We start from the raw sequence: 72,089 nt of genomic DNA, 5'->3' as shown, positions 1-72,089 counted from the left end.
CCAAAGAATGGAGAGGACAGGTCAGAGGGCCAGTTGTTTGCGTCACCAGAGGTTTCACAAGACAGAATGCATTAAGAATATTTATGAGTTGGATGAGCAGAGTTGCCCGTAATGCAATTGCAGCTCATTTAATTGAGAAAAGGGAATGAAAAATGCCTACCTCAACATGTCTGCTTAAGCCGTCATCTGATTTACTCCATCTGTATCAATACAGGAAGTCAAAGAAGCAAATTGAATTTATGGACCAGTGGAAGATAAACCAATTTTCTCGGAGAAACCCAAGTATCATTGCTCATACCTCAGTCTCCTCTTCTGTTTTCACATCAGTCATTGTACACAGCACTTTTACACAGCAGTAAACCAATTTAAATGATCCATACATGCCAGCTATTGTACTGCTCACACACCATCCCTCCAGTGCAACTTTGCTCTCTGTAGGGCAGCTGAAGCAGCACAAATCACCATGCAGCACCCTGACAAGGGTGAGGGTCCTGGCACAGACATCCCCACTCCCCTCAGGTCTTGGTGGCCTCAGAAGGGAAGTGCCAAGATGCTAGATCCTCATGCTCCCCTCTTCTCATGTAAGTCTGTTCACTTGCAATGAGGTGTCCAGCTGTCAGGACTCAAAAGTGCTCCCATTATACTGCTTAGTACCAATTTAATGACAATCTTGCCCTCCCACCAGCCCAAGTCCTTTTTTTATGGTTGACATAAACATGTGTGCCTTTCAAGGCTACTTGTTTTAAGCAGCTTTTTCAAATATCTCAGTTAATTCCAACTGAAAAGCAACAGTGTGCCAAAGACAAAGCTTTAATGTAAATAGGCATGGATTTGAAAATGCAGCTGACATGCCAGACATTTTTCTAGACTTGGCATTTCTCTGACAGAAAATGCCAGACTTATCAGAACTGAAATGTTCTAGAGAATATGTTGGCAAAACATCCAACTGACTCAGGGATGTTCCCATGGAAATCTGCTTTGTCGCTGGCCCATGTGACCTCACCTCTTTTGTCCCCTCATGTCTCCAATGACCAACATGGTGGGGAGCCAGGGAGCCAGGAATGAATCAGTAAGCACCTCCAGCGCAAAGGAGTTCTATTTCTAGGGAGCCTATGAAGTGGGTTTTGCTTTTTGAAAGACAGTGTTTCACAGTGGTCCATGATGGGAATCTAACCCAGGACCTTCATACCCACAGAAGCTTCCTCCCTTTGGAGCCAGATGCAGGGAACTTTGGGATGCTCAGCTTCTACTACATTTACTGAAAACATGATCTTCTCTGGTGTATCTTCCCATGCTTCTCAGTATAATTTGTTTCATAGTAGGCTTTTGGCTGAAATCCCCCACTATTTGAAATAAATGGACCCAGACAACAAGCACCTCCTTTTGTGGGCAGGGAAGGTTGTCTTGATGACAAGGTCATCAAACAGCCATCTGCTGTAGCCAAAACAAAAGTAATCATGAAGTTGCCTCAGGGACTGGAAAACTTACAAGATCCAGGCTATTTCCTCTTGTTTTGGCCTCTTTTCCCTAGAAAGGGAAATAATGCAGGGATAAAGAGCAGCAGAGTGCACTGCAACTCATATGCTAGTAGGAAGGACATCTGTGAATCTGGGCCAGTCCCTTGTGTTTTCACTCTTGGAAGGAGTTGCTAAAGCAGAGTGTGGGCCAAGTTCCCTAAGAGGTGCTTGGAGAGTTAGAAAAGCCTAATTTGACAAGGTCACCACAAAGCAGACTGACCTAAGCTACTTTGCAGAGGTAGTGTAGACTTTCTAACTGGGGTTCAGCTGACCTTTGGCTGCCAGATGACATCCTGGTTCAGGATGCAGATCCCTATGCTGCCTGCATCTGAAGTTAGACAGAGTGCACCCCACCCACAGCGCTGAGCACTTCGGTATGCATTTTCAAACACATTAAAAGTGGGTTTTCTCCACATGGACATAAGGTCATTCTGTCCTTGGTATGTCGTGGAGGAGTTCCACCAAAATCATTATAGAGGTATGATTCCATGCAATTCTCACTGCTCATTCTCCATTTTTTTCTTAGTCAAGATCAGGTATGCAGGATAGTTATTTTCCTGTTTGACAAAGTGCTTTCAGATCACTTTGGGAGGAGAGCTAGATGCCATCTCCTTGCCCTCAGGAGATTGTGCCTGCCTTCCCCACACAATAATGATACACAGGAATCTTGAGCAGTACTAGTCTGGTCAACAATGGCCACAGATTGGAAAATGTGTATTTGTGCACTCAATTCTAATCCTTTAAGCACAAAACAGCAAATTGCAAAGGGCACACGATTATTTTTGGTGCTCACTTCTTAGTTCCAGGATAAATTACTAAATCACTGAAGTTTACCACCATCAAAACATAAGCTTACAAATGGCAGAAAGTGCTAATACACATGGCTTTCTGGAGTTCATGATTAATGTTGAAGCAGAAAAGCTCCAGGCTGATTTAAATTGGTCCTCATCTTGACAGACATTAACAAAGAAGGGGCTTTCTTTTCTGATTTTTTTTGAGGGGGTGGTGGTATAATTATATAAAGTTTTAATTCAATAACTAGAACTGCCAAACTCAGCGGGAGAAATAACACATAATGACTAGAAGTTAGAGAAGAATGATGCAAAAACCATCAAGGCTGTAGCTGTATCATTTATAAGGACAACACAGCCTGGAGAAAGACTGTGTACATTTTAATACAGTGACCCCAGAAAGTAGACTTATATAGAATTAACAAACAAGCAAGTATAATCTATTGTTTATGACAGGTACAAATATACAGCCTTGGCAACAGAGTTATTTATCTGTGGACGATGGATAGCATGGAAAACACCACCAGCAATAAATGATTTCCCAGTTCAAACAGAGATGTCCACAACCCTAATGTGAAAGGATCACATTTGAAAACAGGTAACATGACTCTGTCTCTATGGCCCTTCTTTCCTGGACACTTATTTACTCATGATCAATCTTACAAATTCAAAATTATAGTTTCTCCACTCATTCTCCATTGCCATCAATGTTCAAATCTGGACTTAAGTGATCTTATTCTTCTGTCCTTAAGTTCACCAGTAAATGTTTGGATTCATCATTTGGGAAATTCAAAATTGGCAGGAAAAAATACCAACACAGCTTCTGTATCATAAGCAGTGATACATATACTCCGTCTGTGATGGTCGTCTTCTTTCAGCAGATCCCATAGCTGTCCCATCTTTGAGGTCTCCTTTGCTTAGAGCTGCCTTTTTAATAGATGAGCCAAACTCTTGTCCTCCCCACACCCTTCTTTATGACTTTCTTCTTGAAACTGGTGTCTTTTATTTGCTATTTAGCAGCTCCACAGACACTTCTCATGTACTTCTTTGTAAGGAAGTCCTGTCCATGGCCAGGTGATAACTGGGGGGCTCTTTATCAGGAAAACAGAGAGACAGTAGATCTGTAAAGAGTTATTTTGTTCAACAAAACAGCCCTTGAGAAAAAAAATAGTAAATTGCTGCTCTATTCCCACATCTCCCATAGTGTGTCCCAAACATGCCAAAATAAGTAAGAAACACATGCTGCTCTCATTCTGCAGAGTAATCAAGGTAGGGCTCTTGAACCTCTGAGTGGACACAGTCACAGAGCAGATACACATAGAAACATTTCTAACCAAGTTAAACTAACTCCAGCAAGTTCTCAGTTTCTCTTGTGCTTCCTTCAAAGTAGGTTGAGCCACTACAGGAAACTTTAGTCACATAAACTGATAGACGGCAAATTGAATCAAAACCAGACCACCCTTAACTTGTTACCACTCCAAAGTGCTCCCACTGATAACAACTTCTCATTTTTTAACAGACTCTGGCTTTTGTTTATTTTGGGGTCACATTTACAAGCAGTCTCAATATTTCTGAACAACTGCCAGTCCAAAATTTTCTTTTCCCTTCTATTTTGGTTGTCTAAGAGTGTTTCATATGTTTGGCTCATTAACTTTATGCCCTCTTGGAAGTGAAGGCAAAAGCTCTGCTTCAAGGCATAATTTGCATGTAGCTGACAGCAGCAATTCATCAGGTTCTTGGACCTTAATATATATAAGAATCTGGGCTTCAGCTTAATTTCTAAATCAAGTAAATCTTCAAAGCCTTTTCAGACAGCATTTTCTAAAAAAAAAAAAATCTTATTAGTTAAAATATTGTAATTGTCAAGGCATCACTGCATTATGTAGGCTATAAACAGGGCTATATGCATTTAAAATCATAAAAGCTTCATTGCTGTAAGGTAACCCACGGCAGAATAATATGTATTGCTTCATACACACATATTCACCCTTTGATATCAGACCTCAAGGTCTACCTGGGGGCAAGTCTGGGAATTCTCATTTGTAAGATATTTCTAAGAAGACTATTAAAAAATTCTATACTTTATGAACATTTAAAATTACATGTGTTGGTTTATTAAATTTATGCTATTACTTTGTATTTTATTTAGGCAACCTTTCTTTTCCAAGAGGTTGAAATCACCTCAAAGATTATTAACCTTTCTAGATAGAACATTAAACATACTAAAAAACCCAAACACCTGAATTGTTCTCCCAGATGAAGTTAGTGGAGGGGTTACCCTTGATTTTGATTCAGGTATATTTTAACTGTTTAGAGCCAAATGCAGCCCAGAGCTGAAGAGGAATATGGAAAACAGAGAACACCACTGTAGAAAAGCAGTCCAGAGACATCTGAGAGTGCTAGGAACTCTTTAACTGTGCAGCTGTCACAACTGCATTTGTGCTTTTGTCCTGTACCAAAGGGGTGCTGATTTCCAAAGTCTCAGTTCAGGCTTAATCCTATTCTGGCAGATTGATTCCGGTCTCAGACCAAGATCCCTCCGCAGCTCAGCTCTGAAGCACTCCCACACCTCCATTCTGTCAGCCCACCAGTTCAGAACACACCAATAGGTTCAGATTTTCCCTGAGGTCAGTGGAGTCAAGACCGCTTTTTGTCCAAGAGTGGTCCTGGTTTCTCCAAAACTCAAAAATTTTACTTTGCTTGATTGTTTATTTTTTTCCTAAATACAGCTTATGCATTGAAGCCTAAGATTTGTGGGACCTGCATTCTTTATTTACCTGAAGTGGTTCAAAATCACCTCAGCTATCAATGAAGGCGTGTTGAAGCTGCGTCTCTATGCTGTGGCCAGACTGACTCTAGCCAGGGCTGTCCTAGGACACTCAACCAGAAAGGGGGCAATCCTAAACACCAGTCACAGCAGCCAGTATCTATCTATTAAAATACACAAACTGTGTCTGGAGCAAGGACTGGAGTCAGCTTTTCATGCCTGCCTGCAGCAGTTGTCACCAGATTACCAAGTGTTTTGTTCCTCCTAACCTTATTCTCCTTTCAGCTCATTTTTAAAGTACACACAGGCCCTTCTCCAGAGAGCAAGCTGAGAACATCCCCACACAAAACAGCCTCCTAGCTGTGGACGTGGCACTTCTGGAAAGTTTTAGCTTGCTACCAGCTCAGCATAGGCTTAGCTGTGTTTGTGGGCAAGGGCTTTGGTCCTGGCCCACATCTTGCAGTTGCAACAGGCCCCAGGACATTTCTGTGATTTCACCATATACCAAGGACTATCATGGCAAATTACAATTATGCCAGTTAGCTGAGGTTCAAGCTTGTGGTCTGAGATGCACAGTGTACATGGCCATGCCTGGATTGATTATGCTAAATTTTAAGAAAACTGTAATCCAAATGTCATTGTTAATCAAACTTTCCCTTCAAAAACATCAAAACAGGACAACTCAATGTTGTAATCAATACACATCTACAATACACTGTTTTATGGACCATTTGCTTGACTGACAGATGCAAAAAGAAAAATTAGGCTGTCTGCTAGTTAATTCAATCCTTGACTAAGTTTTGTGTTGGCTATTTTTCCCCTTATGCAGACATAAACATTGGATTTGTAATGGCCAGTTACAAACCCCATTGTTAAAATTATTAGTACTCTCATGTTTCACCTGTTGCTTTATTTTATCTAAAGAAAACAATATAAATGACAAATAAGGTACTAATAAATTTCAGTTTGAAAGAAGATGAAACTAATATTTGTAGAATTTTTATGTTCTGTAAGGCCTTTTTACTAAGCAATTAGAAAGCCTGAAACCACTGATTTACAGATATTCTTTTCATCAAACATACATTTAGAAAATGTTTGCATCATTTTTATAAGCTTATTTATTTTATGCAATCTAGAACAGGAATTTATCTGATCTTGCAGTTTATTCTTTACTTTAGTCTATAATCTGAAATTACATTAATCTTCTTTGGTAATTTGCTTAAAAGGAAACAAACTGAACTTGCAGGAACCAGTATCACGGCTCCTTGGGAGGACAAAAGTAAAAAGAGATGGAGATGCAGCTTAAGGCACCATAATTAGTTGCTGTTATGAAATTAATTAACATCTGGCTGGCATTGGCAACTACTGACATTATTGTGGTGTCATGTTACATGATGAGTAAGGGGAGAAGAAAATTTCTAGAAGAATGAAGATCTATTTTTCTGGGCCTGTTCCTACCAACTAGAAACATAGGAAGAAAACCACACAATGTATCTCTTGTCCAGTTTATAAATGTTTCTATCTTCGATGATATCTACCTTTTTTTTCCTTACTGTTTTTCTGAGAGTATAAAAACTCCTAAAACTAAACCAAATTTACTCTGTAGTCATGTTTTTGTTTGCACTATACATTCCTTTGCACATCCAATAACACTAGTACAATTAAAGTTTTACTTGCTGCTCAAATCAGCAGTGATTGGATGTATTTTCCCTGCTAGTTCATACACTAACCTTTCAGAAGTCTAGACTCAGCAATGAAAACAAAAGAAGGAGAAAGCTAACCTGATGGAAGGAATCTGTTTTTCACAGAAGCACATTTTTCTGTTTTACTGAATTCAAATCAGTCCTTAAAGCCATCCAGATGTTACAGTTTCAGAGGAGCACTAAAGCAGAAACACTCCAGAGCATTTAAAGTCCAAGAGTAATTAAATGTAAAGGAGGTGGAGCATTTATCAGTAGAATTAGTTCAGTTTTTTTAAACATGAACAGGTCAAACTGAACCATACCAAGCTGTGCTTTTGTATTCCTGTTTTTCCTTAAGTAGCTGCACTATGGTTATAAGTTCATTCTAATTATGCTTTCTGCTTGGTAGCATGCCAAAAGGGCCCTTCTTCATCTACTCTGAAATGTTCCTGTTTCCTTCTGTTCTGCCTCAGTAGCTTCTGAACCTGCCACCTAGGTACACACACAACAGCAGATGCATATAACTACACCCTTTACAGAAAAACTTCTGTCTCCAAGGCAAAAATAGAACAGATTGATGGGATCAGTATTAAACTGGTTCCCTCTAATGAGTTAAAGACTCCCATCTGTTCCATATACTAATGTGGTTGAAGTCTGCAAGGAGAAAAAAAGATCAATACAAATTTATGGGCTCTTCATAAGCATTAAATTAGCAGCAGAAAAATGCAGGGTTGTGTGAAAGGAATGCTCATGATCCTCCACTGAGGCTTGTAAAGCTAACTGAGCACAAAATTATGTAATTATGGTGTTAAATAAGACTTCTAGGGTAAAATATCTAGAGGATTAAAAAATATATATATGTTTGCTACAGCTTTGACAATTAAAAAAGCCTTTTCAAAAGGAAGTCTGCGCCATCCATCAATCTGTTTACTATCAGCTACCCCCTCACTCTCTCCCTTTCTGCTTTTCCAGTTTATCATTTTAATCTTCAGCATTTCCAACTCCCCCATCTAATTCCCTGCTGCTGTGTAATTCCCCAGATCTTTACTTCATCAAGGTATAATTTTTTGGTACACAGAGTCAAAGGTTTGTTACATTTCCCCTTTGGACTTTTGACCCCTTTCAAAGATTTTTTTTTAAAGTCCTAATGATTTACTGTCTCCTCCAGCTGTTAAGCCAGACAGTTCCTTCCAAACTGCAACGTACAAATGGTAGGTATTGAGTCTATTGACATGTAAAAAAAAAAAAAAAATCAAACAGAAAAACTAAAAAAGTCTTCAGTTCCTGCTGAAGTCAACCAAAATACAGGTAAGCAGTCATGCTGGCCCAGATCCCCCCCCAAAATCTAAGTCCTCATTCTTTGCTGTTTCATCCAAGTCTAAGAGCTCTCTACCCAATCTGGTGGTTGTCCTAGACACAGCCACAGAGCCTCTTTCTCTTCATACAGTGGATCTCGCAGAGGGTTTTTTGTGAAGTGACCTGTTTCCAATAGGTGAAGAGTCAATGATGCCATGACCTAGCCTAATCTTTTAATCAGAGCTTCTCCTAGGAGATAGGATACATAGGTCTGAACCTTCTTTGCCTTGAAGGGGAAGTGCTCAAAAGGCAGAAATCCTCCCATCTGTTAGCAAATGCTTCAATCACTGGCGATTTAATCAAAAAGGAACACCATACCTACTTCTTGTATGTTATAAAAAGAAAAAATTGTAGTCATGGCTGCATTTTAAAAAATGTCTGGGAAAACGTGCTATGAATTTAATTAAAAAGCTTATGAAATCAAGCCCTTTGGAGGGATACAGGCAGAAAAAGACCCTTTTCCATCTTCCCAATGGTGACCTGTGAAGTCTCTTTCCTGCTGAGGCCAGGCAGTGAAACAGATGTGAAGAATTGTCAGTCAGCACAGGAGCCATGGCAGATGATTAGGTAGGGGAGCAGGATTTTCTGGATCTAAATGCCTTCTCAATGTCCCTCTACTCAGCAAAAAGGAAAGGTTGCTGTACTGCAATAGTCTTTCTTGGTAATGAGTCAAAAGTACTTTTATGAATATAGCTTCAAGTATTGCTCCGAGGTGTCAGGGGCATAAATAGAATTTTATATCATAATACTATAATTAGAATGTTTTCAGGAGTCAGTATGTTGCCTGTTTTTACAGAACTACATAATTCTCAACACAAAGGACTACTTTCCATGTGCAGCTACAGCAACAAACGTGAACAAAAACATTGCTTTTTGGGGATCATGTAAGTTTAGTGACAGGCTTTATTTTCTGTTTGTTAGTAAGTTGCTGATAAATAGTGCTAGCCTTTACTGTAGTCTAGTTAGCATTGGCACTGAAGACCAACATACAGATTAAAATCAACACTGAGAGTAAACATCAACTATGCATCTACAACTTGGAAGTTAAGGAAGGCAGCTTCTCTAAATTAGAAACAAAGCAGTGTTTAGTTGTCATTGTTTGAAATTTGGTCAATTTTTAAAGTTGGTTCTGCCTACAGAGGTGGCAGAATGGCTGCGGCTTGATTTGTAACAAGACCTTTTTTAGGTTTGGGGCTTTTCAACTGAATCCATTTCTTTTCTCCTTCTCTGCTTTGGAAGAAAGTACTAGGGACCTTTATCTATTCTTCCAGGTTTTCAGATTGCAGAGAAAAAAAATTATATGTACAGCTCCAGTGAGATCCCCGCTAACAATCTGCATTACCTGCGGAGAAGTTAGAGTAGGAATTCAGAGAATAAGTAAAACAAAACCTATAAGGTCATCAGAAAAACACTGCTGAAAAGCCTCAGTGTTCAGAAGCCTTTCATCCTTTCAGATACTCGACATGAGTGAAGTTCAGTCTGGCTAAGAATCACCATTACTTGTATAAGAACTTTATCAACATTTCCCAGATGCACACTAATACCCCATGGCTATAAGCAGTCTAAAGTTTTCTGCTGCTAAAAGACGAGTAAGTGAATGAGTCCTGGTGAGCAGAGGCAGAGGGAAGAGTGGAAAGCTTCCACATTCTGTTTTGAGCCACTACATGTGTCAGTATTTCTATTATGAGTAATGACTCAGAGCCAAAGGAGATAACTGCAAAACATATCATCAAAATCAAATTACAAGGTGAACATAATTTGTTTCTGGGTACGGACATAATTCCCATGTTCTGGTTTGCTGGGAAGCTCTTTGAATCAAGACATTCAGACTCTGTATTGAAATGTATTTAAAACCTTGAGTTGATGCTTAGAGATCTCTGACCAAGTTCAGAAACATTTGTCCATGTGTTTAATTAACTCTATAAAACTCAGGGAACTACTGTCATTCTCCTTGCAACCATTGCACATCAGTTCTGACCGAGCTGTTCCCATAGCTGAGATCCTAGGTCCCTGTCCCTGTTCAGGTCTTCTCAACTGGGCCAAGATCTGAGCTAAGACCTTCAGCCAGGTTAGCAGGCTGCACACCAACCCAGCAGAGAAGCTCTGCTGAGTTGCCGCATCCAAGCAGGCTCTTCCTGAAAGCACCACAGCTCATTCCAACCTGATTTAAAGGTCTTCCTCCCTCCAGACTGTTTCATATGCATGCATCTTCCTTCATGTCCTGTTGAGGTTTAGGAATGTTCCAACTGCTTTTGTTAGGTCTTGTCACCCCATTAAAATTACTGGATAATAACAGAGTTACAAGGTGCTGAACAAGCTGGTTTGCATATAAGCTCCAGGAGTGCTGCACAGGCTAGCCCAGGCCTTGGCTACCTGGTTCTCTTGTGCCTCCACCTGTGCTTCCTCCCCATTCGCCCTCACCAGAGCTGGACTAAGCCCTCTGCCCAGTCTTTTCACTACAGTTTTCTTCTTTTCCCCTTCCCAGCCTCAAGTGGCAGCAATCTTCCTTTTCCTCATGAAGCCATCAGAGCAGAGTTGGTGAACAAGCAGGGTCACGTGGGAATGGGTGAGTGGATGAGGGGGACAGCCAATGCAGATGCAGCAATTCCCATACTTCAGGGAAGGTGGACAAACTCCTGCTGTCATTCTGCTCCACCATGGGGTGAAGCTTCTATCAGGAAATATCTACGGCCCCTCTTGCCATCCAAATGAGATAGAGGAGTGACAGAGACCCAAAAAAGGGGAGAGGTTCATGTCCCAAGTCATGTATCCGAAAATGTGCAGATTCCTTGACTAAAAGGTCTAATAATATTGAAATACTAACTAGTGTGTGATAATACCATTATCAGCACAGTCAATGCTGCTGACAGTATCCTTGTTCACTAAAACAGGACATCTTTAAATATCTCATCAATCCTTGATTCAGAAGGAACCATTGATCTTTTAGTTTAAACCTTGGAACTAGAATTTCACCTATTGTACTCCATATTATCCCCGAACTTTGGCTGAATCTGAATCAAGTATTTCAGAAATATGTCCAGCCAAGTTTCTTAAAGTTCTAAAGTTCTAGCAGTGGGAATACATCACATCTACCTTGAATTGCTTCAGGAGATAGGCATATTCACCATTTAAAACATCTGCAACTTGTTTAAAATTTTTATTTCCTAGCAAAGATCCCAGTCCTGAGTTTTCTGTTGTTGCATTAAAGAGCTGTTGCTTTTCTGAAGCTTTTCCTCCATGTAGGAAGTATTTCCTATCTGTAGGCAATGAGGAAATCACATCTGCAACTTGAATAATTTAAGGTCATTTGTTCAGGTTTCTACCTGTTCTCCAGACTACAGCTTAGACTCTTTCAAAACTTTTTCAGCTTTTCAGAAGAATTCTTAAAATTAGGACTTCAAAGCTGAAGTGTTCCCGTGATGGCCTTGCCATCACACAGATGCCCTGCCTCTCCTCCTACCTGTGCCTTTGCTGATACCTCCCAGGTCACATTAGCTCTTTGGCTAACTACCTCAATGGAAATGCCTATCCTGTTAGTTCTACCTTCCTCTTAAGATCTTTTCAATGTCAGCACAGCAGTGTCCTATCTCAAAAGCAGGACCTACATTCTTTGTTTCAAAATCCAGTCTACAGTTGTCTTCAAAGGCCCATAACTCAGATCAACCCACTTACAGAATAATCCAACTCATTCCATATGACTAGCTTGTCCCTCTCTTTATTTACTTACCCAGTAGGTTGAGATCATCTGCAAATCTTGCAAGTGATAATTTTCTATTGTCTCCCAGTTGATTGATAGACATATTAAGAATCCCTTTAATTTACTCACGAGGTACATGTTTGATAAGAAAAAGCACATTTACAGGGAAGATTAGCAGGAAGAAAGACTGACATCTGCCATCCAAACAAGTATTTTGATGTTTAGTGCACAAGAGAGGACCAACACAGAATAAAGACAACAAAATATTTTAAATTCCAAGTCCCTCCACCCACCATGCATAACTCCTCTACATCAGTTCCTCATTCAGAAAAAGCTTTTTGTCTTCACAAGCTACATATTCTTATTCTTTATTTGAGACAATGCCAATTTCAAAGCAGCAGCTCCATTCCATCTTCTTTAAACACAATGGAAACTTTCCAGGTCATGCATTAGATGCAGGATGAGATTCATGAGATCCTTTACTCTTTATTGTAGTTTTCCAACTGTATATTTATAAAGCATGTAATAAATTTCAAAGTTGATTGTTTAAGCAGGACAATTTTGATATCTCTGGTCCCAGACAGAGGTCCTGAGACTTTCAAAAATTTAAAGCAGGAAATATATACAGGCAAATTCAAAGGCAGCTAATCTGCCTTTGTCATTTTTATTGTTGTGTTCAGCTAGTACACAGAAAGCTTGAAAAGCAGTTGATTAGATCAAACAGATCAGCCCTGGAAGCAACAGGCAATTGCCACTGTCCCAGACACACAGCTAACCATGCTGACCATTGAAAGTCTAAAAGTGATAAGCCCTTGAAAAAATCATTTTTCAGTCTTCCACCCTCCACATTTCTCCATGGGGCAAGCCAGCCTCTATGAGGTTACCCTGAAAGTAAAACAAAAACATGGCAATGATTCAGGGATGCTGATGCAGAAACACATGATTCATCCCTGAAGGGAGAAATCAGACTCCAAGCTTATAAAACAAGCAAGCTGCTTCTCTCATGGGCTTGCAAAAAGAGAAATAGGGGGATCAAAAGAAACCTCAGATGTTCAGTGCCACTAAGGGATAATTCATGAGACCTTAGGACTATATTCTGCTAGGAGAATATACTCTACACTACACAGCAGAATCACAGTACGCTACTACTCATATGGAAAGAAATCAGCTAGTCAATCAAAAGCCAGCATGGTTATGTATTTTATTCCCCTTCCCTGAGCTGAAAGTATTCAAAACACTTTCTTTCCCCCATCTGAGTTTTGTATCAATATTCGCAAATGACCTGAGGAAAAATAAGTGAAGTTATAGAAATGTTTTAAGTAAATAAAATAGTGAAATGAATCCTTGCAGTGAGTGGCAGGGAAGTTAGAATGAATACAGAATGCAAAAGTTACTAGAATACTGGCAAACAGAAGGAAATAATTATGATCAAACAGTGAAAAAGACTCCCAGTAGCACACATAGTAATAAAACCATTTACAGATTACTAAGAAAACATTCCCTGACCATAATTGAGGGCATCTATCATTTTGTGGGTGCAAAATTTGGAATATCTGCAGCAAAACCTTAAGGGGGCAGAGTTCAATCTCTTTCTAGTTGAATGCAGTCTCAAAGTACTACCTGTTCCTGTTAGAAGCTGCTGGGAAAGCAAAAACACATTGCAAGCTTTCTCTTTTCCAAGAGAATGTTTCAATCATGGTTGGTAGCTCTCTATTTTGAAATTCTATATTTAAAGTAAACCATTAATTTACATTGTCTTATATTTCTGCTCTCCTGGCATTATAGATTTGTGTTTGGAGTGAAAAGTGGGAATTGGGTTTGCATATTTTTATGCTTGTTACTTTACACAGGCTTCTCTCTGTAATACATGATAGCTCTGGTCCTCAGTGGCCTTATGTTGCTCTCACACGTGTGCCCAGAAGTGCTAGAGAATTGCCACGTTGTGTGTGAGAAAGATGGTTAAATCTACTCATTGCCCTACAGAGCAGGAGATATAATTTATCATCTGGAATACAGTTGAGTTGCTAGGATCACTATCTGTTCTAAACATAAAGCACATAGCTTCACCCTTGGCACACATTCCTCCATCTCTCCTGGAGATAATGTTTTTTTACAAATCAGAGCAGGAATGGTGGGAACTCCATTTGTATATCAAGCATAGGATTCAGTCAGCCAACCTCATGTCCCTTGCTCAACTTTGAGAAATCACCAGTGATTAAGAACCATTTTTGCACAGACATGTGGGAGTAGCTGTTTACAATCTCACTCTGAAGCAACTCAGTTTCCAGTCTGGGTTTCTTTCTCAAAGGCATTATAGAAATTGCAAGTGTCAGAGGTTTGAACTGGCACAGAAAAAAAAATTCATTAAGTAATTTTTTCATTTATTATTCTGTCATAGATGAGAATAGCAGTAACACATTTGTTGCATAATATATAGTTGAGACACTCTTCTGTCAACTGTTTTACTACAAACAGTTTGAAAGCAAGTTAAAGAACGAAATGCATACTAACAGAGAAATGCTTTAATCGGAGATTGTAAAACAAAACAGAATAGCGGATGAACCAGGTCCTGTTCATCTGTAAGGGCAGCAGTTATGCCATCAGCTGTACCTCACTAGAATTTGTTCAGGGCAATGGGGAGTTTCATGTGAAAAATCAATGGTTCAATCTTCTCCTGTAAACATCAGGTAGCATAGCTGTCTGCAGCATTCTGGCAGATTCAGGACAAGATGGATGAGATTCTTTCTCTGAAATTTTCTCTCTGAAAGCAGAAAAATGACCAGAGGGTGGCATATTAAAAACAGCACAGTCTTTAAAAAAAAACTGTCTAGAACAATTAGAAAAGCCAAGTACATTGTTTACTTTTTTCCTAATGCAAACTGATAGCCACTCCCCAGTGTGATTTGTCTCATCCAAGCTCAAAAAACTATCAAGTAAAGCAGCAACAAACACAAGCTCCAGCAGAGATGAGCTGCCTCATAATAACATACCACTAAGGCAGCTCTTTGCAAGCAAGTATCAACCCTCTGGCTTCCACGGCAAAGGAGGTAACCCTGGCCCTTCCTAAGGAACTGGGGCAGATCATCATACGAGCAGGTATAGACTGCTGGGTACAAAGAGAGACAGTGGCATTGATTTGAGTGTTCAAGCACTGACTATCACTCCATTCCTACCGAAAGGTGGAAACCCCTGAAGAAGTCACTGACTGCTCTAGGGGCACTGTGAGAGCTCTGGACATCACATGGTCTCACAGGTTCCCTGTGTGTGACATCCTTTGGTACTAGTAACAAGGTGCAGGAAGTGTTAAGTCTCAGTTAAACTCCCATGTAGGTGGAAAAGAGGGTGATGACCCCAGCTCTAGCCATAGTCAAGCAGATGAAGTGGTCAGTGCTGTGACTGACTTATCAAATCTTCTCAAAGAGATATCCTTTTTAGACTGTGACCCTTCCCTTGCAGCATAAAGATGATAGATGGTCATCTGCCTGTTACATCCTCTTTGTCTAAGATGTGCTATATAATTACTTCAGATTGATTTATATACAGGTAATGGATTACAACTCTGGAGCCACTCTTCCCCTTCTATTTCTATTTAATGTCTAAACATTTCTTACAGTATGTTTCCAATTTAATTGAGAAAAAAAAAGGCAGGAAGAAAGTTACTTTTGCTCAAACTTTATAGTACATTACTGCATAATTTAGATGCAAACTGGAGATTTATTTATAAATTGCAGGCACAACAGCACCTTTCTTCAGTCTATACAAAACTACAAGGTATGACTCACGATTAAGTCATGGCTCACAGACATAAGAGAAATGCTTAAATGCCTTATCCTGTGCTCAGAAACGTTCTACAGTCATTGTGCTCAGTGCACCAGCAAGGTCATATACTTTGCAGCCAGACAAGAGTATTGCAGACTGCCTGAAACATCATCTGTACCCTCTTCTCACTCTGGGAAATGGAAAGGGAGTCTTCCAAAATAGCATTGCCCTCCAGGCTGTATGCAGAGGTCAATACACAACAATGAACTTAAAGACATTGCATCTTTTAATTTGGCCATTGAATACTTCATAAAGGTATTGCCCAAAAAGTCTTGTGTCTCAAAACCATATGTGGTTTAGATGCCCATGGGAATTCTGTGTAGGGGATAAATAAGAAGTGGAGATTTGACCCTTTATGGAGTAGCAGAGTGTAGCAGAGATGAGTCAGCCTGTAAGGAACTGATACAACTCTGCATTCAAGGTTGACATAATGAAATTACAGAGTACATTTGAAAGTAATCAGAAGGCAACTCCAATGTTCATTTGGCACAAGATACTCTCTTATCAAAAGAATCAAACTTTGAGAGCCCTAAATAGACTTCTCACATTTCTGTGCAGCCTCAGTTTAATACTCTAAATTGCCCTACAATGGCAATGTAATCAAATAAATAAAGCTTATTCTCTAATGCAATTTACCAAAAAACAAGTTCCATAACAGCTTCTGCACTACAAGAGTATCCAAGTACATGGCTCATCTTCTGAACCTGCATGTGACTTTGAGTCACTGTCTTCATGTCAAAAATGGAGAAAGGAAATTCATACTGACTTGCAAATTAGAAAAAAATTAGTACCAAAAGCATAATGCCTGCGTATCTATGGAAGCCTTTCACCAAACAATATTAATATACATGTAAGTGTATAGGGGCAGAAAACACACAGGTGGCTGGGAATTTTTTTACAAAAAGGCAATTCAGTACAAGGTAACTTGAACCTGCTAAGTTTCTTTATTTCTCATGGTGCAAACATAGGAATTGTCATACCACTAATAACTATAGACCCATTTAGCACACAGCTTTTAAGTTCAGCCTAAGCAGTTTGTATTACTTTCCAACCAGCTGCTGATATGATGTATGCTTTCAAGGCACCATCCATACCAGGCTATACATACACAACATATTCAACACAAGCAATTGAACTTACTTCTTATGCTTCACATCCTGGCTAAAGAAGTGACAAGGGACTTTTCAAGTAATCTGAAGACAGCATTATGGACAGTGTGACCTAATTCCACAAGAGCCTGATATGATAAAAATGAAATGCTCTCTCTAGCAGGGGCTAAGAAACTGTTCCAGTTTTCTACCCTGCACCTCAGTACCACCAGCATCAATATCAATATCTGAGCTGCTCTCCTCTCATAGCCAGCGGAAAAAAGCAGAAGCTCAGGATTCATCTCTTCTTAAAGACATCTCCTCAGGCTTTTCTGAGGTGAGCAGTGCTCAGCAAGAGGTTGGACTAACTGACTTCCACAAGTGCCTACCAACCCAATTTTTTCTACTACTCCACCTAAAACCCAGATGCCTATTTTTCATCACAAAAGCATTTTGTTCCTGAACTAATGCAGCTCCTCACCAACACTAATGAAAGATGCAATGTCCTGATAAGAAAATGAGATAAAACCTCTTTTTCCTGCTAGTAGGAGACAGTATATAAGAAGCCATTAAATCTTTCACAGTAGTAAAGAGTTGAATTACTCCATCTATTGTGGAACATAACTTAGAAGAATTATCTTGTTCTACAGAAGGATATCCATACAGTGTCAACACTCTTCTGGTCTGGACATTTAATGAGGAATCAGGTGAGGAACATAGAAGTTACATGCACATGCTGTAACCCTTATTGTCCTAAGCATTCCATGTGGTACTTTCTTTGGAAGGCCCAATCTCTTTTCCTCCATAGGAGTTGTAAAAATTAAGCCTGTAGATTTGAACTAGAACTGCATAAGGTAAACATCTGCCTGTTTCTTCTTAAATGTAAGATAGATGATTTATTTCATCTAAACCTTAACTATGTACGTCTACATGAGTTGTCCTGAGCTCCTTATGCTTTAATTAACAAGAGAGGCACAAGGCAATGGTGGCTTACCACACATACTTTTGTTATTTGCTGTTTAAGCCCAGACAGCAGGTCAGCCCCCAGCCCCACAGTGGGTTGTGTGAAAGAATCAGAAGGTAAAAGAGGGAAAAATCATGAGTTGAGATACAACATGAGTTGAGAACAGGGAAAGCAAAAGCTGCACATGTCAGCAAAGCAGAACAAGGAATTTAACCACCACTTCCCATGAGCAGGCAGGTGTTCAGCCATCTCCAGGAAAGCCTGGCTCCATCACATGCAACAGTGACTTGGGAAGCAAACACCATTATTCCAAATGTTCTACCCTTCCTTCTTCTTCCCACAGCTTTATATGCTGAGCACAACATCATATGGTATGGAATGTCCCTCTGGTCACTTGGGGCCAGCTCCCTTCCAGTGTCTCCTACCAACTCCTTGTGCACCCCCAGCCCCTGCACTGGTGGGGTGAGAGGCAGAAAAGGCCTTGACATTGTGAAACCCTGCTCAGCCATAGCTAAAACATGCTTTCTGTTATCAACACTGTTTCCAGCAGGAATCTAAAACACAGCCCCTTTGTACCTACTATGAAGAAAATTAACTCTGCCCCAAGGAAAACAAACACACACCTAGTTTGGAAAGGAGTCTTCTCTACAGAAGAAGTTTGTTTCTTTCCATTTACAGGAGTCAGAGTTTCCTTGGGTAGTGAAAAGATAAAGAAAAAGCTGTACATCTAAATAGAGTACAAAGGAACACCAGCTGATGAGCCTGGACATGTCCTGCACACACTAACTGCCATAGCAGGGGCAGTCACTATTAAAGTGCCTTCCTTGCAAAGGCCGTCACTGAAAAAGCAAATTCCCTCTTCAAGGGAATATAAATTTAGTAATGTTTGATTTCTGGTTTAGGCTGGAGTTCTGTGTGCAGATGTGGAAAGAATAAGATTACTGTTACTTTAAAAAGCCATAATTTTTACTAAAGACTTGGTAGTTTTAAGGTGCATTTAAGCCTCAGTTTACCATTGCTTATCAAGTTGTTGCCCAGAACATATTTACATAAAGAAGTGGAGTTTTCAGGGGTTTTTTTAAATGCATTAATGCTGCTTTGACTTTCCATGTTCCATGCTGGCACTTTATTTCATAAAATGACACTTAATTTTCACTGATGTCTTTTTATAAGCATGGCAATAAAACAAACAATTTGGCGTTGGACTTGAGTCACAAATGTGTATTATGTCTCAAATACACCCTTGTGACTTTCTTGTCTGGAGAAAAGAAGTCCTGGGGGGAACCTAATAGCAATTTTCCTATAGTTAAGAGAAGATGAGAGACAGAGTGAGGCTCATTAATGAGGGAATGTAGGAGAACAAATGACAGTAATCACAAATTGAAACAGAGGAAGACCTAACTGGATATAAGGAAAAAAATAATACAATGACATTTCAAGCTTTCAGTCACTACACAGAATACCATTTTTGAATGCCCTAATGACAAAGAGGTCTTGAAATTCCTACATGGGAGGAGTTGTTTTCTGGCTCACCAGTACCTGAAAACCATGTATTCCCTTTCTCCATCCATGGAATTTCTCTTAGGAAGGTTCAAAATGCATCACAAGAATTTATTATTATATTTACAAATGTGCTGTGTCTTTTTTCTGCTAAGAAAAAGAAGAAAACCACAGTTTCCACAATAAAATTATTCCTCTTTGAAAGGGAAAATCCCATATAAAATAAAGTCGGTTCTGTAATCCAGGTAATTTGATGATAAAAATGCCTTCACTCCACGAGTAAATGTCTAAAGGAGAGCAGCAGACTTTCTGCTGCTTTTATTGATTTTGGGCTTTGCTGTGCACTGTCTAGTTGTACACAGTGTCAGCTTTTCATTTTATCTTTTCCCTGTGCTAATCTAGTGGAAGACATTGTACAAGTTAGAATTGAGATCCTTAAGATTAAGATTCATAGTTATGGGCTTTTCCAGTGTCTTTAAGTAATTTAATAAAGCAGTGTATCTGTCAGATTGATGGACGTTGTTCAGATAAGTTCAGCTTTTGAAGATACACCAGACTAATTTCTCCAAGTGAAGACTACATGCTGCACAGAAGAAGAAGAAGAAGAAGAAGAAGAAAGAAAGTAATATTCATAGATATTTCAGGAAGGCAAAAATTGGACTGTGAGAGGACGTTACAGTGAGGGAAATTTATTTTCTCTTCCATATCTCTAAAAAGTCCTCATAATTGAAAGATAAATTTCCGTTTTTTTCTTTCTTTGTTTCTTTTTTTTTTTTCCCTAATATATCTCTTCCACTTACCTGAAAGCACACAATATTTCTTTTGTATTGCTTTACTGGCAGCAGAGAGTAAAGGAGGACAGATGGAGCACTCAGCACTATCCCTCAGCACAGTTCATAGGAAGCTTTGCTACACCAAGACTGGCCCAAGAGAAGAATCTTAACTTGGGGGTCCAGCATTCCAATAGTAGGACTTGGACCTTTCACGTCTTCCACCCCTTTGGTAAGGAACAATATAGAAAAAATTGTCAAAAGTGTATGGAAAGATCCCTTATCACATGCACAGCTGCCTTTTGCTTAACCAAGATTCTGCTTTCCTTATGACAACCCCACTGGTTCAGAAAATTAAGAAGCATTCATGTTAACAGTTATTATGAGCACTGCAAAGAAAGGATTTAAGTCAAAATAGGGGGTGAAAACTAAATTAACCATAGCTTGTGGGCAAAGGCATTTGTGGGTAAATGCATCAGTAATCATTTAACCACTCACTCAGTGTGTTCAGATGGCTGGAGCATTCAAAGCAATCAAAAGTTTTCACTAATTAGACTGTTTATCCACAGGTATCCAAAGCATTTTGTAAAGTCATGAAGTAAAGAAACAAATGACCCTGTGTTAGATAACTGTCTCTTGCATTTTTGGGGCCAAGCAGTGAAGTTTCCAAATATTTTATACTTGTGTATTGCTTCACACATTGTTTTGAACAACCATGCCCATGATTCTCCACCTACAGAGCCAGAAAAGCTCATGGCTAAGAGTGTGGGAATTATCAGTCTTTCACCTTGGTGGCTCTAATCTTCTGCTTTATAAATCAGAAATAACAATGCCACCATTTTTTTCTGAAACATTTTAAATATTATGGGCCTTATCTACAAGCAACTAATTCTACAAGCCACATATTGTAGCCTGGCCCCACTGAGGTCCATGGGAAAGTGCCTGTCTATTTCAGAAAGGACAGATTTTTCACTCACTGACTTGAACAACAGATCAGACCTTATTGCTAAGACAGAATTAAAAAATTATTACTATTTTTAAATCTGTTGGCATTTACTTGAAGTACAAAACAACTTGCCATGTCAATTCTATCTCAGCAGTGGATAAGCATAGGCTTAACACTTACAGTGGTTGGCAGAGTGTCATGTTTCAGGTGGGTCTGTAGGTGAGTGTCTGTTGGAGCAGCAATCACACATCCTAGTAGAGATGTAATAGGCAGCAGACAGTGGGTTTTTGAACTGACATATTATAGTTGTATGCATGCAGTTGCTGCTTACATTAAACCCTCAGAAAAACTTCTCTTCCAGAAAGTTTTGTCAATGTTTTAATATTTTTTTAGACGGTGGTATAGGTTCAGCACCAGCATGTGGGAAAACTCTTTCAGCAATTAAAAGGATCTTGCACAATCACTGAATAGGTATTATTAGATTCCTGTATATCCACTGAGGTTTCACAAAGTTCTGTGTGGTGTCACACAACTTCATTTTAGATGACTGAAAGTAGCGCATTCTGACATTAACACCATATGGCATCTAGCAGCTTACCATAAATGAAGATGAGTTGGCCTCTGTCAGGCTAGAACAAATATAAAGAATGACATTGCTCACTGTTTATCAGCATGAGAAATATTATACTTGATAGAAACTATTTTGATAATGATTCATCATGTTAATTTAATAATTATTCCCTCTTCCTTTTACAAGGAGAAAATATCATTCTGGCAACGAACAGAGAAACAATAAATTGGGGCAATAATTCGAATAAGAAGAACACACTAAAATCTTGACCAGCATATCTAAGTCCAGATACCAGCAACTGGATAAAGTCGTATCCAACACCTCTGCAGAGGTACAGATAGAACCTGCACTTCCTCTTTACTCCATTGGCTTTTGGTAACAAATCATCATGCTTGAAAATTAGGCCTTTTGTCATGCAAGTATTGTCTCAGATATAAATGACTGATTTTAAGAATATGGTTATAGCATATTTCTTCTCATTTCACTGGAAGACAAGATTTAAACAGGTTAGAGTTTGGCACAGTACATAAATGTATTTTGAGTGCCAAAGAAGATTAAAGTGGGAGCAATAATGGTTGAACCAGTTCAGGGAAGATTAATCCACAGCGAGATTTTAAATACAAACACGCTTCAGACCAAGAAGTCCCACTACTACCTATGCTCAGAATGTGAAAGAGATACTACAAGAATCATAGAATCCTAGAATATTCTGAGTTGGAAGGGACCCCCAACGATCCTTGAGTCCAACTCCTGGGCAGGGCCAGAAGTCACACCATTTGTCTGGGAGCATTGTTCAAATGCTTCTTGAACTCTTGTCAGGCTGGTGCTGTGACTACTTCCCTGGGGAGCCTGTTCCAGTGCCCAAACACTGTCTGGTGAAGAAATTTTTCCTGATATCCAACCTAAACCTCCCCTGACTCAGCTTCATGCCTTTTCCTTGGGTCCCATTAATGGTGACCACAGAGAAGATATCAGTGTCTTTCCCCTGCACTTTCCCTCATGAGGATATTGAAGACTGCGGTGAGGTCTCCCCTCAGTCTTCTCTTCTCCAGGCTGAACAGACCAAGTGACCTCAGCTGGTCATCATATGGCTTCTCCTCAAGGCCCTTCACCATCTTTATTCCCTCCTTTGGATGCTCTCTAATAGTTCAATATCTTTTTTGTATTGTGGCACCCAAAGCTGCCCCCAGCACTCGAGGTGAGGCTGCCCCAGTGCAGAGCAGAGTGGGACAATCCCCTCCCTTGCCCGGCTGGCGATGCTGTGCCTGATGCCCCCCAGGACACGCTTGGCCCTCCTGGCTGCCAGGGCACTGCTGACTCAGGTTCAACTTGACATTGACCAAGAAAGTATGCTGCTCCCCATCACATTTTCCTGATCATTTTTGAATAAATATAATGGTGGCAATTTAATAATGGGATATTTCGTCTGACCCAATTCTTTTATTCAATCTTGAGATCAAGAGAGTAAAAAAAGGAAAAATGGCTAAACAAATGAAAGTGCCAGTAGTCGCAGCCTTCAGTGCTCGGTGACCTCCTCATGGCCCTGAACTTTGTCCTGATTTATATGCGCTATTTTTTCATCTGAAATTTTGCTAAATGTTTCAGAATTAAATTCAATTACTTTAAAAGGATCGATAATGTTGTAAGACATCTCAGAGTAAAGACTGTGCCTGAAATAAATTCTTAACTTCTTTTTTGGAGGGAAAGATATTTGGAATACGCTTGCATGTATGTTCGAAAAATATTAAAGATGTCCCTGAATCAGATTAAGTGCTAGCTCTTTGGGTCCTAATATCTTGGCATGCTGCCAGACAGCAATCTTAGTGATTGAGTCATTTTGTATAGGGAGACGTTCTTCAGATAATGCCCGAGTGAGTCACGAGATCTAATTCCATTAAAAAGAGTCATGAGGCCGACAATCTTAATTACATTTATGCTACTAAGCAGAGGAATGCTTAATGGAAAAGGAAAAGAATAACTCATTTTGAGTCCCTTCCAATGGAATCAGAATAGAAGGAGCATTGCCCATACCTGAAATATTAATTTCTGCAGTCTTCCAGCTGTGAGCTCCACAAGAGCTGGAATGGTCACAATACCATTAGTGAGATTAGAAATGTGGGGTGTGGGGTGGAAGATGCTAGAAGTGATGGTCTGGTGCTTTCCAGAGATTGTAACCTCTGCCTATCTCACTGTGAATGAAATTCTCTTAGATAAGTTCACATGACAAAATAAAACAATTTAATGACTGCTAAGTCTAGATAAACATAGAGTCAGGCACCCCTTCCATTACTCATACAGGCAGAATCCACATTTTACTGTGCTAATCAAAGAGTAGCCTTGTTTTCTGTGTCAGCTGGATGTAACAGAGATGGGGTTTTACTCAGACAACATAAGTAAGGAAAGAATTGTATTTTACACTGTGTTAAACAGCAATTATTTAGAAGATCTGTCTCATAATTTCATGGTTTCTTTAAGACTTAAGAGCTATTCAGAGATTGGCATTTTTTGAAGTCAAAATAAAAATAAATTCCCAAATAATTTTGCTATATTTTCTACTATCCAAAAGGCCCAAAAAGGAGGATAATTAATCTGCATATTTTTTAATAATCCAGTCTTTATACTGGGGTTCTTGAGTTTCATATAAGACAGGGAGATTTCATTCTGCATCCTTCCTTTTTACCTTCATTTGTGAGTACCCCAAAGGAAGCATAAAAAACGGCACCAGGACAGTGTACACCACATGAGGGTGAAACCACAGTAACCTGCCTCACTTGTAGCAAGCCAAGCCACCCGTCACATGTGGCAGGAGCTCTGTTCCATCTGCACCAGCAAGCAGCACAGCACAGCACAGCACCAGGGCTGCAGAGAGGCTGCTGAGGAGCCCCTGCCCACACCGTTTGTGTGTCAGGGCATTGCTTTGGGCTGCTGCAGCTCCAGGACCCAAAAGCCCACGGGCAGCCAGAGCTCACTGGGTGTGTCCCTGCAGCACAGCTGACAGAGACAGGCCAGCAAAAGGACTGCAACATTCATAGACCCTTGAAAATTAGTGACATAGGGGACAAAGGTTCAGTTAGCACTTCCATTAGTCATGAAATTAATATTTTAATCTCTGAACTCCTCAACTACAACGTTTAACGTAATTACTTGACTGCATGTTCCTGCAACTAATTAAAAATAGTCATCATTAAAATCTGGTAAAACAAACTTAATTTACTACTTCATACCTGGTCTTGACTGAAAAGGTGGTTTAATGCCTTGACATAACTAAATTGGTTGTACGCTCCAGACTGCTGAAGCAAGTCTCATATAACAAGATGATCTGTCTTCAAGTCATTTTTGTCTTGACAGTTGCAGACAATGATTTCATCAAGTCTAGCACCAAAATGCCCTATTTTCTTCTCAAACAAATCCTAATCTTGTAATCTCAGGGGAAAATAATAAAGTGTGAAAAGGTAGCACTTCAATCAGTGAATTTTAAAAGCCTTCATCATACAGTGTTTATTTTGTGTCAGAGCAATTAGGTTGTAAAAAATCATAGCAAATAATGAGAGTGTTACTTTAGTCACTGATGTCATCTGAAAAATCACCTTTAGTACCTTTAGTTTCTTCAAATCAGATTTAATTTCTTCATACCACTCTGGAAATAATTCACAGATTCATATTTTATTTTCATTGTGCCTCCTGATATTGAGAAGACAATGATACTGAGCCATAGGCATCTCGGGTTGAGACTATGAACAGAGAGGGACAGGAGGAATGAGTCTTCAGTGTGTTTGGTGTCCCAAAGGACATCTATTCTAGAGGACATATCTTGCAAGAGCCATGCAGGATGATTTGCCCACCTTGCCGAAGACAGCCTGCAGTAGAGCCAGGTATGGAGCCTGTTTCTCAGTCTCACTCCAGGGTTTTAATACCATCCTTCTGATCCAGTTTTTGCACAATCACAATTTACTATTTGTGAAAAAATTATGGGATATAGATGCAAAATCAAATTAAATCACAGGTTATACTAATATCAACAGAGATGTCTGCCTTTGTTCCAGCAATGGGTTATAACCCCTTCTTGTTATCCGAAAGCTTGTATCCAGCATGCTAACAGAAATGAGAGCAACATAAAAGCAAATAGTAATTCAAACTACTGATGTCAAGAGGTGTCTCCTTTTATTGATACTTGATCACTTGATACTTATTTGTACAGCTGACTGAAACATAAACCTTTCCTAAGAATACCTAAATATATCTCTTACCTCATGCAATTAACTACAGTTGTTTGAAAAATACTCACAGAAATAATTAGGAATATTTACATACTATGGTATTTCTTAAATTCTTGGAGTAGAATTTTAGTTCTGTCTTCTCAGATAGACATTCTAGTGGAACAGAGAGGTCAGAAAGTCCTGCAAGAAAACAATAGTAAACACAATCTAAAAACCTTAAGAAGAGTCCACCAATTCCACCCTCACTTGTGTGCCACAGAGCTCCTGCCAAAATGGTGAGCTCTGTCACACTCCTCCACTATGACCTTTGCAGGACATCAGAACAGTGACAGGAGAACTGGCACAAACACAGACACAATGTGCTTAAAAAGCAAGGTAGAGGCAGCAATTGAAAATTCGTAAAAGCATCCTACAAAAACACAATCCTAAAGCTGCAGTGCTGTTTTGTTCTCTCCTCCAACACAATGTTTGCTGAACAGTAACTCGTCCTAATGAATTCATAAGATAAATGGTCATTGGTCAATCAAAGTACAACCCAATCCTTCATGGCAATTCACAGGAAAAATGTAACAAGAATGCGAAGGGCTTAAAGATTAATAACAATTAAAAAATTAATTAAAATGCTTGTAAGAAAAATCTCCCTAAAGCAATCTTCAGTTTGGTCTGCTCCAGCAAATTCATTTTTTAAACTAGCTATTAAAATATAAACTGCCCTGTGAAATATTTTCATCATCTTCTCACAGCCCCTTCCTGAATTTGTTCCAGCAGAGCTATTAGCAGTGATTGAAGGTGAGACAGACAAGACTAAGCTCTCCAGAGAACAAGGCGAGAGACACCTTTCTGCCCTCAACCCATCAACTATAATGAATGATAGGCACAGTGCATGACAGGGACTGAAATAGGAGACTGTGACAAAGACAGGCTTCAGAGTGCTTCAGAATAATTCATTCCGTTGCATTTGGCAGCAGAAGACCATAATATTTTTTGTGTAGCTACACTGTCAATGCAAAAAAATAAAAACATGGGGTGGCATTTGCATGCTGATTCTGTTACAGTCAGAAAGAAAGGAAGAGTGAGTTAATCAGATGTTTTGTTTACATTCTCCCTCCTGTTTCCTGCTGCCCATAAGCACATGGAGCAGTATGAGACAGACACATGAGGCTGACTGGGGAGCAAGGTCTAATTCGCGATATGTTGATTACAGATACTTCTCCTCTCTCCCTCACAAGACAGTCCATGCTAGAAAAACCCACACATTTATTCATCAGCTGTGTTTGGAGTCTGTAATTGTCCCTTTGCTGAAAGAAGAGTTGGAAACATGACATCACTCTTTGAGAGAGGAAAGAGAGCAGGGAGAAGAAACTCAGAGAGATCCAGACCTGATTTGGAAATCAGATTTCAAGAAGACAAGTTGCAACCCAGCCACCAACCCACAGCTGCTATCACATCACATCACAGTGAGTCTGTCTGTGCTTTACCTGCTGAAATCAGTGCCCCCAGGACCCCAATGCCTGTCTGTCCACACAGGCTCACAGGCAGCAGCTTGTCACAGCCAGGCAGAGCTCCATTGAAGCAGCGTGTAGCCCAGACTGAATTCAAGAAAGCCATGTCGCTTGGTAGAGGATTTCTGCAAGGGTCTGCCACAGGGGATGGTGAGGCCAGACAGTATTGTGTGTTTGAAAGAAATGAGATCCAAAAATGGACCCTGAGAGCAGGGGTACTCTCTAACATCCCTAACACAGGCCACTCTGGACAGCCGGGAGCCTGGGGAGATGGAAATATAAGAGACCAAGCTCCCAGGCAAGCCCTGGGCCTCATGACTCCTATCACATCCGTCAGGGCATTTCCTGTGTTCAGGTTCTTCTCCATCTCTGATGGGTTTGAGCTAAAAGGAATACATCAAAACCACGAATTTCATGACACCCAGTGCAGACACAAATTCCTTTCAATATTAGTAACAAAAGCATTCATCTAGGATATAGAAAAATAAATACAATCATTTATTCAATGACTTAAGCAGGTTCAAACTTTCATTCCTCATTCCTTGCGTATCACTAACATAGAAGCCATTTCAGAAGACAGACAATTTTACCACTTCCCATTGGAAAAACCAGCACAGAGAAAAGAAACAAGCATTATGCTAAACAGAGCACTCACCCTCCTCTGAGGCTTGTTTCGGCACATCTTGGTATTATAATGAATAGTATTAATACAAGAGGTACAAAATGTTTTTCATGGCAGAACTCGTACAGCCAATGGGCTATGCGGGGACTTTCCTTAAAAATGGAAGATGTGGTTTTGAATTCCCATCAGACAGGAGAGGGGACTGAAATTCTGTCTATCACATCACAGATGACTGCCCTGAACACTGAGCTTATTGCTAGGGAGGAGGAAAGATACTTCTTCTGGTGGCATTATACAACCATGATCCCCCACTGTACTTAGACTGAAAATGAGCACAGCTTTCATGAGTTTTGCTCAAGGAGTCCCCAGGGGAGAAAGGCACTTTTCTCAGGCAGAGGACAGACTGGCTCAGCAGGCTGCTTGCCAGGTTCCTCCATGTGGGGTTATTCAGCATCCCCATCCTCTGCACAGAGGTGGTCACTATTCAAACTGAGGGCTGATGACCATTTTAGGAGCTCAGCAGCTAATGCTCCCCTAGGACAACCTTCCCAGTCCAATTTGTGACCTCCTGACAGAGACGGCTAACAATAAATCCTTCCTTCTGCATACTAACACACTGACTGGGACAATCTGCAACCCTCTTCCTTTGATCTAAGCAAAAAGATAAAAGATGATGGATGACAACAGGTAATTTATGAGCTTTTTCAGCATGTTTGGTTCTGTCTAGCAATTTGAATTGTATTTCCCACACAGTTTGCTACCAAAAAGCACTAACGAATTTAAGCAAATAGAACACAATCTCCTGAATATGAAAATACAGCAAGTATGGCTTCACAATGTATGCACAAAAAAAGATTCGGATATTTGCTAGGCAAAAATATCCCCACAACAGCAATAAATATGGTTCAACAAAGCTAATTTCAATATGTTAAATTCTTTTACTGAAGAATTTAAAAAAAACCCAGCATGCCAGTGAAATACCTTTGGCTTTCAATGTACCTACATGGGATGAAACAGAGACCATCTAACAAATGCGCATTTATCAGTAAGTGCCACTGTTTGCCTGTCCATTACAGTTACCAAATCCCACCACTGCCTTTCATTGGAGACACAGTATAATTGTCAGTAGGAGCTAGAGCTGAAGTACATCTGTAAAAACAGAGTATCTCTCTCATATTAATTGTTTCATATAATTGGCCAAGGAAATCTTTTTAAATGGCACAACAAAAACATTGCTGCTATTGGCCATTTAGTTTGGAAATGCTGTACAGAGCCATCATTTCTATTCAAACATGGGGATACTGCAAGGCGTTTGACTCAGGGTCTCAATGTGGATGGGAAAGTTCAGTATGTGCTTTCCCCACACTGAAAGCCATGAATGAGAAAAGATGAGTGGTCACCTGATGTTATGTGATGAGTATTTGGAATTTCCAAGGCTACTTCAACCACAAATTCTTTAGGTTCACTCATTAGTAAGAAAAAGTATTCTTCAGATTTTTGTATTACCAGAAATTTGACACTTTATATACACCCAAAAAGGAAAATTGAAATCTCCTAGGGATCCAATTGGAGCAGCAGATCCCATACAACTTCAGGGCTGACTGGGAGTTTATCATTGCCACAGCCATGGTCCTCCAGCTCAGGGCCCTGTGATCTCCTTAGCCCATCATCAGTGTGGAAGACAGAGACAAAGAAAGCATGAAACACCTCTGCCTTGTCTATGTCCCTGTTTATTAGGTGACCATCCTCATTCTGTAATGGGCTGATGTTATTTCTGCACTACCTCTTGCTATTAACATACATATTTAGATTTATATATGTGTGTGTGTGTATATTTAAATATATTAAATACAACTACATTTTATGAAGTTGCAATCCAATGCCTTTCAAACTTACCTTTGAATCAAATTATAGGTTTTCAGCAAACTAATAAACCAATTAATTTTATGTCATTCTGTTCTCAAATTCTGTTCAGCCTTAAACCAGGCATGAGTGCTTTACTTGAAAAGGTCATCCTGTGCTTGCTTATGAAACTCATTTGAACCCATGCATAAACTCAAAACCAGCTCCTCCATTTACACTCCCTTGGCCGGGAACAAGTGGCACAGGCTGCCTGGGCTCACAGTGGCTCCTAATTCAAAAGCAGGGTAGGTAGAACATGAATATGTGGAAATGCTTAATAAATATTTACCTGTCTGAAGCATCTACTGCTCTTTCCAATGAGTCAAAATCCCTCACACAGCTGGTACTTCCCAGGAAACAGGTAACAAACTTTTCTGAACCTGGAGGGGTGTCTCCTCCTGCAAGTTTTACTGAATTCAGGGGAAATATTTGCAGAGGAGGGAGCTGCCTAGCATTAGGAAGAAAGTCATGTGGTCCTGAACAAAATGGAGACAGAAGTTTCCAAGCATGTTTGTAACACAGTGAAGTGAGATATAGCAGCTGCTGTGACTGGCTACCCAAAGAGCTTGGCCAAGTTAGCTAACCTGGAGCCAGACTAGGGGTAGAGCTCATTTTAAGATGCACCTAATATAAGTATTTGCACGTAAATGTATTCATATGAGCAAGGATTTGAAGCAGGTACTCTTTGAGTAGGTGGAGACCTTGAGCTTAATTCAGCTGCCCAAACACCATGCCTGTTACAAAGCCTTGCTGTTGAGATCTCCCTGGGAGGGCTGGCAAATACAGCAGGCACAGGACCTGCCAGAGGCCCACGCCCCTCCAGGGCAGCCACCAGAGGCCAGCAGAATAACTAGGGCATCTCACCAACACTTAGACAACCATGCCCTTGGTTCATGTGGAAAACTGCTTGCCTGTACCTAAATGTAGGTGTTTTAGTCTGAAGCTGATTAAGGCTCATGAGGATCTACCCATGGTGCCTCTGCACTGGAGGTACACTCCTGCCCTGCCTTTTTCTGTGTCCATAGGGGATCCAAAACATGAAAAGCAACACTGTTCCTGTGTCCACAGGTGCTGATATCTATGCATGCAATATGACACATCTCTGTCACTATTTTAGCATTCACAGGAATACTAACTGTGCACAGAAGAAAAAACAGTCCCAATTCAAGAAACCTAACAATAATGACAGTCCCTTCTATATATACATCCCTCTTTTTTTCCAGAAAATACATTTACAGGTATCCACAACAAGTATGCAAGCTACTCATTTCCCTATAGAACACTTCCTTTTATTTTTCAATACCTAGCATTTTAAAAGGTTTGACCAGTCTAACAGCATTTTTACAGGCAGAAAAAATATAAAACTTTTTAGTATACAAAACTGAAACAAGCATCTCGTTTTGTGTATTGATTCCTCTCAAAACACTTTGAGGCCCGCAGAGAGCTTGAATAAGAAATTCTGATGAATGTTTTTTCTCATTTCCCTCTCAGAAACTAAACAGCATAAATAAAATAAATAGCAAAGCAGTCTCTTTCTTCTGCATGACACACAAGCAAAAATGGCATAAATCATCTTTAAGATTTCCATGGGCAAAGTTTGCTCAGAGCTGTTTGCCTATCAGTTTACAAATGAGGGTTTAATCTTTTACATGTCAAAGGTAACAAGTAGGAAAAGGGAAAGGTTTATTAAAAGTCATTATTAGTTTGCTTCAGATCCAAACAGAACCTGCTTCTTGGAAACCTGTGGAATAAATACCCAGCTGTTCATTTCAGCCCTAAATGGAGTCACCCTGAACACAGCCTAATTGGCTCCTGCATTTACACTCAATGCATTTGCATCTTGCTGTTGCAGTAGGGCAGAGCCAACATTCCCAGGCTTACCACACCCAGATGTTTTTTTATTTATAAACCGAAATCTGAATTTTATCTGTGTCTAATACTCAATTTCAAGACTATTACACCATCTAATGTCTTTTTTCCCCTAAATTACTGCTTGGTATCCTCAACCTTAACAGCATGCTGATATGATTTGTATTTTGTGAACTGTCAGAGACTGTATTTTTATTGCGGGTGCAATGACTGCAATGAATGTGTGACTCATCACCACATCTTTTATTGATGGGGCTGGGGGTTACACTGCAGGACATTAGCAGAGAAAGAAAGATAATTTGCAAATTAAACTCCGTGGAAAGAACAGCATCTTGCAGGAGACTGTGGCCAGAAATTAGGTGCCTCCTAGAGACGTTGATCTTTTACAATCATATTCTCATTGGTTTAGCATTTTCAGCCTTTGGTCTGATTTTATTTCTTAGTCACAGTCAGTTCTCTTTCTCTTAGCCCAGCCATGTTGTCATTGCTTTACATCAAAATAAAACAACTTAAATACCAAACACACAGTGACAGGCAATTCACTATTTGTATCTTCTTGAAAGCCTTTTCACATACAGTTAATCAATGCAGAAGTAAATCACTGCTCCTGAATCTCTCTTCTCCAAACACCTAGGCACCCTGATTTGCTCACCTATTTTGTTTTTGTTCTCCAGATTTCTAAACCAAACCAACATCCAGGCACTACCTGTGGCCATATTCTCACGGAATATATACTACTTCCTTTCTGTAAAATTGCAGTAAACAAACCCAGAGCCTGATGAAGACCAAGTGTTTGACAAAGACTGTGCACTTCTCATGAAGTAACAAGATCTTTCTCAGCTCCCCATTAAAACACTCTCCCCAAAACTTCCACAGGCCAGACAGCAATGAATTAACGGAGCCATGTAGACCTACCATTTAAGTTGGCAACCTACAGTTATCTCAGGTGAGGCAGACTCTATAAGAGGAGAAAGGGCTGCAGGTAATTGTAAAATACTCATGTCCCCTCCCAGTGACAAGCTGGTTCAGGAACAGTGGGATACTTATTAGTCAAATAGAGAAGTTGCTGGTTTGGCCTTTGCTAAAAAGACTTATTCATGAGAGGTTTTGTCAGGAGCTGTTTTAGCAGTGTGTGAGAGATAGAAAGTGAATTGGAGAGGATCAAGGATGGGACAGAATCACAGAATCAGTGAGGCTGGAAAGGATCTCTGAGATCATTGACTCCAGCCTATGTCTGAACACCACCATGCCAACAAGACCATGGCACTGAGTGCTACATCCAGACATTCCTTAAACACCTCCAGGGACAGCAACTGCACCACCTCCCTGGGCAGCCAATTCCAATGTCTAATCACCCTTTCTGTGAAGAACTTCTTCCTAAAGTCCAACCTAAACCCCTCCTGGTGGAGCTTAAATCTACATCCTCTTGTCCTGTCGCTGGTTGCCTGGGAGAAAAGGCCAGGTTTGGATAGTTGGCGACTACAGGGGTGGCTTCTGTAAGAAGCTTTTAGAAGCTTCCTCCATGTCCAGTGGAGCCAGTGCCAGCCAGCTCCAGGACAGACTCACCACTGGCCAAGGCCAAGCCAATCAGCGACAGCAATACCTCTAGGATAACAGATTTTAAGAAGGGTGAAAGTTACAGCACAACACCAACTGCAGACAGAGAGAGGAGTGAGTGTATGTGGGAGCAGCAGCCCTGCAGACACCAAGGTCAGTGCGGAAGGAAGGGGAGGAGGTGCTCCAGGAACCAGAGCAGAGATTCCCCTGCAGCCCGTGGTGCAGCTCATGGTGAGGCAGCTGTGCCCCTGCAGCCCATGGAAGTCCACAGCGAAGTAGAGATCCACCTGCAACCTCTGGAGGACCCCATGATGGTAAGTGGTGAGTGATAGCTCCCTGTTCCTTATCTCGACCCACAAGCCTTTCGTTGTATTTTCTCTTGTCTGCCCAGCTGAGGAGGGAAGTGATAGAGGGGTTTTGGTGGGTACCTGGCATCCAGCCAGGGTCAAAACACCACAGGGGAAAGTAATACTAAATTTGTGGCAAATTACTTGGGACTGAAACTTAAACATAATATAAATCTACTTAATTCTTCTGGCCATTTAAATTAGACATTAAATAACAAATTTCAGTGTGATGAGTATTCTGAGACCAGATAAGAATCCAGAGATCAAATAGGCAAAAAAAGCTCACGTAGAGCCCAAGGCAATTTTCAGGATTCTTTGGAGCCATCACATACACTAACTGCTTTGGAAAGACCAGACACAACTTGACCTTAACTAGGAATTCTTCTTTCACTTACAGAAAATGATCCCACAGGTCCCATCTTGCAAGCACTTTAACCTGAATAAGTTATACTACTTAAACCCAAACACACTGTCCTCAGCTTGACTCAGTGTTCACAAAGCAATGAATACTGTCTTGCTGCCAGACACACAGCTCTTTAAAAACGACAGTATTGAATTTTGCCATTTCTTTGTTTGTTGATTATTTGATTGTGCATTTCATTAGCATATTTTTGAAAAGTTTTGAATAGCTCTGTGCAGCTGTCCTTTTCAATTCATTGGTGGAGTCTAGATAAATTCATAAATACTTTTCCAAATGTAGTAGTGTCCAGGAAAGATCATAAACCACTACAACTAAATAATAAACATACTGGATGTCTCACAAGTTGCTAGCGATCCAAAGGCTATATTTAAAAGCTGGAATGAGCAAGTTTAAGGCAGAGGTACTTAAATTAAAAAAAAAAAAAGGAAGAAGGAGAAGAAAGCAACATGATTTAACATGAATTATTTTGGCTATGCCTGAGTGAGCACACAAGGCTAACCACTCAAGGCCACCACCAGTTTTAAGCATGTGCTGACATCACCACTCAACCTGTTCAATGCAGTGCTACAGTTGGCTTGATTTTGGAAAAAAAAAGGTTTGCAGGGTACCTTTAGCAGCAGTGGCCTAGTAACCAGCTCATCAAAGTAGTGGTACAATATAGACTGTCTTCCAGGACAATGAGGTACTATCCATGACTTCTGTAAAATTGAAAACAAAACTGAAAAATGCAGCTCTGTTGAATATCTAAGGCATTTCCCTTGAAACAGCTATTCTAATGAAGTCTATCTTGCTATCAGTTGAGGGTATGTATGTGGCAGATTAAACACATGTTTCTGGAGCACTCTGGGAGCCCACTGAAACCCAACCAGCCTATAAATGACAGGCAACCTTCTTTTTTTTCTAATGCAGCCCATGTACTTCTCTTTGAATGCTTTTTAAAGAACTATTATTTTAACCTACAAAGGGTTTTTGCTACTGTTAACTTCCACAAATACTGCACAAAGAAAGAATAAACCCATTACACCAATTTTTTTCTGCTTTTATCCTTTGATGAGCTTGGGGAGGGAAAAATGAGAAAGAAAAATCTCCCAACAGGCAGAAAGTATTTCTAATAGCCATGCTCAATGTGCCTCTAACAGGAACAATTCACTCTCATTTTTAATGTGCCCTGTTATATTCACAACTTTATAATAGATTTCAATGCTTATCACAATGAAACCTCATGTCCTTACCAGTATACAAAATCCGTGTGTGCAAAAATTTAAGTTATTCCACAGCTTCCCTTGCTGAATGGCATCACATTGAGCCATGTTTTATTCATCAACCACAAGCCTGACTTTTTAAAAAAATTCTTCCCAGCTGTTTAAAACAGCAAAAAGACCCTTTATGTCAAAACACTGTAGCTCACAGGAAGGACCTTGGCTTCGATAAGCGCATCTTCATGGAAGTCTGTGTAGACATTGTATCAGAAAGCTGCTGCAAACCTGTGCTCAGAAACAGGATGACAATGGCAAGGCTCTCTGCCACAGAGGATGCAGCTTTTCTCACCAGACTAGAAATCTTTTCTGTAAACATGCTCTGATTTTTGGTTTATGTGCCCCACACCCACATTCATTTCATCTTGTACCCTACAGTCTCGTAGGGCTGTGTACACTTGGGTTTCCTTTTCTTATGAATGTGTCCAAAGGCTTCTGTGGAAAAGGCATCATTGGAAAATAACTCCCTTTCAGCATCATCACTACGAGTTGCTTTGTTAAGTGTAGTGTGGTGGGTCAAACAAAAAATATGGACTTTATACAATTTTGCAATAAACACCAAGAAATGCAGCAGTGAGAGAGGGAACAGCTCATCTCTACTGGGCTGAATAGTCAAGAATGGATCTCTGATCTGAAGATGAAGCTAAACACCTAAGAAAGGTGTCTTAAGTAGTCACAGCTCCATCTGGCTTGTGTCTCAAGACTCACTGATGGCATATTGGTATTTTGATTGTTGCTATCCAATGTGTGCAATAAATCCATAGCTTTGCAATTACCCCTGACATACTTTCTCAGTTGTGTAGGCAAAGACTAAAGAAGGCAGACACAGGATGTGCTTCTGATGTATCTGCATGACAAATAACTGCGTCAAAGGGTAAGAAGACAGGGAAGACAGGAAGACTTACTCTGATCCTTTGTTGTTTCTGTGTGCGTGGGCTGTGTGCAAGCCACAATCTATTGGTTATAAACTATGAGAAGAACTGACATTTAAGGATGAAAAATTTTTCTATGCAAATTTTAATACTTACCACTAAGGATGTATCTAGGACAAAAATAAATTGTGCCTAATTACTACCTGTGGAGCCATGGCAGTGACTCTTGTCTAAGTTAATAGCAGCCACAGATGGACAATCAAGAATAACATTTGGCCAGCAATCAGGATGAGAACCTGTGAAGAAGTTATTTTTACCACATCACAGGCAATACACTAAGGTTAAAAACAACAACCTTCATCAATAATTCAGCCACCAGACAGATTCACTTCTGCATCAGAAAGCTCCTGCAGGACAAATCAAATTCATATTCTTTACTCTGCCATTCAACAATGTTTACTGCTTTATTAGAGATGGCAATAGGAAAGTGTTTTCCCTCTCTCATCTCACACGCAGGAATACGTCTTTCATAATGAATAAACAGGAACAGCCACCAGCTAGTTGCAAATAACTGGTCATTAGTGCTGACTAGGACCGACTTTGAAACCACAAAGTTCCTAAGCTCCTTCAGTTCCAAAATCATTTTGCAACAGTCCCTGCATCATATGCAGGAAGCTGAGAGTGTGTAGTTCTCTTGGCTGTAATGTTTAGGGGGTTGTTTATTTCTCATAGCTCTACTAACAAAGTAGCAAAGTGCTTTGGTCTCCTGAGGAAAACCAAACTCCCTTATCAGCTCTTTTCAGAATATCTCAGCCAAGTACCTGGTAAATTGCTCAAAGAAACATGAGTCACATAGCCACCAGCTGCTGGTGCATCGTCCTGCATGGGGATACACAGACAGTGCATCTCATGGAGACCATATGAGCCTGGTGACCTTTGGAGCACCTGCACAGAGCTGGCATGGTTCTGGAAATATTAAAGAGAACAGAATAGAGATGCCAAGTTAGCTCCACTGCAGCAAGACTTCATTCACTTTTTAATGGCATTTCACCTTTTTTCTTTCCCCTTATGCAGGCAGTTACATCTTCTGGCCTCTTGTGCGACAAACCAAGAGTAGGGGTTTTATAAGTGATTCCAGTAAAGAGAAGCCAGTAGAATGGTTAGTCATCATTGATACAACGATTTGTTTAGAAGAATTCCCAGACAAAAAGAAGAAGTTTAAGTTTCTGGTTTTGTTTTTCCACCCTTACATAAGTAACATGGAGGGGACTCTATTACACCGTAAATACTCTTCCCTTATAATTCATACTGCTACTTGCATCCTGCTCTTGTTTTACCTTTCCCATTTCAAGGTCCAAAGCAGATGACATAAAATGTTTCCACTCTGTTGGCTGCAAGAACAAGGAAAACTAATTCAACTTCTTCCTTCTGAGAATTACCAGCCAGCAGTGCACGATTCAAGGACCTTATCCTTGCAGAGAGGCAAAATCTGTGGAAAGACTTCCACTGAACCTGATTAGAGCCCTTCTTGGGCTACTCAACTATTCATTACTCAAGAATGAATAATGTGCAACAGTCAAGCTGCACAGTAGCAGCTTCAGAGGACAATCCATCCTCAAACACCTTCCCTGATGCTGGTTATCCCAGATTAGGCAACTCACTGATTCAGCCTCAGGACAGGGTCTCTCTCTCCCTCTCCACCCCTGAACTTCAGGATGCTGTTGCCAGGGTAACTTCTGAAGATGTTTTAGGTTCAAATTCCAACATTTGCCTATTCAGTGTTTATCTCTCCCTTCACTCCTCCTTCAGTAAAATTCTCTCTGCACATTTATCTGCTAAGTATTTACCAAACACCCAGGTGAAAGGGACATGGCCATGGGTGAGCAGACTTTTTTCCTAAAGCAGAAGAGAGCTGTGCAAGATAAGCTCAGCCAGCCACAAAGATTCAGCCTGCTCATCTCATGTGTGGTGCTTCATACCCTCAAACCCCATCACTCCCACCCTTACAGCCGGTCTTAATCATGCTGGGTTATTTTTTGCTTTTCTGGGACCACGGCAATTTGGATACACACTGAATATTAACATAGACATGGACATTACATGCATGCAAAACTGAGCTACAAAAAGTGTACAGGTTAGAAAAAGGCATTTGAGCCCTGGACAAAAAGGGCCAAGGTCACCAGGATCCTGTTAAACAGATGTGATGTTTTACTCCATGCAAAACTTGGTGATCACATCAGGGAACTCTGGGATATTTTGTGATTTTGTACATTCACAGTGATGTACAACATCAAGCTTCTACGAAAGTCAGGCAGACTGAACGCTGAAGGTTTTTTCTCACTCCTTCAATCCAATACCTCAGCACTGTACACTCTTGTCATGACCACACACAGATGTTATACAATATTCACTGTGATTTTTTCCTTTATCATTTAGTGTTATTCTCTCATCCAAATACCCTATACTGCCAAAATAATAGATAGACCCAGCTCATCCACACATATCACTTACATTTCCAAGCTGCCTTGACTGCCTCCCCTTGAGGCTGAAATGTATGCCCATGATCTTCATAAAGCTATCTTAAATGAAAGATCTACTCGTTTCAACAAAATTTAATCCAATCCATAATGAGATAACCTACTCTGTCAAGCAATTAACACATTTTGAACGGCCAAACTGCACCTGAAACCTGCTTATTCTAAGGAAGACTGGTTTCTGACTTCAACTAAATAATACACATGTGCTAACACAACTATAATTGCAGCCTAGTAACTCTGAAAATGCTTGTTCCAAAATTAATATCTGAGGCTTATGTCAAGCCCAGAGGCAAACATATTTATTACATTTTGCAATTGGCAAACATAGACACAAGAATTAGAATCTTCTTTGAAGAAAAACCCTTTTGAGCTTCACCTGTTTGTGTGGGCAATAAAATTTCTAAAGAGGAAGGAAGAGAAACGACAAAAGAAAGACATCTGTGTTGGGCATGTTCCAGAACCACAGTGAACGAGCAGTTAAAAATGTACCCTGCTGTTCAATTAAGGAGCAGAAGAAAAGAAAGTACCCACAGGTTTTAAAATGTCATGACATTCTTGTACAGAAAAAAAAGTAAGAACAGGGTGCCCAGAAAGGTCTGTTTTCACATTCAGGCAAAATTGCAGCAGACCTTACAAATTTAGACAACTAAATATATTATTAAATTAATGATCAAAATTTCTACCAAAGGCTGAAAAGGACTGGATGGTGAGTTTTGCATCATCCCTTATGATGCATAAATTTCAGCCCTGCATCAAATACATTTTAAAAAGAGCATTACATTGTGAGCCTGGTCAATGGAGGCTGTGTCTTGGTTGGTAGAGCACTCTATTCCCCAGTGGCAGTCTTTTCATATTTAATTTCTAAGCCATCCTTTATTGCTGCATATATCTATGAAAGCACTCAGTCGTGCAAACAATAACAAAACACAAAGGGTGTTTGTATTTTAAGCCATACATTGTAAATACAGAAAAGATGACCTCAAACTACTTACCTCAGTAGGAAATGGCAATGGACAATATTCATATTTACTTGTCTGAAAATTTGGTTTTAGGGAATTGTTTGCCTGGGGTAAGAGATGGGGGAGAATTCAGTGTTTCCTAGTCTCTGGCTGGTCTTATTTTGGTTTTTTGAAGAGTGACACACAGCACAGTAAGCCAGCTGTTGTATGCACTTGGAAAACACCAGCTCAAATTCCCACTGAAAGTTTTAGAAATAGAAATGTTGCAGGAACAAAGACTGCTCAGTGAAAGCTGTTTTTCTTGAGCCTTTAGAAAGTGATAAAAAAGTGCCTAAGTTTTCATTTTCATCTGCTAATGTCTGTGCTTTACCCAATTCTGGTTATGCAGTCACCCCGAGCACAGCTGGTGAAGCCAACACTCGCCCCACCTCCATGTCTGGCCAGCACCAACAAGATGGAACACAATTCACAAATAGCTGAATAAGGTTGTGTCAAAGAAATAATGGACATGGTTGCCAGGTTTCTCCTGTTAGGGATATTATCCCCAGAACCTCACAATCAGGGGATGAGTCCTTCCAAGAGTCTGGCCTTTGAGTGTCTATTAAAGAGATGTTTCACTCCACTTTGTTTTTCCTAGCACTCAAACTGATCAGGAGAAAAAAAAAATGCTGTTTCCTTCAAGAGCCTGCGGACTTGCACAGCACATTACCAGCAAGTTGCCCCTGGGGTTTGCTGACAGAAGATGACAAAAAAGGGGGAAAAACGGGGAAACTGGGATTTCTAAGTCTTTCATTCAAGAACAGAAACAAAACCAGATAATGGCAAGAAGAAAGAAAAAAAAAATTAAAAAAAGAAAAAAGGACAATGGATACAATGAAGGCTGGGACCTGCAGAAGAAGAGAGCTGGATCTTACATAGGGCTAAAAGTAGGAACTATGAAAACTTGCATACTGAGCAGGGAGCTGCCTGAACTGCACAACAAGGGCTTGATGGAGAAAGGTAGGGCTGACATCTAGTCTACTGCCAGCAGCCTTGCTCTCTCCTGAAAGGGTCTATCAACCTACAAGGGAGGGGACTACCCTCACCTCCAAACATATTCTCCTTCCACTTTCTTGGAGCACCAAATCCTGGGAAGATTTCTTCCTCCTTTTCCAACCATGTAATGGTAATTTCAACAAGGCTGTATGATTGTGATCCTCCCAGTCTACTCATTCCACTTTATGTAATTTGTCTTAGTAGATGTTGAGAGAATAATCTGTGCAATAGGCTAGTGATTACACCAGTTACTCAGGTCCAGTTTTTAGTCAACGGGTCAATGACTACCTCAGGAAAAAAAACCACTTTAAAACAGCACTTGTTTCCCAGCTGAGGAGGACCGGATCCAAAAGAAGGGAACAAAGACAAGGACTCGTCATGCTGTTCTCAGACTGGAGAGAATGATCTACCCCGTAGAGAGAGTTCATCCCAGATGATTGTGGCAACTTGCAGAAAAATTGCAGGTCCTTCCAGCACAAGGACCCAGAATGTCTGTGGTTTACTATACCCAGGGGAACAAGAAGGAAGGGGTCTATTTTCAGAGTTCTCATCTGCTTGATAACAAGAACTAATTAAAAGTCAGGTCCCTCAAATTACAGAATCCTAGGAAAGATGTGTACTCCCTTCAGCAGTTCATATCAAAGCCATTCCTTATATTATTGTCTACTTCCCCTACAGCTCAGAGGTACTGAGGGCACTCACAGTTCCCCACCCAAGAAATCAGAGTAATAGCCAAAGCCAGCAGTCAAAAACTGCTCCCAGATCCAAAAAATGTCCCTGATTATTAACCTGAAAAGAGTGGTGTGATTTAAGCACCAAACTTGAGAAGGGAATTCACCAATAAAAATAGGAAACAAAACCAGAAAAGGAACTCTGTGCACCCCAAACGTGAACACCAAGTCCAGTCTAACACCAAAGTCCTCTCATTCAAGGAAGCCTGAGCTTCCGTGACGAAGGATTTTTCTAGGCACTAAGGTATCTGAAAGTTAAATTTTCCAGTCCCTGAGGGCCTTTGTAGAGGGAACATTTAGGTCCCTGCTTCCCTTTGTGGAAGTAAATCAGCAGCACACACACATACGACAGCAAACTCACCCCTCAGCAGAGACAAAATCTCTCAAAGCAACCCACACGCTATCAGGAAAGGACATTTCCTATCGCTGACACCACCACCAGTAACTTGACAGAATGAAGGCTGAGTTTGCTGATAAACCAAAACGGGGAGAAGGAAGAGTTATCATGAAGTGAAGCGGAGGAAGAGTTATTATGAAGTGGAGCAACAGGTACAAGCAACAGCCAGCAAATCACGATTACAGCAGTGGGTACAATTATTTTTTTCTCGCTAGCAACAAACTCTTGATTACGCTAACAAAATATAGCAAAAATCTCTCAGGAGAATGCAAACGCCTTCTCCCGCCGGCGCGACGGCGGCTGCAGGCGGTTCGGCGCTGCTGCTCAGGTGCCGGCCAGGAGCATCCTGCAGAAATCGCTGGTTCCTGCTCAAATTATTCAGAGCAGTGCCATCTACCGGAGCCAGCTGCCGAAGGCCGGATCCTTGCTTTTCTTGGGTTTTGTTCCTGCTTTTAATTAACTTGGGTGTTTTGATAGACGAGACAACGGCTGATGAATGCTAAGGGTTTTAGAAGTACCCTTTGCATGGTCTCACAAAATGTTTTCTAAAGGTTAAACTTCTCTGTATGGTGCTCAGTTCCTTTAGATGTTTTGAATCATGAGGGAAGCACGGGACTTTTTTTTTTTTTTTTTAATTGGTACTCTCCAGCACAATAAAAGCTCAATCAGTAAAGCACTTAAGCCTTTAAGCACCTAAGTGATTTCTCTGATGGTGGTGAAAATAAATGCAGGTCCTCAAAGTCCTGTAGAGCAAGCAGTGAGATCAGGGGAAAAAAAAACCAAAACCATACTTCTAAAAGTACCTGCCTCTTATCTGTCAAAGAAAAAGTATCTGTCTGTTATTTACCAAGGAATTACCCAGAATTAATTCAGAATCATGCATGGGGGGGGGGGGGGGGGGGAAGAAAAGAAAAGAGCATGTGAAGTAAAAGTTTAATTCTTATATGGAAAAAATATATATATTGCAAAATCACTCTACTGCTTGAACTGGAACAAATAGACAATGGAGCATTTAAATTCATTAACAAGTTAGTATTGAGAAATCCAAAAATTATTTTCTTATGTTTTAAAATTATTTATAGATTTTGTAGAACTCATGCTGATAACCTCAAATTCTTTCTGGACTTTTTAATACACTAAAAATCTTTCTCTACTTGTGTGTTTAAGAGCACCAGGAACAATGATAATGCAAATTTTACAACCGGTATACAAGCTCTAGCTTTACACTCGAGAAACTCAAGACACAGAAAGTGTCTAAAGCTGGAACTTAAGATGTGCTAATCAATCTTGGGTTATCAATCTGAGTTATCAGATTGTTACCTGTAGCAAATATAGAAGGTGTTTGCCTTTCCACTTTATGGACTGCACAAAGAAGCTGATAAGGAAATAATTTTCAAAAGAAAAATAAAGGACCTCTAGTGAAAGTATTCTGCTTATATTTTTAAAGAAATAAATTCTTAGAACAACTTGTAATTGATTTGTGGACTTCCATGTAACGTTTTGTTAAGGATATCAGAAGTATAGAAATATGCTCCAAAAGTATTATCTTAATTTATGGATTATAACTACATCAAAGAGTTATAGTACCCCATTCCTGTTTCTCAAAACTGACTTTTTATAGTCTTAGGTCTATTTAAAGCACATTTGCAATCAGCTCCTGATCAGTTGTGAGTGTGCCCAGCACCACCTCCAATCTATCCCTAAGTCTTTCCCACTGTTCTCCAGACAATGTGACACATGTCATTAGTGGCCAGCTGTGATCGTTTTGCCTTGCAGCTTACTGCCACATCTACAGAAAAGTTTTGAGCTCTCGTGTAGTGTGATGGCCCCTGTTGGCCGCCAGGGAGTCTCTGAAGAGCCACGCAGCTCCTTCAGAGCAGTGGAAGTTGCTTAAATCCCTGGTATGAAATTTTAGCCAGCACATTTGGCTAAACCTCACTAGGATGGGATTTCCTCAGGTGCTGGTGATCTCTCCAACATTTAATCCAACAGAGAGCATCAGAGCACTCTGCTAGGAGAAGCTTCATGCTTCAAAGAGGACCCATTGTTTTGGAAGAAAAAAAACCTTCTGAAATTAGGCTGGTTGCTTTAGGACCTGATGAGTGGCTACAGCTGGCACAGGAAGCTGTACAAAGTGAGAGAAATAAGAAGCATCTAATACCTGTCCTGGCTGTGAGCAGGCCCACAAACACCTATTCCCAGCCATGCTAGAGTCAACCAGCAATGCTTGCTGTCTGTAGCAGATCCATCAGGGCCTGGTACAGCATTGCAGTTTTTGGGATTGAAAGTCTTCATCTCATATGAAGTTCCTATATCAATTCTCCCAGCATCCAGTGTCATGATTCAAGAGCTTTTTAAAGATAAAAGTAAACAAAAAAGACTAAATTTCATTATGAAATAATAAGGCATTGAAAGTATCTCCATGGTTATGAAGGCATCTGCACTGATCTAAGAACAGAGGAAGAGTGCAAGCAGGAGAAGACTGGCAGAGAAGCAGATAGAGACAGACAAGCTCTGGAGATCAGCCAGTCTTTCTTATTGGAACAAAAATTATCTCGCTTCAATCTTGGAGGATGTGATTACTCCTGTGGCTTGCCACCCCTGTTGAGAGACAATAAGAGAGCTGGATGAGTGACCAGTTGACATGGGAGGTAATACAAAATTAGGTTTTGAGTGAGAGAAGTGAACATGCAGTGAGGACAGTAGTCCACCAGCTGGAACACTTCTGAGCACTCACAGAGCCCTGCTCAAAGGACATTTTTGCTGCTTGTTCCCCAAGCAAACTGCACAGGCTTGAATCATTTAGTTGCTGAAGCACAGTGGCTTTTTACCAAGAAAGGGAAAACCAAGTCCATTTGACAAAATACCAAGAAATTTAGAGGGAAAAATTGCACTTATCATTCCTTTCCTCTCATTTTGTATTTTACATGTAAAGTGCATGATATTGTGCTTTATCTCATTCTGAACTACAACACAGATCTGACAGGAATATCTTTGTCTGGAATGTAAGCACAATGGGAGTCCTGAGATATCCTTCAGTCATACACCACATACACACACACATGTTCATAGTCATATAAATGACTATACACATACAGGTATATGCCTATATTTTGAGCTGCATAAATACATATGACAGTATCTCTTAGCATTAATGGATTGACTCTAGTGCAAAAGGGTAAGATTTTAATTTATTTGTAACATTAATTTTTTGCAATGTGCAACATGGTTGCAACAGACTTTTTAACACAAGGAAAATCACACTACTGTACAGTTACACTCTCCATGCAGAATTTAATCACATGTAATTTTTATGCCTGCCACGAATTGATAGGATTATTACGGGGAGACATCTACAGGTGAGAATTGAATGCGTTATTATATCTTCAAAACGAGTGAGCCTGTCACTGATGTCCTAAGGTTTTGTGCTGAACGCAATGCCTGGTTAGCTCCCTACCAGCTCTCCATTGCTCCACTCCCAAGGCAGAGTATTGTGACGCTAAGAATAATTTTTAGATCCCTGGGGTCAAGAAAATCCTGAACAATCCACATTACGATGCTGAGGGACAGTCAGTCTGAATGGATCTTAGGGAGCACAGCCAAGGACCAAGGACAAACACTCCCTGGTGCAGCCTTGCTGGTCCAGCTCTGGTATGAAGGCAGGATGGATGATGGGATCCAGGGCACGTGGAGGTTCCTGGGTTACTGCAGACCTGCCTTCCTCGATGAGTATAATTCAGGCTTTGAGTGCAGGCTTGTATTTGCTGGGCCAGGAATCTCTCTCTCGTTCTCTTTTACTTTATTCTGTACTCCCTCGGCACTGGATTTTAAATAAGCCTACAATCAAAATACAACATAAAGGTTGCAAAAAAATCTGCTTATGGATTTAGTATCACATATCCAGCTGTGATATCTTACAGAATTCTAGTTCTTTCAGCAGCCCACAACTGGGTTAGCTTCTTGCAGATACCAGGGACAGGACAAGGCAGCTGGTGGGTGCTCAGGTCACTGTAGATGACGTCAGGTGAGATGGAGTCCTTGGATTTAATTTAGACAGAATGCTTCTTTCTGCAACAGTCCTCATGATAGTGCTCCAACCCACTTCTGACATGTGGAAGATCTAGAGACACACTAGGAATGTTCATAAGGTAGTGCTGTTGCCTTTTACATGCTGAAAAAGGAAACGAATAGTATATAGTACACAATCCTACTGTATAACAACGAAGTCCACATATTGATCCCTATAAAAATGCTGGTGGAAGGCTTGACAACGCCAGCTGCTTAAATAGAGGTGATCACTTGGCTTCAAAATTTGCGTGAGCATTAACATTAAAATAAATGTTCATTTATTACCTACTTCTGCATTTGTATCATGAAATGCTCACACTTCTGACAAGTGTGAGAAGGCTCCTCATATGAGTGTTTCCTGACCTTACTTTCTGAAGTAGGTTTGCTAAATATTGGCTGCCAGCTGACAAGTGAAACCAGTCATCTGTTCCTGCACTGCCTGTTCTGGGACAGCAGCTTCAGGTGCTAAGTCTTGAAATTGGCTCCGTGCAGTTTTAGAAGATAATTGAGGGGGTTTGTTACATTTTCTGTCTATAACTATCACACATAATTGCATTTCCTACATGCATTGGGACGTATCCACTGCCTTTGCACACTAAGGGATCGCTGAGTTCCATACACAGAGTCCTTCAAGAAAGTCAGATGCTAATTTAGCATATTTCCCAGCTGTTTGCCCATGTCTGACAGGAATGACCCACAGATTTCCTTACCTGTGGAGAAGGAACCAGGGGTCAGATTGGGGTGTCCAAGGGGATTAGACCCCTATTACTTAGGCAGTTAAATTCACATAACCCTTATGCTATTTTTGTCTCAGATTAGCCCATCCCTACACCCTGGGAACAGCCTCTCCACAGTTTCATCACCAACCACAAAACTCCCTGGAGCCAGCAGCAGCTGCCATCTTCACACAGTATTGCAACCCTCAGTGAATCACAAGAAATTCCTGTAAATTAAACTCAGAATCTTCCAGTTTGTTACAAGGTTTACAGCAGAGACCAAACTAGGAGAGCACAATGAGCAAAAAAAGTCATTCAAGTGATGAGAAACAAGCAGCTGCAGTTATCAAGAAGTATGTCTTTGTGGTTTACAAAAATGAATACTTTTTAATAGAAAGGTGTGATTATTGGTGATGTTGTGCAGGCTATTTACAATAAATGTTATATTAAAACTCACTGGCTATGCAAGAAAAAAAAATAGTATCTTCTTTGAGAAAAAAATAAGGAGTTTTATTTTCAAACTTTTGACCCCCCCAAACAACAAAACAATTATGCAAATGCCTGGCTTCAATCATATGCTGAAGGCGCCATAATCAGTGACATAAAACACAATGGGACTTCAGAGTGTTTTGAATCAGCTACAAACATAATTTCCCATTGAATTCTGTTTCAGTTATGTTTCATCACAAAATAAGAAGGTCATGGGAAGGGAATTTTTAACTGCTTTTGGTATTTCTAAATAAATTTATTGAATCAGCCAATTTGTAAAATATGGGTTTTCAGAATTCCCTAAACTGACTGGTCACTAAAAGTCACAAATCTCTTGGTATGATAAAACCACAATTTAGCATGTTGGCAAAATCCAGGTCCAGTTTATGGAGAACAGTGTTACCAGTACTATTTAGATTACGGTTTCTTAATAGTTTAGTTGAGCTAAAAGATTCTGTTTTCCCTCAGTTAATTTAGGAAATCTGTGTAGTAGCTGACTGTATGGAAAGGGTGCAAAGCACAGAGTCATACATAAAACCTGGAAATAAGCATAGATACAGGTACAGAGAAGCAGATTATTTCACTATTTTAATTTGCCAAATTTTAAATTTGGCATATATGTCAGTATTTATCTTGTAACTACTAGCTAGTGTTACAGCAGAAAGAATAAAATGAATGATCAGCCTGAAGAAAATCACCTTCATACAGTGGCCATTTAGCCACCAAAACACAGGCTCAGTCATGGCTCATTGGTTGAATGCCATGTCATTTAGGTATAACTCAAAAACATTTAGAGGTTTTCTTACATGTGAAAACACCACGCCTGAAGAAGCAGTGCTGTCAGGTAGGTCACAGAGCAGTTAAATATTCAGAACATGGAGAAGGGGCAGGAACTCCAATCTCAGCACTCCACAATCACATGATAAAAATGATTGATATTCTACAAGTTGAACTCTGAACATCAAGTGCAAAGATGGCCTCAAGAATTCAAAGCTTAGACAAGAGTCTTTGCATGTTGATTGATGGCCCTGTGTCACTCTGGTTTATGGGTTATGACCATTGGAGACTTCAAAATGAACTAAGCCAAACATAACAGCATCCTTGCTCAGTGAAGCAAGAAACCAAACTGTTCTGTCAAAAAAGAAAATACTTAGCTCAAAAAATCTGTCAGACTTTCAACACTTTTGACAGCTTCCATACTCAATGCATACAAAAGAGACTAAGATGAATGCAGTCAAAGCATCCAAAATATTTCTTTGACATTAAAAATCCCTAATTTGGCATAATAGCCTTAAATAGTTCACACATCTCTTTTATGTAGGTCTCCCTGTCTTTAGAAGAAACATCTTCATTAAAGTAAACAAAAATAAACTATTCTTATACTGGATAGCATTAGAAACTGTCCTTACATACAGTACAAAAGTATGATAGCACTTTAATGACACTGATGAACAGCATATTTTAAAATATGCTGAAAAATAGCTATTTTTTAAGCACACAAATATTAAGTGTGTTCATCCTGTATTAGGACTGTCATTTCTTGTGACAGAAGGAATTTTTCTCAGCATCTAAATGAAGTTTATATTAATGGTCATAATTACCCAATTCTTGAAATTCAGCCATAGTTGTTTATAAGAACATTGCTTTGTAAGATATTTGCTGTTAATCTGCAATCTTCTGTTCTTTAATTTCATTATGAACCCTCATGTCTGACATCATTCTTTTTGAAAAAGAAAAATCACATGAAACTGGATTATTAATATGTTGCTGAATCTCTTTACCATTTGGAAAGTTGCAAACAGCAGAGTTTATGAACTCTCACCAAATTTAACAGAAGAGTTTTAGATCAGATATAAGCAATCTAAGGAAAGACACCTATCCAAATTTATAAAAGAATAAGAGGCCACATTTTCTTGATTTTGTACTGAAGGTACACTTAAAAGATTTGAACTGAGATCTAATCATCAGTAGTGACTTTCCAGAAGACATTTTTCAAGACAACTAGAAAAATGAAGAATGAGCATTGTTAAAAGGTAAGAAATTTCTAATAACTCAGAAACCATCCTGTCACACTTTTGTCATTCATACAGTTTAGATCAAAGCACAAATACCTGACTGGTCTTTTTTTAAATTATTATTCCTATAGCATTCTTGCTTCATATCTGTTTTGACTTTAAACTCTACTTTTCTTGTTGGGAAAAACTGACAGCTGGATCCTGTCTTTCTGTCTTGCAGACGACATGTGCAACCATGTATCCCAAGGAACAAGGCTGGACCTACAGGAACAGAAAGTATGACACAAAGTACACAGAGAGCCAGAACCTCACGTACCTCCTTTACAATCTCTGGACAAGAGGATTGTTCTCTACGAGATATGCTGTTAAGCACAGTTGAAAAAGTATCTTGTTTATTGCAGAATTTTCAGATGCCAGTAAGACTTTTTAAAGCCTTACACATTACAATAGTTTTTAATCCCCCACCAAGCTAGTATTCCAAACTAGCTCTTCTCTCTTTAAATTCATAGATACATTACTCTACATTTTTCTGGAAGCAGGACTCCAGCACACGCTTTAGAAATTATGCTGTTTGTACAGAGCTTTTTTTCAGACCTTCTGTTCAGCATTTGGTTGGACAACAAAGATGTAGACTAAAGAATTTTGTTTATTTCTAGATAGACATTTGCTTTTATATAGGTTACTATTCCTCATATATCGACTTATAGGTGCGATCACTTAATATGTGCAGTTCTGAATCCATTTTATTGATAGCCATAGTTGAGTCTGGATTTAGTTTGCCTACCTTCAGGAACTCAAAATGGTGCCTACATTAGAATTCCAGTTGCTTTAGCTGGCCCACTTGTCAATGAAGAGACGTAGACATCCACCAAGGCAACTCAGCTGCATCTGAGTGATGATACACTGCATGTGGAGTTTTACACACACGGAGTGAAACCTTACACCTGACAAAACAACCAGTTGCTACTAATACAGGGAGAAAGTCCTGTCCAGCATGTCTCAATCAGTTAGTGCAAACTTTACCTGTGTAGTAATCCATCCTGACAGTCCGTGATTGATGTCTCACATCTATAGTACCCTGATGTGAAAAGACAGCTTGTCAGACTCTACCAATAAACTGGCTGTTCAGAAAAGACTTTTCTAATCATCTTTTCACTATACAAGAGTTACACTAGAACAGAAGAAATGCACCCATAGGCTGTGTAAATACAGCATGCAGCACCTCAGCATTTGTTTTTGTTGCCATTGCATCTTCAGGGAAAGGTAACAGACATTTTAAGCCCAAAAGTTACATCTTAAAAGCAAGAGAGTTTCTTCCCCCTTAAAGCTGCCACAAGGAATAGCATAGTCCTTAGCCTACAGTGTAACACTGAAACATGGGTCATTTGTTTCAGAACAGTGTTAATTTTTCAGAAAATAACACTGCTATTTGTTTCTATGCCAGTGGCCTGAAGGAAACAGGTTAACTGTTTTGTTGACCTTTGGGAAGAAAAATACTTGGCAACCTCAACAGACTTTATGAATCCTAGATCTACTCCTCTCCTCCTAGTTATATACTGGAGCAATTCTGTTGATACGAATGGTATAGTCCCCAAAAGAATGTCCAAATGAGAGGTGAAACACATCCACTAAACTCTGAGCAGATTTTTATCTGTAAGAAGAAAAAATCAAGAGGAATATTTAAAAAGAGAGAGAACGAATTTCCCACTTAAATATTTCCACCAGAATCAGCTCCACTCACATCACAACAGACAAGCTCAGAAGGACAGTGAGGCATCTGAATTCCAGCTGTTGCTAACACCAGGTAGCTTCATCCTGTTATTCATCCACAGCTGTTGAAGTGCTCTTTTGATATAGGACTGGGAAGGGGTGCAGATTTCAATCTGTTTCAAACCACGTTCCAGGAATCTTCAACCACACAAATTTTTTTGTGATTGAAAATATGAACAGACTTTCCAAAATAAATACATAAACTATCTTTAAAATGCCAACCTTTAAGGATGCACCCTTGTAAATTAAAGCTGGATTCCTGTATCAGAAGACAGAGCCAAGTGAGACACATAGACTTTACTTCTGAAGAGTATCAGATTTTATGTTGATAATGAATATTCCTGATAAAATGTTGGTGGCAAGAACTTAATTTTTATACTCACAAGAAAACCTACTAATAATTTTTACAGCTTTGCTTTTCCTCACTGCACTGTGTTTAACCGAGAAAGATCTTTTTACAACTGTGCATCAAGACAGACACTGCCAAGAGAGAAATTTTTATAAGCCTTATAAACAGGAGTTTCTTATACCTCAAGTATTTAGTATGTAATGTTCTTTCTGCTACTTAATAAGAATCGTGACACAGAGAGCTATTGTACTGGAAAAAAAAGAATGTATGTTCTATTTTTTCTTCTTTGTAGCATCTGGATTCCATTCTTTAAGTTATGAAGTACACATTTAAGGATTTACCAGAACCAAGCAGGACTAGTGGCACTGCCCAAATATTGCTCCCTTAACACTTCTCTGCTTGGTACCACCCATGAGCTGGGCACCTCAGCCTCAGCAAAAGGCTGCTTTTACCACTCTGCTTAGGGTTAGGCTTAGGCTTAGGGTTAGGGTTGAGAAAACCACAAAGCCCAGACCTCCAGAGACACAGCAACTGCAAAAGGCATGCCAAGGGGAGCACGGCACTGCCCCAACATTCATCAGCTTTCTGATTGGCACCACTCATGTGCTTGGCACCTCAGCAAAAGGCAGCTTTTACTGCTCCCCTTAGGGTTAGGGTTGAGAAAATTCTCGGTTTTAGGCTTGAGAAAACCACAAAGCCTGGAGGTCCAGGGACTCTGCAACTATAAAAGGCATGCCAAGGGGAGCACTTCACGTCATCTCACTTCATTTGATTACAATCACTTCATTTCAGAATTTTCTTTAATTTCTTTCCATTGAATTTCATTTCATTATAAATCCACCCCTCGTTTTGTTTCCTTTTCTTTTCTGACTTTGAGAGTTTATTTCCTTTTATGAATTGAAATCTTGCGATTCCAATGCTTATCAATCCACCGAGTTTCGGTCTGTTTCCCTGACCTTCATGTCATCCCATGACATTTTATTTTTTTTTCACAGTGTTTCAGAACTTTCTCTTTTTTTTTTTAGCATTTCATTAGTTTCTTCTCCTGTCTCTTCATTTCACTTCAAAAAAGAACACCCCACTGCCTCCATATGAAAAGGCTACATCATGTTCCCTCTGAGGCTATATCTTCTTATGAAAATAAGAAGGTAGGTTACAGTAAAACACAGTCAGACTTGCACAATGATTTTTTCAATATTTCCCTTGAAGAAACATTCAGTTCATTACAGCTGAAGACTGAAAATTGAAAATTTACTTCTTGCACAACTGGTGATATAGCAGGATGCTCAAGTGCTACCCTCTGCTACCTTAGGAACTGAAACATCTTGACCTTTCATGTGGAACAGTTAAATGGAGTTTGTTTAAGTGGCACATCTGCTCTTCAAGCTGGGATTTCATTGCATAAAGACTGCCTTTTCCAGCTCAGAAAACATTTGTTTATCCAACGAAATTATAACTCCAGTTTCCTTTTTACAGACATCTGTTTGTAGACAGGAAAATCTCTTTGGATGTGAAGCTTCAGAAAGCAGCTTCAGAAATTTTTATGTGATCTTGAAATTGTGATCATTAGCCAAATTCCTCTCTAAATTTCTGTGAGACCAAGAATTTTACTTCTTCAGACTAGTTCCTTGGCATGCCTTTTGCAGTTTCATTGTCACTGGAGCTCTGGACATTGGGATTTTCTCAAACCTAACCCTAAGCATAACCCTAACCCTAAGCTGAGCAGTAAAAGCTGCATTCTTGTGAGGGTGGTGCCAAGGAGATAAGTGTGGAGGGAGCAATGTTGGGGCAGTGCTGTGCTCCCCTTGGCATGCCTTTTGTAGTTGTAGTGTCCCTGGAGCTCTGGGCTTTGTGGTTTTCTTAACCCTAAGCCTAACCCTAACCCTAAGTGGAGCAGTGAAAGCTGCATTCTTGTGAGTCTGGTGCCAAGGAGAAAGCTGTGGAGAGTGCAATCTTTGGGCAGTGGGGTGTTCTTTTTTGAAGTGAAATGGACCAAACCTTGCTGAAATGATACTCACTGAAATCCCAGAATCAGCGAACCAAGTGAAACAAAGACACAGAAGAAGAAATTGACAAAAGGAAATGCTAAAAAAAAAATAAGAGAAAATTCTGAAACAAAGTGAAAACAATAAAATAGCATGGGATGACATGAAGTGCATGGAAATGGACCAAACCTTGCCAAATGGATCCTCATTGAAATCACAAGACTTCATTCCTCTCATGAAATGAAGAATTTCCTTTCATAAAAGGAAATAAAATCTCGAAGTCAGAGAACAAAGCCAAACAAACTGATGGGTGGACTTCAAATGAAATGAAATTCAATGGAAAGAAATAAAAGAAAATTCTGAAGTGAAATGATTGTAACCAAATGGAATGAGATGACGTGAAGTGCTCTCTCTTGAGTGCCTTTTGTAGTTGCAATGTCCCTGGAGCTCTAGGTTTTGTGGTTTTCTCAAGCGTAACCTTAAGCATAAGTTTTGGTACACCCATGTTTAAGCCTGAGAACTTGAACAGCTTCTATCTCATCTCTGTTGAGCAATGCTGCCTGTATTAACATTGCCCACACTGAGCTTGCTAGTGGAGTCTAAAGCTAACTGAATCATGTACTGACGTGAATTAATGCTTTTAACTACATCCCATCATTTAATATACAAAGGGTACCACACTCTGTAACTCTTTATTACAAATTTCTGGTTTTCTCCCCATGGCTTTGAACCAAATCTCATGTACAAGTGGGAATGTGTTATTCTGCATAATGAATACCTGACCTTCTATTTCTACAAAATAATTTCCAGAAACAATGCCAAAGCACGTAGTGCCACTGATAGGATGACACTTCAGCACTTTATATGGATATTTTACTGGGAAAAGTACTTTAAAAAGCTGCAGGATTCCAATTAAACTTTATCACTTGAGTATGCATGCCCACAGTAACAAGATTTTATATTAATGTGACTGTGACCCCAACACATGTGGAGCTGGTCAGAGTTATACACACTGTAGGCTCCAACACTTCCCCTAGCAGGAAACTGTGCTGAAGAGAGGATACTTGAAGCAAAGAAATTTCTGGAATGTGATGGTAATGGAACATAAATGCTTTACTGATAGGGATTGCACTTAGGTATTGTGCTTAAATGGGTTGCTTAATTAAAGCCTTAGGACTTTTCATTCCATGTTTACACTTAAAATATCCTTTAGTACTTACTTTGTTATTGCATAAATATATCTGTGATGATTATTTCACCTGTATCTGGCTGCAAGCCAGACATCAAATAACCATCACAAGATTGGGAGTAGTATTCCTATTTTACGGACACCTGCAGGATTGTTCTCCACAGCATATGGAGGTAGCCAGGAGCCTATGACAGGAAATATTTGTGATTGACTCTAAATGCATCCCATAGTACCAAAAGCTTTTGTTGCCTAAGGTTGCTCACTGACTCACAGCCAGATCAAGCTTAATTCAGTCACAAAGAGATGAATGCAGTTTTAAAATTCAAGAAGCCTCAAAGTGACACCTTGGTCTGTGCAGGGTGTTCTTTCATTTCTCCAAATTATGCATTTTTCTGAATGAGGAATACACGTGGGTATCTAAAGATACCAATACCTATCAAATGTAATTTTAAGCTCAAAATATTTTAACATCTTTTGGAATAAAGAGACTGTGTTTTGTCCAGCAGAGGGAGACCAGAGTTTTAGAGAAATGTAATACAAACATTAAGCATAACACAGAAACACATTCTTTCACTCAAATGTATCATACACAGATTTTAATTGATAAGACATAGTACCTTAATTGATAAGACATAGTACCCTATATTTAATTTATAAGACATAGTACCCTGTATTATATACACCATTAAATGTAGGCAACATATGAAGTAAATCAGACCTAAAACCATATCATAGTGTTCAATACTGATGTAGGATTTGTAGCCTTCATCCCACTTCAAGTCTGATACTATGGAAATAATAAAAAAAACCACAGCCAAGCAAAAATAAAATCAAATTCAATAATAAAATAAAATAAACTCAGTGTGTTTTGCATGAGAAAACACCTTCCACCAGTTTGCACGCAGAAAAAGGTCAATGGAAACCTGGAAGAAGCTCTCTGTAGAGACTGCCTGGTCTTTTTTTTGGAGTGGCTCTGTAAATCATGATTTCAGACAAGAAATCCAGTCCCTGGACCAGCCAGTTCTACTTTCATCTCCCTGTTTCACAACCAGAGAAATTCATCACTCATTGCCTACTTCAACAGCAGTTTTAAAGCTACACAGAGTGACTTTTGACCTCACTGCAGCTTATCTGGAACAGTGCATTGTTCAAAGGCTACTCAGATTCACAGCTGCAATAAAAAAGAGCCACTCAATAAGCAGTTCTTGGGTTTTCTTTGTCATACACACAGCTGATATGCTTTGGGGATTATTGCATTATCAGGATGGTTGCATAACTGAAAGAGTGGGGAATAACATTACAAACCAGTAAATGAACTGCCAGGTTGCAAAGAACAAGCAGAACCAGTACAGGCTTAACACAGAGAGGAATATGGCAAATCCTCCCATGAGAGAACTTGAAAGTAAAAAGAAAAATATTGTATCTTACCCATATATTCTCTGCTTGTTGTGTTTTAATTATTTGTTCTGGTGTTGTCAGCCTTCAGAAGAAAAACCTGGTGTAAGAGCCAGAAAAAATCAAGTGGTTGACCAAAGACTAGAGGGATATTCCATAACATGATGTCTGCTCAGCAACAAAAGCTAAGAGAAAGGAGGAGGAAGAGAGGGCATTCCTAATTTACAGTGCTTGCCTTTCAGAGCAACCACTGTGTGTTCTGAAGTCCTGATTCCCAGGAAGTGCCGTACAACACCTGCTGATGGGAAGTAGAGAATAAAATCTTTTGATTTTTGCTTACATGACCTTTGCTTTTGATTTAGCAAACTGCATTATCTCAACACAGAAGCTATTTTTCCCTCTTATTTTCTTCCCCACTGTCCTGTTGAGTAGGGGAGTGATAGAGCAACTTGGTGGACACCTGGTATCCAGAAAAAATCAACTCACCACAGTCACTTTTGGCACCCAGCATGGGGCTCACGGTAACAGCAGTTTTGTATTAAGTGTCCTGTAGCTATAGCAGATAGTAAGTGGCAAGCTCCTGTGCAGGTCAGAGCTTGGTGGCTGCACTGATTCTCTCTCTATTTTGCAAATGTGTTAATACAAATAATGTCTCTGTGTTTTCCCCGGGAACTGCTGGCCTTGCTGTGCTGTATCTGCTTTGTGGAGAAGATGAAGGAATACATCTCTCTCTCCTATCTGGGATTGATGTGGATGGTTTATTAGTCAGGCTCACAAGGTCCCTGTTCACCCTCATTGAACTTTCATACTAATAATTAACACTGTTAGCATATTGTGGAGCTTGAGGAATCTGGTGTCATCCTGGGATCAGAGAAGAAAAATTTTGGTTGAGGCAAAACTCTGATGCGCCCTAAAGTAGTCAGTCAGTCCTTGCATGGCAGGGTGTGTGCAAGGATTTGGGCAGATTCTCTGGACAGATATCACCTCCCATAACCTGGGACTTTACACCTGAACAGACAAACGACCCTAGCAGACTGAGAATCAGCAATCTCTAGCACTGTACTGGAGCCTGACATGTGCCCATTGAGCCACAGGTCAGTACTGTCACAGGATTGTGACAGGCAGGGACACAAAATGTGTTGGAGAGCACCATGGTTGAGACAGGGATCCAACAACGACAGTAATTGTGGAAAAGTTGACAAGGAGAATAATGGATCTGTATTATCAATTAGAAAGGGGGCAAGGAAAGCACAAAGGGTTTTATCAAGAAGCTGGTTTTTCAACAAAGAAATTGGAGGAAGGAGTGAGAGAATTCAAAAAGAACGAGGAAGCAACGCAGTCTCTGGCCTCATCAGAACTTCGAGACATGCAGAAAGATTACAGCCACAGGCCAGGTCAGTGGATTTCTGTCTGGCTGCTTCAGTGCTTGAGTGCTTCAAGCTAGGGAATAGACAACCCTACAAGAGGGGATGTGACACTGCATCTGGTGGTCACCAACATAAACAAGCTAATCAGAGACACCAAGATCAGTTGCCTCAGTCTCTTGCCTCAGTCTCCAATGGCGACCTCTCTTCCCACACCTCTTGAGTCGATGGACAGCAGGATTGGAACTGAGGTAACAGAGTCCCTCCCACTGTAAGGAAAAATCAGGTTCATGACTATCTTAGGATCCTGAACACACAAAAGTCCATGGGACCCAAAGAGATACATCCCAGAATCCTAACAGAATTGGCTGATGCAGTTGACAAGCCACTCTCCATGGCAGTCAGGTGAAGTCCCAGGTGACTGGGAAAAGGACAAAATTGTACCTGTCTTTAAAAAGTGTAGAAAGGAGGATCCTGGGAACTACTGACCTGTCAGCCTCACCTCTGTGAAGCTTCCCCCCCAGAAGCTGTGCTCAGGCACATGGAGGACAGGGAGGTGCTTAGGGACAGCCAGTATGACTTCACCAAGGGCAAGCCCTGCCTGACCAACATGGTGGCCTTCTAAGACAGAGTGACCATATCAGTGGAAAAGAGAAAGGTTACAGATGTCATTTATCCAGACTTGTGTAAAGCCTTTGACACAGTCCCCCCAAAATCCTTGTCTCTAAATTGGAGAGAGTTGGATTTTATGGGTGAACTGTTAGATGGATAAGAAAGTGCTTGGACAGTAGCATCCAGAGGATAGTGGTCAATGGCTCAGAGTCCTGATGGATAGCTGGAGAGTAGCCCTGGGGAGAAGGACTTGGGGGTGCTGATGGATGAGAGCCTGGACATGACACAGCAATGTGCACCTGCAGCCCAGAAAGCCAAACGTGTCCTGGGCTGCATCCAATGGAGGCTGGGAAGCGCGTTCAGGGAGATGACTCTGCCCCTCTACTCTGCACTGGTGAGACCCCACCAGGAGTGCTGCATCCACCTCTGGGGTCCTCAGCACAGGAAGGACATCAACCTGATGGAGCAAGTCCAGAGGATGCCACCAAGACAATTAGAGGGATGGAGCACCTCTCCTATAAGGAAAGGCTGAGGGAATTGGAATTGCTCTGCCTGGAGAAGAGAAGGGTTCAGGGTGACCTAATTGTGGCCCTGCAGTACCTTGAAAGGAGTCTACAAGAAAGATGGAGAGAGACTTTTGACAAGGGCATGTAGCAACATGACAAGGGGGAATGACTTCAAACTGTACGAGAGTAGGTTTAGATTAGTTGTTAGGAAGAAATTCTTTACTGTGAGGGTAGTGAGACAGTGGAACAGGTTGCCCAGAGAAACTGGGGATGCCCCATTCACAAGATGGATTTCATTCTCCCCATAGCACCCTCATAGTGCTAGTAAGTATAAGTGCAGTAGGCTTACATACAGCAACCACCTGTGGGCTGAAGCCCTGCTTCCTGGGAGGTGGCTGGATCACCTGCTGATGGGAAGTAGAGAATAACATTTTTGGGATGAGGAAAAACTCTGATGCGCCCTAAAGTAGTCAGTCCTTGCACGGCAGGGTGTGTGCAAGGATTTGGGCAGATTCTCTGGACAGATACCACCTCCCATAACCTGGGACTTTACACCTGAACAGACAAATGACCCTAGCAGACTGAGAATAAGCAATCTCTAGCACTGTACTGGAGCCTGACTTGTGCCCATTGAGCCACAGTTCAGTGCAGAGTTTCTCTGCACACACGGGATCTTTGCAATTTAGATATATATTAGTAAGAAAATGAATTATCCCAAGACTGTTGACAATGACAGAGACAAATTAAAATAATCTTGCTGGAGCTATTGACTGACATTTTTTGTTGTTGCCAGTAAAGAATCTGAGAGATTCTAGATGAGAATTCCAAGTGTTTTTCTTTCACAGGATTAGAAAGGATTCATAAACCTTGCCACAAAAACTGCTCAGCTGTTGGCTGCTGCTGCACTTCCTCCTTTACTCTCCTCACACTGATAGGAAGAATGGAATCTCCACCCACACAAGTTTTCAGCCTACTTATGCCTGAAGATTTACATTCCTGTGTAGTTATCAATACAGCCAAGGACTGAAGACATTTAAGCAGGAAAAATTCTCTGGCAAGTTTCTTTTTCCTACTTTTTTAAAATTTCTCGAGTGACTGCTCAGCCACCAATCCAACATCTCATTCCTCTCAACTGAATCTGTATAAAATTGCTGTGAGTAAACAAGAAAACTAAAGAAAATATTCTAGCAATGTTTGCTGTCAGGATCGAAATGTCTTTTTTTCTGGCTGATATTTTTAATTGGGATTATTTCTGTAGCCTTCCATTAAGCAGATCTTTCCTCTAACCAGACTCTGGAGCTCTGAAAGTTATGCCTAAGAGGTCTCCTTGGGAGAAATCCAGAAATCAATAACTAGTTATTGTAAAACAGATTGATTTACATAATTGAAGTCTAACAACCTTTAGTTAATTATCAATCTAGTTCAGGTTATTTATGTGCAACATATTTCAAAATACAGCAAAGAGTTCCGCAAGTGAAAAGATCCAGGAACTAAACACAGAAAAGGTCTGCAAATATTTTTGTGAGTATAAGGCACAAAGGGTGGTAGCAGGCATTTCTGTTTACTTTCTTCACAGAGGAAGGGTTGGGTCCTGTATGACGATTTCATTGCCAGCTATTATTCTCTGCCTTCTTTTGAATCACACCTCTGAATACTTTTTCTTGCCTTTAGAAGGCCTCGTACCAACCATCAGAATTTTACATAAATGTGTTTGATATGAGAATAATGACTTTTTTCTCCTTTTTTACCTGAGTAAACAGAGTGATTTTTAGAGACACAGAGAACTACTACTAGCAATACACCAAGCATTTCTGAAAATGAGATCCAGGAGTCTATATATGGATCCAGATAGGCCAAATCATGGCCAAAGAAATCAGAGGACATGGAATTTAGTCAATAAGAGAGACGTCAAGATGAGGAAATTCAGATTTTTTTTTTTTGGAGCAGCCATATTAATTCTAAGCCTTTCTTCATGCAGTGCTCATTGGCCATGGATAAAATGAAAGATTTGAGTCTGAAAGAGACAGTGATTCGACCTGAATTATTTGAAGTGGAAGGTGTTCCCCTCACACAGACAATTGGCAGCACGTGGGACCAAGTGTGGAAGTTCAAAGCCAGACCTGACGATGTGCTCATCGCAACCTATGCAAAAGCAGGTTGGTGTGGGTAGGAAACAGAATAGAAAAGTTTGGCATAGTGGTTATTGTTGGCATTGAAATCTATGTTTTTCTATTGTGATTGACATTTGTTTAACTCCAAACTAGACATATTTTAAAGACATGAAGCTGTGTCAGCTGTGACTAGTAACTTCTGACTTCTTTGGCAGATGCAACAACCATCTGTTACTACTGAAGTGCAAATGGCCAAAGTCTAATGACCTATAATTGTTTCCCTTAACTGAGATTATATGCATTTATATTAATGGTGTCAATAGAAGTTTTCCACCAATATGCAGCGATTTAACAATGCCTAGAAAGAACTGATCATTACTAAGAAATAATAGAAACTGACTGTATGACTATGGAATATATCATGTATTTGGGGAATGATTTGTTGTGTAAGCTTGTAGTGATTTCTGAAAATTGATTAATTCTTTAAAATAACCAAATTAATTTAGTAATTTTGGCCAATAAAAAAAAATTACCATTAATATTAGCTATCTGGTATTTTTCTCAGTGACTGGACAATATTTCTCCTCTTCATTAGACCATTTATACTTACTACACAAGAAAACAGCAAATAACAAGCATCAATATTAATTCTGTATGAATAAAAACATGTACCGTTTTGGAGATTCAGGAACAGATATGGGAGAATTTGATCATCATAAAAAAATAATTACTTGAATTAGCAACAATTTTTAAGGGCTTTCTTTTTTGTCAGTAGGGGGAAAAAAAATGTTTTTAACAAAAAACCCCACCATAAGTTTTGTAAAACTTGAAAGCTTTTGATTTGCTCTCTGTATACTGAAGGCAAAACCACATTATTTTATCCAGCTGGGATTAAAACCTTCTAGCCACTTGTCCTGGAGTGAATGTATGATACTGTATTCCCTATCAACTGCCCTGTGCCAGACATGAATCCTGTGCCTTTCTGTGTCTTTAAGATGGGTCCGAGAGAAAGAAAAAAACCCTGAAAATAATTAAAGTTAGGATTCCATTTGACATTATGTCATGCCTGTCTGAGATGAACAACACAAGCATCTTAAGAAGGGCTGAATCTCCTGCCCAAATTGCTTTCCAATTTATCCCTTAGCCTGTTCTCTAGCTGACCTGCCACAGTACCTCAGAGCAGGTGCAGTTAACACAGTGTTGACAGCCATAAAAGGAAAGAAACACACAAGATACACTATGCTGTAACTCTTATAAAATGTTGAAGCCGCTCGGGCAGATGAAATGTTGTTCAGACTTTCATAAACATGTTTCAAATGCAAACTTTGCAAATACTGCCACTTTTTTTATATTTTCAAGCTGTATGAAATTTTTACTCACTTGAAGTTCAGGTATTGCATTTTTTTGCTCAAATTCAGTATGAAAACAAAATTGAAATACATGACTTTTTGTGAGGGATAAAAGAAGGGAGTTTTATTCCTCTCTGCAAACAATAGTGAGCTTATCCTAGTGTTTTTTTCAGTACTGGTGTGGGGGCTATTTCTTTAAGCAAGAAGAAGTCTGTCTAAAATGGAATTCCTTAAATTGTGCTTTGGGAATTACCTTTGTACGCTTAATTAGGCATTTTGCCTCTATTACACTCTCTTTCCATTTTGTCTATTATTTTCTATGCTATTCTTTCCCCCATTAGCACAGAGTCCATCCTTCTGGCTTTCAGTTCCATGGAAGAAGAAACACGTGACTATCCTGGAGGGAAACCTCTAAACATTTGACATTTTCAGGTACCACGTGGACACAGGAGATAGTGGATATGGTTCAACAAAATGGAGACACTGAGAAGTGTAAACGTGAGACTACTTACAAACGCCAGCCTTTCCTTGAGTGGTTTATCCCAGAGCCTCCATCTCTACGTTACTCAGGTGACTATTATTTCTTTTTTAGACAAAATGAAACAAAAAAAGCACTTAGTGCTGATGCCACAAATTTCCTGGGAAAGGTCCTACTTGCTCTGTTCTTGAACTAAGCACCATTTTGGCTACTAAGGACCAGTTCAGTTGCTTTAACATAAACAACTAGTGCTACTCAAAGTGCTGCAAGGCTGGCAGATGTGATAGCTTCAGGTGCTACTGAAGACCATTATGTTTTGGAGTGGTATCTGAAGCTGTGTTTGATACTCCACAGTACCTAAACCAGCAGCAGATACCTATAAAATGGCAACATGGGGGCAATTGAATGCCATTCTGTGATTACGGCCTGTATGGAAGAGAAAACTATGTCATGGACGTATTTCCAAAAGGTTGATTAAAGCAGCCAGGACGGGGTCTGTGGCTCAGACCCAGGAAACAGACAGCTCCAGAGAGAGCGTCCTGCAAGGAACAGTCCCTCAGAGGTCTGCGGCGATCTCTTGGCCGCCGGGGTGCCTTCACAGGGGGTGCCTGTCTCAGCAGGCTGTCAGCTCTTCAGTGATTCAGCAGGAGTGATTTCAGCTCTTGTCCTGCGAGGCAAACCCCAGGCCAGACCAGGAGGAGAGAGACGAGAGACCCATACAGCAGTTCCGCATGGGGCAGCTTTATCAGTCCACACGCTGCGAAGGAGAGGGTAGGGACAAGCTCTCTGATCCCACAGGGGCAGAGGGCTATATCTTATAGGGATACAGGGGTGGGTGTGAGAGGGTAAAAGCCAATGGGTTACAAAGGATCTGCATAGGTCTCCAAGAGGATCATGGGTCTGTGTCCTCTCTCGCCATAGGTGTAGGGTGGCTGCCTTTTCCAGGGGGATTCTGCTGGGAGGTTGTGCAATCTCCCTATCTCAGCAGGCGTCCCCTCCAGGGCAGAGGATGGGCATACCGTACAATGGATAATGTTTTCAGTGGTTTTGCTACTGTTTCAAGTAACCGCTGCTCAGTTCTAGGGTCTAGTCATCTAAACAAGCTGTGGGACATTCAGGCAACCCGCAGGCTTCACTGGTTTGCAGTTTCTTACAAAAGTCTCCCCCAGCAAGGCCTCCATTTCCACACAAATCTTTAAGTCAGACTCTCAGGTTTGAAGCTGAAAAGCTTGACTAGCTCTGCAGAAGTGCTACTTTTGGTCTTATAAGCTAGAATGTGTTGACACGGAGAGAGACAAAAAAATGATAGATGACAGAGGATGATAGATGATGACCGAAAAAAATTATGGAGGTCATGACAGATGTTTAAAAAGGAGAAGGGAGGAGATAGCACATCTTCAAATATCACCAGATATTCCCAAGTAGTCCCATATATCCATAGCTACTGAAAATCCACTGTCATTCTCTTAGTTTCTCTTTATGTGCTATTCACAAAGTCTAGTCAGCCAGTCATATTCTTGTATCCTAGAAAGAAGCAAAAATTTCTTACCTGTAAGGTGGAAGGAGATCACTAAATACTGCAAAGGACAAACTTTGGTTGGATAAATATAAATCAGTATTCATCACTATCCGTTGGAGAGCAGGAGTTAGGTATGGGCCCAAGAAAGCACGAAGATATAAATCAGTGTTTCCCCTTTTCTACTTGAATACATACATAAAACTTTCTCTAGAAACACTGAAGATGCTTATGTAATGTTGTATATGTTACACTGCTATGTAAGTGGATATGAATGATCAATGCAAGGTGAACTGCTGAAAAGTCAGTCACAATCACATGTATAAGCACAGGAAAGAAGTGCTAGTGCAATTTAGAGAACAACTCACATCTTATAATTAACATCCCACAGGTCTGGAGTTAGCTGAAGCCATGCCATCTCCACGAACAATAAAAACTCATCTGCCTGTGCAGCTGCTGCCTCCATCCTTCTGGGAACAAAACTGTAAGGTAAGGCTGAAGAGGCATACTCTACTTCAAGGGCAAAGAAAGTGACATAAACCAGGGCAGAATATGTTTTCCAGAATCTCTGTGAAAACAAAAGGTCTCCAAAAATATTTTCCCTTTAATGTGCAAAGTCCGTGCAAACCTAAAGTCATGACTAAGTTACCTGAGCTGGATTTTAGAAAATGGCAGCTTCAAAGCAAAATCTCTTAAACCTCTACCAGCAGGGTCCAAGAGAAAACTCCAGGAGATGCTCAATATCTATATAAGTATGTGCAAGTTAATTTCTCTCTCTCTCTTTTCATATCAATAAAGATAATCTACGTGGCAAGAAATGCAAAAGACAACCTGGTGTCATACTACCATTTCCACAGAATGAATAAAGGATTGCCTGATCCAGGAACCTGGGAGGAGTTTGTGGAGAAATTCATGACTGGAAAAGGTGATTAACTGCAATCAGTTGTATAAGAGATTTTGATCATTTTAAGAATGCATGGCATTGATTTATTAATTTCAGTTATGGTTTGAAATCCAGTTCTGACACTGTGGAAGGATATATGCTGAAGGTGTTTCAGTCACAATTTTTCTTCATTCACAGGTTTTTATTATTGCCCAAAGGATTAAATCTACCTTTATGCTCCCATTTTGAGAAAAAAAACCCAACTACTCTTTATTCTGTTATCATTCAGAAAAATGTATGGCAATTTTCAGTCTTAATCTCTTGTCTCTGAGATTAAAAGAAGCCAGTTGAAAAGGAACAATGGTTTAATTGGTTTTACTCTAGACTGATAAAATTAGAAATTTTAAAAAGAAATTGAGGGTTAATTTTGCTAGAAATGTGCAGTGTGAATTTGAGATAAGGGAGTCTTTGTACCTAAATTAATGTATCTAAAAATCAGGCATCTGAACAAAGACAGTTATCTAACTAAGGGCAGGCAACCCCAGAAGCTGATTCATCTGTTTCTAAAAGAGGTGCTGATATCACAGGATATCTAAGAAACAAAACCTGGTCAAGTGTGTGTCAGTTTACAGTTTGGGTCATTAAAGCTTCCTTTGGTCATTAATATTTTTACCACCATGTAGGCCTAGAAATACCAGTGGCTGGGCCAGGGCCAGCATAAGAATCTCACGTCCAAAGGAGGCCTTATGTCTTGTGTTTGACCAGATCAGCTTGGGAGCCATCTGTCCCAGTGCAGACATCTAGAACATATCTACTTCTGTCTTAGCTAATCATTTTGACACTTGCTGGAGAGAAGCAGGCACTTCTGACAGCATAGCAAATATTTAAACCAGGTAGAATCATAGAATAACACAATGGAATTTTGTTGTCTGTATGGTTCTAACCCCTGCCCTGCTCAAAGCAGGGACAATTAAGACAAGCCTTGTCCAGGTGATCAAATGAATACTGGAAATGTGTGTTTCCATTGACCATAATGCATTTGCATTTGTTGCCCTCTAAAACTACACATGAATCCTGCTCTGAGCATCCATACACCTGAGGGATTAATAGCAAAAATGCTGTAATAAGCACAGTGCACAGCAGTGCTTATCACAGCCATAGTGATTCAAAACCAGCTTGGAAATTCACAGGTACTGGTTAAGAGGGAAACATGAGTGCTACGTGTTAAAGACAGTTGGGGCATTTATAGCTGCTGCTGCTATTACTTCTTTTTCAGTCCTCTGGGGTTCCTGGTATGACCACGTAAAAGGATGGTGGAAGGCAAAAGATAAGCACCGTATTCTCTATCTCTTCTATGAAGATATGAAGGAGGTAAAAGGCAGAACATATGTTTATAGAGCTCTGAAGTATGTAAGTCTAGTAGATACTACTACAAGCAACAGTTTTGTATTACCTGATCTTCTTATCAGACCTGATCTTCTCTGTTTGAGAACTGCAGCTCTAACACTATGTTTGATTTCTTTGCCTTTCCTAGCTCTCCATCTTATCCCATTGTAATTGTCTCTGCAGAATCCAAAGCAAGAAATTCAGAAGATTGCCAAATTCCTTGAGAAGGATCTGAGCCAGGAGGTTCTAAACAAAATAGTCCATAGCACCTCATTTGAGGTAATGAAGAACAATCCCATGGCAAACTACACTAAAGACTTTCAAGGAATAATGGATCACTCCATTTCCCCATTCATGAGAAAAGGTACTGAGGTCTGTTAGTGACATCAACTCTGGTTGTCATTCTGTTTTGAAATAAGCATTGAAGTGAAAGTATCTGATAAGTTATGGATAATGAGCTTCAGGAAATACTGGGAAATTAATCTTTTCTCTTTTTTTGCTTTTCTGTTTCTTAGGGACTGTTGCAGACTGGAAGAATCATTTCACTGTGGCTCAGAATGAGAAATTTGATGAAGATTATAAGAAGAAAATGTCTGATACCTCTCTTGTTTTTCGCATGGAACTGTAATTACTTGCAATGGAACTTAATGATCTTCAGCCTTTTCCATGTCATATATTTTGCTTTTCCTTCACAAAATGTCAGTGTCCCTAAGAATCCAAGATCTCTCTTTCACACATCACTGATTTTTCATTACTGAGAGAGTGCCCAAATTATGCCAAAGTTTAGTAATTCCACTGAACACTTCTGAAATAATTCCACTGAACACTTCTCAGTCACCCCTACCAGAGCAACTTTCAGCATTAATAAAAATATTTCAGACATGCTGTGAGTTTTGGTCTCTGTAAAGCTGCAGTTGATATTGCTGGCATTTTCAAATCAAACTCTTAACAGAAACTAGGAACCAACAGGAAAAATGTGTTAAAGGAGTGCAACAGGTCGTAATCAATAAATAACAATAAACAAATTTAAAGGTGGTCAAGTATAAAGAGACCAACAGAAGTCCACAAAGTAGAATAAATTTAATTTGGTCTCATTTTAAGTTGGACATTATAAATGCTGTTGAGATGAAAGCAGTATGTCCAAGAATACTGAATACCCATTACTTCCTTTGGTAAAATTTGCTGAAGGGCTGAACAGAGGCATTTATCTACAGTCTAGCTGTGGACACAGTAGTCCTTATTGCATCTCACACTTGCCTCCTGAACTGGATATCACAGTGTTCTGCTAACATTTGGAAAATTCTGAAAGTTGGTGTGAACCAGGTGGGGAGACAGTGCTGCAACCTCTTCACTGTTGTAAAAGTGTTCATCAGATGCCTCACTCCATTGCCTTCTCCTTCATCTCACTCTTAATCAAATATATAAACATCTCATTGAGGGCTCTTAGTTGCAACAGGGCCTGGTAGGTACAGGAAAATAAAAACCAGTTCTGCTTCAGCATTAGTACCATAACTACAGCCATGCTTTGAGCTTGCACAAAATTAAGTAAAGTAATTCATAACCCATTTAATTATAGGCAACTGTTACCAATCCACTTTTGGATTTCAAGTGCCATCATTGAGCTTGGCACACAAAAAAGGCCATAAAGACTTCCTGCTTAACTGAGTTTTCACTCTGGATGTCAGAGGGAACAGAATGTAGATTACAGCAGCTAAAGGAAAATACCGTTTCAGTCTCATTTAGTCTCATTTAATCTAGCTTAGTCTAGTTTAATACAAAAAAATGTTTGCTGGGGATATTTTCTCTTTGGCTCATGGAGAGTTAAAAGTGAGCTAAAAATCTGTAGCAATATGAGCAGCTGTCAAATGCAAAGTTCAATTCAGGCTACCTATTTAATTCACATATCTAAAATGAATACAGTCATAAAGGGCAGCATATATCTAAAGTGAATGCAATCATAAAGGGCAGGAATACCTTGCATCAATTTGAAAACAAACAAAAAGCTGCCTGTTAAATGTATGAGTTACATTGTCCTGGCCCATTGAGTTTTCCCCAAAAATGCAGGAATCACTGAAACTGGAAACACATATTTATTACATTAGCGCAACTTTTTTTTTTTTAAGACTTCAGGCCAACAGATTCCTGTCCACAAACAAAGGATGACTCAGTAAAATGACTACCTGATAAAAAATTATCTGTCACAGGCACGGCTGTTCATCACAGTAAGGCTAAATACCAGCTTGAGGAGCTTTTCGCTACTTGTTTGGTTTTTGTTTATGATTAACTTGATTTACTGTCTCACTACTGCAAGTATAAGGAATAGGTGCTGCCTGCTCTCTCAGATATTTCCATTCTCTTGCATTGCTCTATGAAACCACGAGTCAGCACAGCTTGTCAATCTAATCCTCATTCAGTGCCACAAGAGGTATCACTAAATGGAAAACATGCTTAACTCAGTAGCTTGGTGACATTTTATGAGCAAGGCTGTACAAAAGGTCACACAAATGACCTGTTTACTTCTCCCTTGAAATCTCTGAACTATCAGAAAAGCAAAATGCTGACAGTGGCTGAAGCCTGATTTGAAAAGGGAGTTGCATAGCAACTGCAAGGATAGAGGAACCATATAATAAGGGACTTGTATCCCATTGAAAAGCCACCTTTGCTCTCACTTCCTTAGGTAACTTTTCACCCAGCTGCAACTAAGCTGCTACAAACAACAGATAAAAAGGACCACAGGTCAGACTGCAATCACAGAAAAAAAAAGGGGAGAAACAAACACTTGATGTGTGGCTACATAAAAACTGGCTTCTCTTATGCTATTGATATTATCCTTCGATATATTCAAAGACAAAAATCTTAACTTTTTTGAAAAAATGTAGCTGGCAGAAGGATAGAAAAGTGGGGAGTTTCTGCTTTTTATTCCTTCTCAAGCCACCATAGCTGAGAGATCAACTTATGGATTCAATCATGATTTGCAGAATGTTCATATTGTACTAGTGTAAAACCACAAGGAATAGTTTATTGTTACCAGTGAAAATTATTTGATCTGTAGTTACGAAGAAAATTTGGGAAATAGGTTAATGGGCTGTAAGCATCCCGCAATGGACCCAGATTCTACAATGGTTTGATGTTTATTTTGAATGTATGTCAACAGAGATGTGCATATGCTTCTGGGCAGATGACTGGAGGGTGCCCTCATCTAGACTGCCTTTAACTTCCATATCTTTAGGTCTGTCAGTTGTTATGTACAGGAGAGCTTTAAATGATGTGTTTGTATATGGAGATTTTTTACTAATACCAACAGAAGTTGGTAAGAGACTTAATATATTTTTACATAAGATACTGTAAATCAATGAGCAACTGCAGAAGGAGATTGTATGTGTTCAGCCAAATTATTTCAAGTAATTTAAACTATTGTCACACTTCTGATGCAAACACATGACTCTATTTACCATGGAGATAAAATTGTACAGAACTGTATTAGACATAAATTCTGAATATATGCCCATGCTTTATTTTCATCCAGTTATCTAGATGCACAGTTTTACTAACCTTCTCAGGTGCAACATCTTCAATGTCAGCTTAACAAGGACTTGTGTCAGTTTAGCTAATGCAATCTCACAGCAACTTCTTCGATGCTGCTTGTTTCTTCTTTTGTAAGAGAGTGTGCCTGCTGGGTTCTGATAGTGGCGAAACTTTGTTATTCATCTCTAAAAAATGTTTCAAGGTCAGTGTTGATTAATACATGTTAACTGTTCACATGGTTTTGTTTCGCACCTCTGCATAACGACTACGAAAACAAATCCTCCCATGGGAATGAGTGAAGATTCCTGCTTCGATACAGACTGTTTAAAGGACATGGCTGTATTAATCCTAGAGTAGTCATAATCCCCCTTGAGCCTGGCTGTCAATAGCAGCTAGGGGAGACATTTTACTTTCACATGGAAAGCAACCATTTCTGAAAGAGAATGAAAGAAGCACAGAGCTTCAAAAAAATTAAAGAAAGAAACAGAGAAGGGAGCTGTTCTATCTTCCTAGCTAGCATTCAAAGGCAGAGGGACACTGCTTTCCCTTCCACTAAACTAACTGCAGATTATCTGCTTCATACTTGAACTGAAAGTCTCTGTTTCTCCAGTTAGGAAAAAACCACATGCAGAGGAAGAAGATTTTATTTAATTTGTCCTATCCATATAGGATATGGACATCTTACTCTATATAAGTTTTTTATAATGGTTTATGTAAACATGTTCACAAAGAGCCTTATCTTTACAACCAGGTTAATCATTAATTCTGGCATTTTTCAGAAGTGCATTAACATATTTTAAGCCTGGATGGAAGCTTTCATTTCCCTCACATCCTCAGTGTCTCAATGGAGGCTGTAGGTGAGCCTAGAGGCACATTGAGAGTGAGAGTTAAGTCCTTCATACTTCTAAGATGCAACCAAACTGTGCTGCTGGACTGAAAGTAATGGGCTTAGGCTGGATAACAAGGCTCTGCCTGCCCTCCAGACCAAGCACTGTCTAGGTAGATCAGGAAAGTTGTCATTCAACAGTGTTCCATGGTTAATGTCAAAGAGGCAAATTACTCATTGTTTATTTTGCAGAAGGGCTTTGGCATCGCCTGCTGCAAGGGCAGTTGGTATCTATCAGCTGTGTGAGCTCAGACTGCTTTTTGAACTGTCTGAAGGCTCACAGTCTAATTATATCCATCTACCATGACTGTGGAGACAGAGGCATCATGTCAAAAGCAAGCTACACTGGGTCCTGCTCTGGTACAGGCAATGTAAGTACAGGTAGACTCTTAGGTCAGGCACCTAAAAATTAAGGTAACTAATTTTTTTTATTTGTTAAAATTGGGCCTTTTCATTCACAGTAATTTTTTATTGTACCAATAACACTCACTCAGCTACATTTGTTACTATCTCTGTGTGCAATTAGAGGATCTCCACGTTCTGTTAACAATGGAAGTCTTTTGTAGCCAGACCTCATCCCAGGTGTGAAAAGAAAATGGTTCCTCCTGTGAGTTTTACACTAATCTGTCAACAGGCTTGTTGGCCTTTGCTCGTGAGAATATCAAATTACTCACCTCTCTTTCCTGTTGCAGTTTAAGACCAGAATTGAGGACTATATATACAGTCTATTTTTTTAACACCTAACCAATCCTTCACACACAAAATGGTACTGAGATAAATAACTCTCTTTTTCACTGTATCATTCCACTCTTGTGGGAACATACTGAATTTCAACCCAACATAGTCAGCCAAATAATTTGCAGTTCATTTGCACAGGGCAGGGGCTGTACTTTAAGTTTCCAAACAGAGGAAAATAGTTAACATACCATAAATTCATATGCCATTTTCCCTTATATTAACCTGGCATGTAAAAAAGGTATAGAAGCAGCTCAAAGCAAGAACTCTGACTGGCCTGGCATAGGTCACAACTGAGAGTCTGCAATCCTCAGAACTTGTTGCAAAGACAGATTCTACAGTGGTAAGTATTTAAAGCATCTGCTCCTTTATGCCAAAAACACATTCCTCAGTAGCAAAACTACAGGCGTTTTCTCATTCTGTGCTCTTCAGAAAATTCTTGCAGGTCTAATAATTCCAATGCTAGTGAACAAGCATTTGTGCCCTGCCTTGATGTAAGGGCTAATTACAGCCCTGTGGGACTTGGCTTCTCAATGAAAGCAGGATAGAAAATTTGTTATGCTCTTTTATTGTTTATCTTGTTATCTTGTTTTACATAGACAATGCTATTTTTAAATATGAATTAATTATCTTTTACAAAGATAATAAAATCGTGGGATATATGGACTATGTAAATTATTCTTATTTTTCTCACTTATCTTGTCTCAACTTAGCTGCATTCATTATTATGTATCAGCTTACTGTTTCCTTCTAGATAGGTAAGACAGTTCTTAAATTGTTTAAGAAAACTCTATCAGTCTATTGCAGGTACAAATTTTTCAACAATTTTCCCCACAAAATTCAGAGCAACTTGTGCTTTATTGTAACAAACTGAAATAATCAACAGTCAAAATCCTCAATTGTTTTTCTTTTAGTTATTCTATAAACTTTTTAAAATTCTTCTACCATTCCCTAACCAAGATTCTTTACAATTGCTGTTGCAATTCAGGACCAGAATAAAAGACTGTTAAGACAAATGTACAATATACCTAAGTTCTGTTGCATAAAATGGAGGAGGGTGGGAGCGGAGA

General features: G+C 39.9%; 1 protein-coding gene and 1 long non-coding RNA gene across 5 annotated transcripts; one reads left to right on the top strand and one right to left on the bottom strand.

Moving 5' to 3' along the window:
• Window positions 1-14,314: 14,314 nt before the first annotated feature.
• LOC121669948 lies at window positions 14,315-69,551 on the bottom strand. The gene is made up of 2 exons (XR_006017966.1): window positions 69,426-69,551; window positions 14,315-14,571 (listed from the first exon to the last, which is right to left on the bottom strand). It is a non-coding gene; the product is annotated as an uncharacterized LOC121669948 (long non-coding RNA).
• Window positions 59,125-66,758, top strand: LOC121669930 (sulfotransferase 1C1-like). Of its 4 annotated transcripts, none has more exons than XM_042039581.1 (8): window positions 59,125-59,204; window positions 60,129-60,306; window positions 62,043-62,180; window positions 63,996-64,093; window positions 64,403-64,529; window positions 65,764-65,858; window positions 66,057-66,237; window positions 66,389-66,758. In XM_042039581.1, the coding sequence occupies exons 2-8, from the start codon at window positions 60,141-60,143 to the stop codon at window positions 66,499-66,501; spliced, it is 918 nt and encodes a 305-aa protein (XP_041895515.1). In that variant the 5' UTR covers window positions 59,125-59,204; window positions 60,129-60,140; the 3' UTR covers window positions 66,502-66,758. The 4 variants fall into 4 exon arrangements, with proteins under 4 accessions (XP_041895515.1, XP_041895490.1, XP_041895510.1 ...); XM_042039556.1 differs by lacking the exon at window positions 59,125-59,204 and adding an exon at window positions 59,211-59,303; XM_042039576.1 differs by lacking the exon at window positions 59,125-59,204 and adding an exon at window positions 59,598-59,655.
• Window positions 69,552-72,089: the final 2,538 nt, after the last annotated feature.

This window comes from Corvus kubaryi, unplaced genomic scaffold, assembly GCF_017639235.1.
Source record: "Corvus kubaryi isolate FWS band 111438036 unplaced genomic scaffold, C.kubaryi_AGA036_p1.0 133, whole genome shotgun sequence".
In the NCBI taxonomy this organism is placed as follows: Eukaryota; Metazoa; Chordata; class Aves; order Passeriformes; family Corvidae; genus Corvus; species Corvus kubaryi.
Note: the sequence above shows the minus strand (reverse complement) of the source record. Positions and strands in the feature narration are given on the sequence as shown.

What these genes read in the sequence shown, in the direction of transcription:
- LOC121669930 (XM_042039581.1), top strand. Translation starts at nt 60,141, where the DNA reads ATGGATAAAATGAAAGATTTGAGTCTGAAAGAGACAGTGATTCGACCT. An exon ending in CGCAACCTATGCAAAAGCAG is followed by an intron (nt 60,307 to 62,042) that starts GTTGGTGTGGGT and finishes TGACATTTTCAG; the next exon opens with GTACCACGTGGACACAGGAG. An exon ending in TCTGGGAACAAAACTGTAAG is followed by an intron (nt 64,094 to 64,402) that starts GTAAGGCTGAAG and finishes ATATCAATAAAG; the next exon opens with ATAATCTACGTGGCAAGAAA.